Consider the following 72089-nt stretch of genomic DNA (forward strand, 5'->3'; position numbering starts at 1 on the left):
CAATAAGAAAGGTAATCGGCAAAGTGGCTGGCTTGTAGAGGACAGTGGACTTCTTATCCCAGGGAGAATATTAACCTGTCGCCATGAAGATACGTCACAAAAGTTCCAGGATATTGACCCTGGAGGACACTGACCACTGTCCTTGAAGATAAGTACGTGTCCTTACCTTAGATGATCTTGATTGCACCAGCATGTCCATTACCACTCAACTTTCGCACTGTATAATGTTACATCCGTTGCGAGCCACCCTTATGTGGGGCAGTAAAGCTGATAAAATTTTAAAAGTCCCATAGTGAAACAATCTCACTATATTACCGCGAGAGCAGCAGCCGGCTGCAACGAAGTGTGCGGTGTCAGCTGCATTTAACGGGCGGAAGAAAAAAAAATGGCGCTGAGCCCTATGGGACTTAACTTCTGAGGTCATCAGTCCCCTAGAACTTAGAACTACTTAAACCTAACTAACCTAAGGACTTCACACACATCCATGCCCGAGGCACGATTCGAACCTGCGACCGTAGCGGTGGCGCGGTTCCAGACTGAAGCGCCTAGAACCGCTTGGCCACTCCGGCCGGCGGGCGGACGACCGCTTACGACGCGATTCCTTAGTGGGTATTGACAGACGTTGCCAGCCTCGAGTCAAGACGCTACCTGTATTTTCATGGAAAAAAAGAACTAATTCTACCGGCGACCACAGGTCGCTACCATCCTTCCGAGGAAAATTGGCAAGAATCGAACTGAGAGAGAGGCTCCTGACACAGAACCAATTCTATTTACGCCCTCCCAACAATAGCTTCTTGCACGTCTCTTCACGACAGGCAATAAGTTGCTTTTGAAAAAAGAAATGGACTTGTAAAAGCCAGATGTAATAGGAATTACCGAGGTGCAGATCCAGGAAGAAGAGATTAAATAAGAGTGAAGTATATCTAATAATAAATAACAAAATAGGAATGCGGCTAAACACTGGTGAACAGCATTGTGAGCGCACCATCTTAGTTAAGACAGACACAAAGCGAGAACATGTATTACAATCACATACTGAGGTGACAAAGTTTTGGCTTAGCGAGATGCACATATACTGATGTGCACATATACTGATGCTGATCACGCACCCGAAGTATTAATGAGCTGTGCACTGGCGGAGCTGTCATTTGTACTTAGGTAATTTATGTGAAAAACTTCTCAATGTGACTATGGCCACACGATGGGAACTAACTGACTTTGATCTTGGAATGCTAGACGCATGAGACATTCCATTTCAGAAATCTTTAGGAAATGCAGTACTCCCAGATCGGTCAAGAGTGTGCCGAGAATACGTACCAAAAATACCAAGTTTCAGGCGTTAGCTCTCACCATGGGCAAGGCAGTGACCGGCGGCCTTCGCTTGACCGAGCCCAGCGGCCTTCGCGGAGAGTTTGCAGTGCTAACAGACAAGCAACACTGAGTGAAATGGCTCCATAAATCAACGTGGGATTTACGACGAACCTGTCCGTCAGGACAGAACTGCGAAATTTGCCGTTAATGGGCTATGGCATCAGATGACCGATGTGAGTGTCTTTGCTAGTAGCACGCCATCGCCTGCAGCGCTTTTCTTTGGCTCGTAACGTTATCAGTTGGACCCTAGACGAGTGGGAAAACGTGACTACGTCGGACGAGTCCCGATTTCAGCTGGTAAGAGCTGATGGTAGGGTTCGAGTGTGGCTGAAACCCCACGAAGTTGTGGAATCTGTCGGGTATTTACTGCGACCAGTGGACTTGTCAACAAGGCACTGTGCTAGTGGATGCTGCCGTCATAAAGGTGTATTGGCTGTGTTTACATGGTCCGGACTGGGTACCCTGGTCCAATTGACTAGAAATGCTTATGTCTGGCTACCTGGACCTCACGTTCGCAAACAATTATGGAATTTTTATGGATGACAAGCGGGCATGTCACCGGGCCAGATTTGTTCGCTACTGGTTTGAAGAACATTCTGAACTTCTTTAAAGTCAGTACCGCCATTAGACTGTTCTTTATTTATAGTGTTTCATTTACACTTACACAATCGTGATTTTGGCTTCAAATTGTCATTATCTAGCGTTTTAAATGTTATAAATTGCCTAAGATGGCATACTGTCGTATTAAAATACACTATTACACACACTGTCTCAGAGTCGATATTTCTGGCAGAACCTACTGCTTTGTTTCATTACTGAGTACACCATCTTACCATCTGGAGTACTCTATAATGAAACAAAGCATTAGGCTCTGCCAGAAATATCGACTCTTAAGAGAATGTGCCTGATAGTGAATTTAAATACGAGATTGTGCCATCATAGGCAATTTATAACACTTAAAATCCCTCATAATGGCACTTTGAAGCCGAAATCATGATTGTTTAAGCGTAAATGTAACACTGTAAATAAACAACAGTCTAATGGCGGTACTGATTTCAATGAAATATATTAACTTTCTGAACAGTTCGAGAGAATAACGTGCCAGTTGAAATCGCCCGACACAAATCCTATCTAACATTTAAAGGGCATAATCAAGTGGTCTGTTCGTGTACAAAATCATGCACCAGATGCACATCGACAATAATAGATGGCTGTAGAGGCAAAATGGCTCAGTATTTCTGCAGGGGACTTTTGACGGCTAGTTGACTCCACGCCACGATGAGTTGCTGCACTACGTCAGTAACAAGTACGTCTGATGTGATATTAGAGCTTATCCCATAACTTTTGTCACCTCAGTGTATAGGGTGTGTTAAAGTCTTTGCACAAAATATCCAGGGATGACAACAACTTCTGTTAGCGACGAAATATTCACTGACATTTTCCGGCGATGAAGAGCGTCCTTTAGTACCGATAAGCCGCAATACTGCGAGATTTCGCTTCATTATCAGGGTCCACGATCCACGCGAACTGTATAATACCTACCACAAGCAACTGGTATGGTGATTCTCTACAGGAAAATCTTAGGAAAGAGTGTTTCTATGAAAAGAAAGGTATTTTAGAAGCCAAACGGGAACTTTAAATTTTATGAGCTTACCGGCTTTCACATGGAGCTGATGACTGGCTTATGAGTTGCAAACAATTCATATAAACGCTGTAGGGTGCCTACGCTATTCTTTCAGCTTCGTAGTGTTGACTAAAGCCATCAGCGAACATTTTGTCTGTGAGAAAACTTGTTCCCCTTGATGTGATCTACCAAGATCTGCTGCTCATTTACGTAGTGTCAGTTTAATATCCTCTGCATATCCAATACTGTGGAGTAACCAGTTCTGGGATTCATGTAACAACAGATTTAAGGAACACTTTTTCCAAACTGCGTAATTATTTTCCTTTGCGACATAGAAGTTTGAAATTCGGCTCAAATTTGTCTAAAAACTTCCTGTGTGATGGTGAAAAAGCGTGGCGCTCTGTGACGTCACCCCCGAGCTCGGCGCCGATCAAACAGCAACGTGTCGACGACGCAAGTGAAAATAAGTCCAGAGCTCAGATGTTCATGTGAGGTGTGAGGTGGCCTACCGATGTCACATTAGCATCAAATTTCAGCTCGGTTCTGTCCAACACTACCTTGCGAAGGTCGTCACATCCCTTCTTACCTACATTTCTGCGACGGAGCTTAGAACCGCGACGTGCAGCGTTGAAATCACGAGGTTCTGATATGTGGGGCTGACGAAAGCTTTTCAGACACAACGCCGCTCAGGATCGATGTGAGAAGGCCTTAAGATTGGAATAAAGTACGTCAATGAATGCACCCCTTCCACTCAGGCGTTGATTCCCATACGTTTTGCGGTCGAATACGACAGTTCATAGTCTGATGAGCCCAGGCCGACGTTCTCGATAATCTCCGATGCCGCTGAAACCTCACGGTTGTTTCAGCCTTTCTCTTAAACATCGTGGGCCTGTATCCCCACTAAGCGTGATTGCACCCCTTTGGAGTTCAGCGCGAACGCAGTTATTGCTCTGGTGCAAGAAAGGCCGTTGAAAACCATTCAACGGATACAGAGCACAATTCGAAGCAGTTAAGAGTGCTTAGGGTTTTGCAGCCCTCCTTTACGCGCTCTCCTGTGACGTAATCACGGGCGGCCCGAGGGTTGCGACATTGTCACATGCATGAATAAAATGACAGAGGTTCCTATACCCCTGTACGGCAACAGACTCAGTGTCGTCCGCCCACGTTTGTTGAACACTTAAAAAATTTATATGTACAGAGAAAATTTGTGGCGAGTGTGCTAGACGACAACAAGCAGATAAACACTTGACATCTTTCCATTCCGGAATTCCTACTAGAAGGCGGCTAGGACTCTCACTAGTTTTTTCTTTGCAGGTACATTTTAAAGAGCTCAACAAACGTGGGCGGGTGCCGTTGGAATTTCATACTGCCCATAGATCCAAAATTGCAGCCGCATTGCACTCCAAAGGGATAAGTGCACTTTTTATGGATTTGCTAGCCCTGAATGTACTTACAGAAAGATTGAAACGTCTCTGGAGTTTCGGCAGTGTCAAAGATTGTCAGGAACGTCGTCCTGTTGCTCATCGGACTGCGAGCTGTTTTCGACCACAAAATGTTTCGGAATCAACGCCTCAAGGGAACGGACGATTTCATTGAAGCCCTCTAAGCCACCCAACGAGGCCTTATCGTGTCGATTCTGCGAGGCGACGTGTCTGAAACGTTTTCCTCGGCCACACATAATAAAACTGCTTGATTTCAACGATGGCCACTGCAGTTCTACTCTGCATCGCGCAGATACAAAAAGAAGGGGTAAAACATGGCTAACCGTACTTACAACGACCTTCGCATCGTGTGACATATCCACGGTGGAATTGGCCAGAACCATGGTCCACCTTAGTTACAATGAGACATCATCAACCTAAATTACTCCTGTCGTGAACTTATGAGCTCTGCCCTTTATTACGCATGTGTCGACATGTTGCTGTTTGGAGCGTCGCCGAGCCCAAGGATGATGTCCCAGGACACCACTCTCTTTCACCCTAACAGAGGAAGACTATAGGCACCTTTGAGTCAATTTTCAAATTTGTAGTTTCCGATGGGAAATAATTACGAAGAAGTGATCTTTTAATCTGTTGCGGAGTATACATCTGTACATGCACCTTCAATTTTTTCTCTCTCTTGAGGCTTGTGAAGGTAACTGACCAGTGGCGTCACGTAATTTACATCATCCCAAACAGTACCTCTTCGAATACCGACTGAGCTCGATCCAACGGTATTCAACTAATTATGTGAACGAAACGCTGATCCTATTTCTCTCATTTCCCGTATACGGAAGTTTTAAGATAACAGACACCAGGGATACAGAACCTTTCCTCCAGTTCATCTGTACATTACATTATGCACACCATTAATTTAAGAAAAACTAGAACACTACAACTTATCTCCCATTACTCAAAATCAAACAAATTTCCATTCATAAGGTATTCCCCGAAACAAAACTAAACTGTTTTTAGCGTGCTACAGCAATGGCCGATAACGCATAGCGTGTGTACTTCATCGGCACAGCACGACGACTCACACATGGTTAATGCAAAACAACTAAACATGTAAATGTAGACTAATACTTACAAACTACACAAATGATTGTCACTGGAAATTAAAAAGCGAACATAAAGGAATATAACTCTCATACTTTTACCTCATTAGTACTAATAGCAATTACACTGAGCAACAAATGGGAACTTGATGTCCGGTTCCTGTGTGAAACAAACTGTATTCGATGTATTGTACTTCACTGAACAGAAAAAACAGTACTAAAACTATTTAGTTGGTACTTATTTTATGATGTAGGCATTTCCTTGTAGCTGTGTACACATAGTGTATACATGTAATACTTTTTGTATGTTCTTTGTATGCTGCATTTCCATATATCTATGTATTTACACGTAACTGCAGCATGTATATTACAAACATCATTTCCGTATATATGTATGCACATTCAGACTCCCATAAGTTTCTCTTTCGAGGTATCCGTTCGTAGGCAGTTTCTGAAGTCTGCCTGTCGATTGACCAGCAGCAGTCTCCTACCATCTTAGGATTCCATTTTCCCCTGATAAATCTTCTCCGTCGTAGCAATCTGCTGATGGAAGTTTGCCCCACGTTCACCACTAACAGCCCTCAAAGACTCTTGAAAGAAGTTTAAGTGGACGTGTCGGTAGTGCAGCTTAAGAGACATGTGACACCACTTGCTTTGGAAACATATGACCTTCACCTCCACCAAGTCCACATAATTTTCTGCTTTCCTGTTTACAAGGCAACTAATGGTGCTCCATGCTGTTTTTTTTTCGGCCAATAGTTCATTGGAACGACCGCTCTTAATGACTTCCCTAATTTGTGGGCTGAGCAAATACGTCCTCCTTTACCTTAGAATCTCTCATGTGAGTAAACGTTTCTTGAAGGCACTCGTAGGCTGTGCTCTCCCTATACAGAACCCTTACGAAAATATTTATAAGACCGAGATAAATGTGGAGTGACGACAGCAGAATCTGTTCCCTCTTATACATTCTTCTTGCCTGATTCTAGGTTGCTGCCCTTTGGCCCTCCATACACAAATCTATTCCACTCGCAAATGAAACACGAGTACTTTGTATATCCTAACTGCATATCTAGGAGGAGCGCTACAATCTTCCGATCAGCACAGATTTTCTCAGTGGATGAAACTGTCTCTTTCTGCAAGATTATTGAGGGGTTCTGGGAGCATTGGGTCTTGAATAAACCCACAGAAATGGAGGCTTTTCATAGATGCTTCAAAGGTGAGTCTGACGTGTGTGCTACTCCATAATGGGAATGAGAAAGCGCCATTACCGTTGTGCTTGTTCACAGATGGAAGGCACATACAGTTCACTGGAGCATATTCTACGTTGTCTACAATAAACTACCTGTAAGTAGATATTCTGTGCTGACCTGAAGATTGTGCTGCAGTCAATATGAAGTGCTAACATTCCACTATTTCAGCGGGAAACCCGAAAGTTCTGTTTTGGGTTTTGCCAATTTCAAGATCTTAAACAAGGTCATCGAGTTATTCCTGTGTAGAACTATGAATCTCGGACTCATTAGCTGTAAAAGCTTCATCCTCATCTCAAGTTCATCACATGATAAATATTTATATTTCCGTCAATAATCCACTGCACAGTGATTGAGGTGTAGTCAGCTTAGGGCTTTAGGGAACTGGCCGACATGCATCTACATCTAAATCTACATTTATACTCCGCAAGCCGCCCAACGGTGTGTGGCGGAGGGCACTTCACGTGCCACTGTCATTATCTCCCTTTCCTGTTCCAGTCGCGTATGGTTCGCGGGAAGAACGACTGCCGGAAAGCCTCCGTGCGCGCTCGAATCTCTCTAATTTTACATTCGTGATCATCTCGGGAGGTATAAGTAGGGGGAAGCAATATATTCGATACCTCATCCAGAAACGCACCCTCTCGAAACGTGACCAGCAAGCTACACCGCGATGCAGAGCGCCTCTCTTTCAGAGTCTGCCACTTGAGTTTGCTAAACATCTCCGTAACGCTATCACGCGTACCAAATAACCCCGTGACGAAACGCGCCGCTCTTCTTGGGATCTTCTCTATCTCCTCCGTCAACCCGACCTGGTACGGATCCCACACTGATGAGCAACGCTCAAGTAAAGGCCGAACGAGTGTTTTGTAAGCCACCTCCATTGTTGATGGACTACATTTTCTAAGGACTCTCCCAATGAATCTCAATCTGGCACCCGCCTTACCAACAATTAATTTTATATGATCATTCCACTTCGAATCGTTCCGTTCACATACTCCCAGATATTTTACAGAAGTAACTGCTACCATTGTTTGTTCCCCTATCATATAATCATAGAATAAAGGATCCTTCTTTCTATGTATTCGCAATACTTTACATTTGTCTATGTTGATGGTAAGTTTGGATACGCAATCCTCCTTTCCTTTGTCATTGTCATGTCTTTTATTGATTGTGTTGCACAAAAATAACAGTCGCAGTATGATTCTTTATTTCTCACCAAACTATGACCACTAAAAATCGCATAGCCGTTATCTTCCCATTCAGCCACTCCCTTAGAAACAGAACACAGATATTACAAGAAAAATAAGGAGCCTATCCTTTCTACCGGTCACCCGCCTTGCATCTAAGATACAGTTGATGACCTTAGCAGACAACAGTCGTGCGCTTCTCTTCTGCGTAGTAAATACGACCTCGAAAGAAATGTAATAGAAATGGTCACAAATGTTCACACACTAGCGTGGCAATTTATTGCAAAACTAATCACTGGCTAACTGCGATTGAGGCAAAACTGAAATGTAAAAGAAAAAAGTTTTATTTGCATGATACGAGGGTTGGAACTTCAATATCGGCCACTATTTATTTACAGCTAGTACAAAACAGGTACGGGTTTCAAAGTTTTACTGACCTTCAAAGTAGTCAGCAGCATTGTGAATAACTCGTTGCCAGCGATGTGGAAGTCGTAGGATATTCTTCGCAGTGCCAGTTGTGTTGACAGTTCGAGCGGCGCGGTCTATTGCCCGACGAATTTGTAGCAGTTCTTAGGCGACTGCCTTGAAGTGTTTCCTTCGGGTTAGTAATCGAGCTGAACTCACGAGGGCTTAAGTCTCTATGCTGTTCATTTTTGGAACACAACCTTCGACCAGCTTAGAGACAGACGTGATGACACTTTCTGCAACACCTGACAATCATTTTGCAGGACAATGCTGAAGCACGTACAGTGCCAGCTGTTACTGATTTGTTTGACGGGGCTGCTAAGTGCTATCCCGCCTACTGCACTCCCCTGACTAAAGCTCTCGAGAGTTCAACTCGATTTCTAAACTGAAGGGAACACTTCACGGCATTCGCTTCAGAACTGCTACAAATTCGTCGAGCAACAGACCGCGCCTCTAGAACTGTCAACACAACTGGACTGCTAAGAGTATCCTACGACTTCCACAGCGCTGGCAACGGATTATCCACAAATCTGGTGACTACTTTGAATGTCAGTAATGCTTTGAAACAAGTATCTGTTTTGTACTAGCTGTAAAGAAATATTTGCCACTATTAAAGTTCCAACCCTCATATAAAAGAACATCAAGGTTTCGTTATAAAACAATCCAAACATGATGTCTTAGAAACTAAAACCAATTAGTGACTTTTATTGGTATTTTTAAAATCTGCATACCGGGTTTAGTAACTAGTCGTTACTTTCATTTAGGAACCAAATGCAATGTTGACCGGTGTTATTTGCAGTTATACGTATATTGTCAGAATTTAATCGATTTGCAAAAGTGTTATAACTATGAACAGAAATAATTGAAAGAACGAAACTATTAGCCTCAATGTTAATGAAAATAAGTTTCGGTAGGAATCCACTACGATCGTTTACAGTTACGTAAGATCTATGAGAAAGAAAAGTCACTGTTATTTTCGTAAAATGATTTTTTACGTTACTGGTTAGGAAATGTAGTCGGTTGCATTTCTTAGCCAATGCTTGTTCAAAAACAGTCTCCACTTTGTTGATGCTGTCGGGTAGTGGTCGACGTCTGAATCATTAGTCCATGATCCCTGAACGTGCAATCCTGTGAGTGTTGTTGCGTTGCTGATCTTGATCGCTCGATTTTTGAAGAGTTAGTACCAGTTTGCGTGTCTGCAGACGACAACGAATATAATTAACGCTTCTTTCCATTAACGCTAGATGTAACCCGAATCCGTAATATTTGTTAGTCGTTATAGCCACGGTTTTCAGATTTATAATTTACTATTCGATCGCGGGTCGGCACATTTCACAGTTATCTGCCAACACTAGGAACGTATATTACGTGTTTTGTACCTTGAAGTAACAGTTTGCATTTTACATCAAACAATCCGTGCCGTGGACAGCTATCTTCGTAGTGTCACGTACGGGGCGATCAGCGTACTGTACATTCAAAAATAAAGTTCTTTGTATCAGTATACGACAAGAAAATTAGTTAGCATGTTTTCTCAATTTCACAGTCCGCGGTACGCACTAAACAGCCAGTGCTATCTACAACCGAAAACGGTGTATTTACGGCTTTCATGCAGCTTATCGGTTTGCGCATTAAAGTTTTAAGCTTAGGGAGTCAAGCTGCAGTTCCGGATAATGAGCAACGCCAAACGAAAAGTTACTAATTATTTATTCGCGGAACTTCCCGAAATCACGTATGTGTCACTGTTCTGATACTGATATATTTCACCGGCCACAGACGCAATGTGTAGTGGTAGACGCGTGGCGTGAGAGACACCTCAACTCAGTTCTTTTCGCCTCGCCACAGACTCTTTGTTGGTGCTTTTCTGTGTCGACCTATCGATATGTCTGTACACCGCACGCACATCTTCGTTCAAGTAGCACTTTCAGAGTTTCTGATTATATCTATTTATAGTTTCTGGCCAAACTAGATACTGTTCTATTTGTAGACACTGATTTCGAAGGACATGATAATAAATGGGAAAGTATACATGATCAGAATAAATGAAAGTAACAAGCATATTTACGCTACGGTCGCAGGTTCGAATCCTGCCTCGGGCATGGATGTTTGTGATGTCCTTAGGTTAGTTAGGTTTAACTAGTTCTGAGTTCTAGGGGACTAATGACCTCAGCAGTTGAGTCCCATAGTGCTCAGAGCCATTTGAGCCAACAAGCATATTTAAGGCGACGGAATTACATCGACATATACATAATAACACAAAGAAATAAACTTACAAAACCTTTCCTCATATGACACTTTCGGTTTATCACTATAACAAGCCAGAAAAAAAATTAAAAGAAAATAAAGAAAAAAAACTACCTCTTGAGACTCTCTATATCCATTTTTCAGAGATGGTTGCAGGACTCGTCTGTTCGCCACAGGATGTCAAATCAAACATCTTCCAGCAGTCTAATTTCCAAACTTATTTTATTTGGTTACCAGTTTCTGCGATTTACTACACCATCTTCAGACCTCCGACGGGTGTGTAGGAAGATTCCACCTCTGTTCTGTTCAAAATAGGGGCCAGCATTCATATAATGGTATCTGTAGATTTCTGCTTGCTACGGCGATCGCTTCAGTCATCAACTGCCGACTCGGTTGATGGTTGAAGTGATCGCTATAGCAAGCAGAAATCTACAGATACAAGTATTTAAATTCTGCCCCCTATTTTGACCAGAACAGAGATGGAATCTTGCTACACGCCCGTCAGAGCTTTGAAGGTAGTGTAGTAAATCACCGAAACTGGTAGCCAAATTAAATAAGTTTGGGAATTTGACGGCTTGAAGGTGTCTGATTTGATATCTGTACCTCTATTCAAAGTCGTACTTTGAGATTATTATGGATTTCGCGAGCTACAGCTTGCCATTACTCCATCAGGATATGTTTCTTTCTGTTGTCGTGCACTGTGTACCGAAATTACCATTAATAGTTTGCCAGGCCAGAGTTACAGAAATATTTCCTTCTCCTGTACATAAAATGTATTCATCGTTTTCTGTTACGTACATCTGACAGTGCCTGCGGCTCGATAAACCTGTGTATCTGATGTTTATCTTGTTAAGAGAAATTCATGTTAGTAGTTCGGAACATTGTACTTCCCGTCAGTTACGGTACTGTCTGTTTGTGCGTCAATAAATCAGCCATTTACGTCACACGTTCGTTACTTGGACCTTATCCACGCATCGTGAGAGAACCCGGATGCCGCATTCAGAAGTATTCGATAGGACAGCAGGAGACTGATAAGCCAGCCTACTATTTATGCACTGACGAACTGGGGGCATTTAGAGCCACCAGAGAGATGTCCAAGTCCGCCGCCGTGTTCTGCCTGCTGGTCGATGCCTGCAGCGCCGCGCCCTCCGAGAGGCACCGTAGGCTCAGACCCGTTCTCGACGGCAGCATCGTGGGCGGTGAGCCGGTGGACATCTCGCAGTTTCCCCTGGCAGGTCTCGCTGCAGGTTTACGAATCTCATCAATGCGGCGGCTCCATCATCAGCTCCACGTGGGTCCTGACGGCAGCGCACTGCCTCGACCGTTTAAGCGCAAACATGCTGTTCGTGCGAGTTGGTACCTCAACTCGCGGAAGCGACGGATCCGCAATCACTGGCCCGCCACACAAGACTACGACTTTGCAGTCCTTGAGCTTTCCGGATCAATCTCGTTTGAAAACAACGTCCAGGTAATTTCACAACAAGAGATTTACTCTTTTCGAAAGGACAGTGCGTCACAACACTGTATTTCACAACTATATACTTTCACAAATTCAAATCCATCATCAAGTCTATATAAGGACTTGTGCCTACTTACTGATTCTGGATGTGAGAATATGTAATTATAACTTGTTTTATGTATTGAATGGACAAGGGAAATATTGTCTTTGTACTAAATTACAGAAGACTGAGGGCAACTGAACTACAGTATATGGTAAGTACAGTACACTTAATACGCACATGATTCTCGTTTCTAATGCACAACCACGAGTCGGCTTTCAACTGTTCATCAAAGTAAAATGCGAGCTCATTTAACATACTCGAAGGTGATGGAACAAAGATGCCGAAAAATGTTTTTGCGTTAAAAGTAACAGTTTTTCGCAAAGTAGGCGGACCGGTATTCCCGTAGTGTAGTCAGCAAATACGGCTACTGTCAGAGCTTTATAACTAAACGAAGGTTAATTCAAACATTTCTTTATTGAGGAATAATTACCCTTAATCTTCTCTGAAGTCCTACAAGCTTTGCTTAAAGAGTTGTCACAGTTTGCAAACAACGTTGATAGTGGCAGATTTCATGTCGAACATGTATCATATCATTCTAGATTTTCTGGTAGAGAGCTCGATAGCATTAATCTTATATTGATTTATTGTTGCTCTATCCTCGATTCTTAACGTATTTAATACTTTTAAAGAGAAATTTTATATGCCCCGTTGATCATAGAAATATGTTTGCCACTACATGGCATAACAGAGTAAGAATACTGCTGTTGATGCCTGACCATCTAAGACTGCCTTGTATGCGTAATATGTAACTGCCTAGCAGAATTACAATCTGACTATGAGTATCCCAAACTTCTATCGGAGACTTCGTGGTTCACGCATCTAGAGGAGCTCTGGTCGGTAATCATTTGTAATGGATAGTTCGTGGATCGCAAATGAGATGACCAGCGAAGTGGCATGCCGTTCTGGAAATTGATAAAAGTGCTGGAATTCGTTATGTGTCTGCTAAAAAGTCCATTTACATTTTCTGCTACAGTTTCCTATTTTTCAGCATTGAATTATTATCAGACTTATGTGTTGTTGGCAAGTGGCGACAGGTATGAATAATACTGAAATTGGTTTACAAGACTTGGTTCCAAAACACTGAAATGTGTTATCCACAGAAAAATTAAAAGGTGGATTTGGGACAGAACACTTTCTGTTCCGGAGAATGCAGAAAGTGAGATATACATCTAACACTAGAAATAACTTTAGAAATTTGTATGAAATAAGGAAAAGCCACATTCATAGCTTTGGTAGATTAGAGAAAACATTTAAAAATACTGAGCTGAATACACTCTTTAATTTTCGAAGATAAAACACATGTGTATAAATAACCTAGCTTACTGCAGTCGAAGAGTGTGAAACTGAATTAGTTGTCAAGAAGGAGGTGGGACAAGACTGTAACCTATTTCCGATGTAATTCGGTCTACTGTATACGTTGAGCAAACCAGTACAGGCAACCAAGGACAAAACTCGAAAGGCAATTGAAGTTCATAGAGCAGAGATAAAGACTTTCAAGTTTACTGATGATTTAGTAACTCTGTAAGATACGGAAACGTTCTTGAAAGCATCGTACAACGGAATGTATAGTGCCTTGGAAAGAATTTATAAGATGAAGATCAACAAAAGTCAGGGTAAAGGTATGTTCTCAAATTAAATGTGCTGTTGCTGAGGGAACTAGACAAGCAAATTGGACAACGAAAGTAGTAGATGAGTTTGGCCATTTGGGCAGCAAAACAAAAGATAACGGCCGAACAGAAGACGGGATAAGATGCTATTATCACTAGCAAGAAAAGTTTTTATTAAAAGGATGGATTTGTTAACATATTTTGCAGGTTGAATTGAAGGGTTAAGCGGTTATTCGTCAAGATATTGGTCTGAAATGTAGCCTCGTACAGAAGTGAGACGAGGACGCTGAACAGCTAAGAGGAGAACGACACTTTTGGAATGTGGTGGCACAGAAGAATGCTGAAGATTGAATGGGTAGATCGAATAATTATTGAAAATTGACTGAACAGAATTGTGGGAAAATCAGATTTATGGCTCAACGTGACGAAAAGAAGAGACCAGTTGATAGGACTGGTCCTGAGGCAGGAAGATGTCCTCAATTCGATAATGGAGGGAAGTGCGGTGTGGATGCCAAGGGCCGAATACAGTAATCAGGTTCAAATGTATGTTTGTTGGAGTAGATAAGCAGAGATGAAGACTCTTGCAGCCTGTAGACTAGAGTGAAGAGCTGCAATGACCACATCAACAATGGGCAACATATTAAATGCACTGAATTTTTCAAATTTTCTGCTAAAAGAGCTGTGGTGATTTACGAGTAATAGACGTGAATCACACATTTTGTCGAACCGTTAACACTCTGAATGGTGTGGTTTAGAATAAATAAATAAATAAATGTGTTTTAATAATCCAGCTCCATCTAACAGCATTTCGGATGCTATGTACAAGGTTATACCAAGGTTATAATCAAACAACAGACTCTACTCACCAATGCCAACAAATTTTATACCGATAGCGAAAAAAAAAGAGATACATGGCAATAAAACATGCTAAGTCAATCTAATTTATTAGCATCTTTTGGTAAGAACATAGCTTCACAACCCACAATTCCGATCTAAAAGGGAAAAATTGTATAGTAATTGATAGCATCTATTGTTATCTTACCTTACCTACAGTGTTCTACTAATATAATGATTATTTTCTGCAGGCGGTCAGCCTGGGCAACTCGGAGCTCGCTGCAGGCACAGCAGTGACCATTACGGGTTGGGGCAACCTCTCCTATGGGGGAAACTCCACGGAACAGCTACGGGCGGTCACCACGCACATCGTTGAGCGGAGTGAGTGTAACGCGGCGTACGGCGTGAGGATCACTCGGCGCATGATCTGCGCCGGCGAAAAGGAGGGCGGCAAGGGCTCGTGCCAGGGCGACAGCGGCGGACCCCTGGTGGTGGCAACCACACAGCATGGAGTTGTCTCTTGGGGCACAGGATGCGCATATCCCGGCTATCCAGGTGTCTACTGTAATGTGCCTGCCGTGTCCTGCTGGATAACCGAAACAACCGGCGTGTAGGTGACTGTGAGACTTGTGTATGCCAGGATTGTACAGGACTATACAGCGAGAGCCTGTTTCATCGTACACACTCGTACAGAATTGTCGTCCATACGAGCGTGTCCTCCAGATTAGATTCTACTAGATATAATTTTTGTGCTACACATCTAACGTGAGAACGTCCTCAGAAATGTAAGACGTATTGTGAAAACAAATTACGTAGTGTTGGAGGACGTTTATTGTAAATAATTTTTTATAATGGAATTCACCATTTATGCGAAAGAGGAAAGAAGTTCGTTTTGTTTGAAATGTTGCTATTTGAATATGTTAGTAAAAATGGGATTCAACCTCGAGAGTAACACAAAAAATGAAATTTATTTACCGTCCAATTTAATACTGGCAATTCATTCTCACTCAAATAGCCGCACCAGTTAGTCACGGTTGAAAACACCGCATAATAATTTCCTAGTTATTATTTGGTCCAAACGAATTGCGTTACCCACACATGTACAAACGCATGCACTGCTTGATTATGTGATAACATGTATGCACAAATACTTACCTGAGAAAAAAACCACTGGCTGTACGAAACTAAACAGATCCTGGAAAAATGTAAAAAATGTCAACCATGTATCATGTTAGAAAAGTACGATTACAACAGGTTTCAGACAATCAGACAATGAGGCCAAGTCACAGTGTTTGCTAGGAATTTTCACTCTACAGCGGAGTGTGCGCTGATATGAAACTTCCTGGCAGATTAAAACTGTGTGCCGGACCGAGACTCGAACTCCTACCTTCCAAACTCTCCGCTGTAGAGTGAAAATTTCATTCTAGAAACATCCCCCAGGCTGTGGCTAAGCCATGTCTCCGCAATATCCTTTCTTTCAGGAGTGATAGTTCTGCAAGGTTCGCAGGAGAGCTTCTGTAAAGTTTGGAAGGTAGGAGACGAGGTACTGGCAGAAGTAACGCTGTGAGGACGGGGCGTGAGTCGTGCTTGGGTAGCTCAGTTGGCAGAGCACTTGCCCGCGAAAGGCAAAGGACCCGAGTTGGAGTCTTGGTCCGGCACACAGTTTTAATCTGCCAGGAAGTTTCATATTGCATATTTCCTGTTCCTGCTCTCTGTTCTCAGATTCACTGATCCAGATGTCCTCCCAGTCCACGTCATCCTGACATTCATTCCACGTTCTCTGCTTTCAGCGATCGAATCTGGATCTGCCACAGAATCATATGTTCGAACAACGACAGTTCTCTTGCTCTTCCTGACTGGCCTCCTCGCCACTCACACGGCTCCTCTGTTCCATTTCGCTCTCTGGTGATAGCTCTTCCAACCCATCGTCCATGACAACAAGACGTAGTACATCAAACCGTCCTTCTTCAGGCTCTTCTCCACTATCCCTGAATTTTAATTTAAGTTCTTCATCGGTTATACACATCATAGTAAATATTTTCCGTAAGAGGAAAGTAATTCAGTAGTAGTTCAGAAATTTAAACCCCAATTTGTCATTTACTGATGAGTGATGTTACTGGTATCCGAAGTTCTTTCCCATCTGAGCACTTGGCGTTCGCTGAGCCACATATTTTCGGGCATACATTTTGAACCGTGGCCATTTCTTAGCTCTGTCACACATTTCATTTCCTTCTTTATCCATCACGAACACCTGCCTTCCCATGTCCAGCACATATGGTTCTCTGGTACTGCCCATATTTACGTATTTAATTCGGTAGATAATACCATCTGGACTGTTGTAAAATTTCTTTACAGTTTTTAAAGTTTTCTTCACTTTAATTACATTTACAAATAAGGCTTCTGCTAACTGTGAAAGATCTTACGGTGAAGTCGTAGCGTGAGCCACTAGTAAATTCTCTGATCATTTCCTTGTTCCTCATTTCACTGATTTCTCCCGGGTTTGGATTACTACCCCCACTATTTCTGATGCCTGCGTGTATTGGCTGTCTCTGGTCCCATTATTTCCTCGTTCATCTGTCCAGTTTTGTCGTCCCCATTGTCCACGTTGGTTCCGAGAGATCCATTGATTTCTGTATCTTTGAGGTGGATATCTCGCGCTCCAGTTCTGATTCTCTGATTCATGTCCTTCTGCTTGAAAGCGAAACGCTACAAAGCAGATTGTCACCTCAGCTCCTGCCAGATGAACGTATTCTAGCTCCTGAAGAAACTTCCTGTATGGTGTTACATGTAACATATTACAGATTGCTATCGTGATCCATCTTTGTAATCGTCAAACAACTCCTAATGAACTCCATTATTTCACAGAGTATGTCTAGAAACTGGTTGCTGATAACCATCTCTTGGGAAAATTGAGTAACGGCTGTGATGGCTGAAAATTCGAGGTTAGCAGTCCTGCATCGAAAAAGGCTCTCTCTCAGCGTCTGGATTCGATATGTTTCTTTCAGCTGAACCTTCATCTGCGGAGAATCAGATGGAAGTAGAGAAATAACTGAAGGAGTTGAAAAGAAATAAGTCACTCAGTTTGGATGGAGTCCCAGTTTGACTTTCCAAAGAGCTCTCTTCAACCCTACCTAGCTCGCAAACGTCTCGCCCACCACAAATTCAGAAGCGACTGGAATGAAGCGCAGATGACATTTGTGTATAAGAAGGGAAAAATAACGGGCCCACAAAAATAAGACCAGTATGCCTAATACTGGTTTGCAGCATAATCCTTGAAAATATTCTGTTTAAATATAGTATATTGAAAGAAGTGCACTTTATTCACCATTCAGTGCTCGTATTTCATATTTCTAACCCCAGCATTCTGGTATGCGGAATATAATAATTCAGGCGCTGTTAATGATTTCTATGGGTTGCCTAATTTTTTTTACGATGTTTACAGTTTAGTAACTTGGCGCTAGGAATTTTCTTTATTTATGGGCGTGTGCAGCAATCTTCCTAGCAGCCATGATGGCTTCCCATTTCCTATCCTTTTTCAGATCGCCAGAGTACCATGTGGTGTCGTTGGAACGTTCAGTAGTGGCCAAAGTTTCTCCTGTTCTCAGTTCCCCAACCTGCCTTACCAGCCTTGTAACTGCTATTTCTGCTCGATTTTAACGTCGCGAGGTCGCTTCCCTGTGAGATTCCGGCCCAGTGATTGGCCAGTCCAGGTGCGTGCCCGTTTTTCACGGGTGGGCGCCAATAGCGCTCCGCTGGTGTATAGTGGACAAAGGGGCAGCGAGCAGTTCTGGTGTGACCGTGCCTGAGGGTGGAGGTGCTGCTTCCAGAAGATGAAGTTTCGGTAAGCATGAGCGCCGACGTGCACTGTAACTTAGCACCCTGCGGCCCAGAGGGAAAATTTAAGGTCATTTTACTGATGTGCGTTCCTTAAATTACGGTTTACGCAGTTTTCCGTGTACTGTTGGGCATAATGTGCGCAATGTGTTGGTTAGTCACAGTAGCTTGCAGTTCGGCACTAAAGTGTATACTTTCTTGCTCGCTTTTCCGATTCGTCTGGAAGTAGCTCTTTCAGTTCTATTTGACTCAGAGTTTGGGTCTTCCTAGCTAGAAAACTTGTGCCCTTTGTCCAAAGCCACGTGGTGAGTGTCTGGCGCCCCATCATGCTTCATTAACGTAGTCGGACAGGGAGCCAAAGTTATCTAGTATCGCCTATATGAATAGTTTCGCGTTCTGATGGTTTTATTCCTTTAGTACAGGAGGTTACCTAGCGATTCACCCACAATAGCATCTTTCTTAGTCTTTGGCTAATTCATGATGGTGGTCGTTGCATGCCTGCATCCGCAGCCTTTAGTAAACTGAACTCCATTTGATGATACGGCGATGGTTCCTAAAATTCCTTTTCTCCTGCCATCGCGGCTTATTATGAACCTAAGTTGGGGCAGGCTGCTGAACTCAATTCTTTCTTTCCCCAGCCCCATTTGATTGTATAATTGTTCAATATTCAACTGTTAAATAAATGAGTCCTTTAATCCCTACATTCTCCATTTCATTACGTGAAATCACCCTAGTGTCGCAGTAGAATAATGCAGAACTATTCTCTTCATAATGGTTGCTATAAGGTCGTGGATAGGATAGGATAAAGATTCGATATCGCGCTCCTGGCACGACCATTGCACGCATGGTACCGATAATTGTAATAATAATTTTCAATCATCCCCCATTGATAAACTGGGAAGTTTTCACGGTTCAGTGTGAGTGCGTGAGCACTAAATCCACTTGAGATGATGGAAATAGTGGCCACTGTTTTACCTTGATGGTCTAAAGAAAATATCAAAATTACAGCCCCTACAGCAAGGGATAGTAACCCGTAAAAAAACGAGCCACGGCTTTTAATATTTTCTTTAGACCGAAAATCGTAGGCTCACGAATTGACACTGTCTTAGAAAGCATTGCTCGTGCTGAACTCAGCCTGCTCTTTTCTCACTAGATATAGTGCGAACTATGCATGAAGGGCAACAGGCATATTCCTTATTTCTAAATTTCCGGAAAGGCTTTGACACGATGCCCCATTACAGGCTGTTAAAGGAAGTATAATCATATGGAATATGTTCACATGTCTGTGAATGGGTCGAAAAGCTGTAGAACCCGGTATGTTGTCCTAGACGGAGAGTGTTCATGAAAGACACACAGGAGTGAAACAGCGAAGTGTGACAAGACCACTGTTATACGTACATAAATGATTTGTAGGACAGGGTGCACAGTGGTTGTTTGCTGATGATGGTTTGGTGTACGGTAAAGTGTCGGCGTTGGGTGACTGTAGGAGGATTCCAGATGACTTAGACTAAATTTCCAGTTAGTGTAATGTATGCCAGCTAGCTCTAAATGTAGAAAAATGAAACTTAATGCAGATGAGTAGGAAAAACAAACGCGTAATATTCGGATACGACAATAGTAGTGTCCTGCTTTACATGGTCATGTCGTTTACATATCTGCGAGTAACTTTTCAAAGCGTTATGAAATTGAACCAGCATGCGAGGATGGTGGTAGGGCCGGCCGTTGTGGCCGAGCGGTTCCAGGCGCTTAAGTCTGGAACCGCGCGACCGCTACGGTCGCAGGTTCGAATCCTGCCTCGGGCATTGGTGTGTGTCATGTCCTTAGGTTAATTAGGTTTAGTTCTAAGTTCTAGGGGACTGATGATCTCAGATGTTAAGTCCCATAGCGTTCAGAGCCATTTGAACAATTTGATTGTGGAAGGGAAGGCAAATGGTTGAATTTGGTTAACTGGAAGACTTAAAGGAAAGCGTGGTTCATTTGTGAGACCACGTATAGGACTTAGTATGACCTCGTTTTGAGTACTGCTTGAGTGTTTGGGATCCGTACCAGGTCGGATTAAAGGAAGACATAGAAACCGTTTAGATAGGGCCTGCCAGATTTCTTGCAGGTAGCTTCGAACAGAATGCAAGTGTTACGAAGTGCTTCAGGATCTCAGATGGGAATCACTGGAGGCAAGGCGACGTTCCTTTCGGGGAACACTATTGAGAAAATCTGGAGAACCAGAATTTGAAGCTGACAGCAGAACGATCCTTCTGCCTCCAACACACTTAGCGCTTAAGGACCACGAGGAGTAAGCCGCTAGAAATTAGGACTCATGCGAAGGCATATAGATAGCCACTTTACCTTCACTCTGCTTGCGAGTGGAACAGGAAGGAAATGACTAACGGTGGTACTGGGTACCCTACGCCAGGCGTTTCAGGATGGATCGCGGAGTATTTATGTAGAGCTTCCACAGACTACTCTCAGCGAAATGCTGAATTTTCAACTTGTGCATGATTTTGGACACGCATGGAAGTGATTCTTTGGAGTGCTCAAGAATTTGGTCGTTCCAATTCTACAACAATCTCCACTCCATAACATTAATTAGCACTTAGTGTTTGAATTTATAAACGAACACCATCCTATCTTGCGTTTCCAGCGAATCAGATCCCTGCAAGAAAGCAAAGCGGTTCCTATTCTCCCACTCTAGATTTCATCCAGCACCCTTACTGTTTTATGACAGAGTCAACAAAAGAGCAGTTAACTTGGGACCATTCTGACGAGTTTGGGTGCCATGTTCTTTAACACAAAAGCGTCGGTTGACCTTCCGTGATATTTCACATCAGAATTCCTATCTTTACATTACTTCTGGTCAAACGTTTCACAGAATGCTGACCTGCTACAGAGCGCCATTAAAGTCCGCTCTTTATTGTCTGTCGCAGCATTTCCCTCCGGCGCAAGAGGTCTGTTCACTTTAAAAACGCAATACTACCTCTGCTTGTCATTTAGAACACAAAATGGGCGGTCCTCTTTGACGGAGTTAAGCCTCCACGCAACATACTCTTCCAACACTCTATCAGTGAGTCTCATCCCCCACATGGCGTTCGTTCTTTGAGACCTCTGCGGTCCTCCTAATGGCCTGACGGTGAATTTTCTCACCTACTCGTGTGTTCTCTGCCCCACTCGTACTCACTAAGCCTCCTAGCTATAGTTAAATAGGCCGCCAGAGGAAGACTTTAATATGGCAAAAAGTAATTGGATGTGGAAATGACTGACACTAACTTTAGTCATACTTGTATTGTCGTTTCTAATTTAGGTTTGATGATAGTGGAACTCAACATACACTTTAATGCGTTCATCGTATAACTTCACAGTCCGTGTTAAACATCCCCAAAAGAGCACTTAGAACGTGTGTCTCTTCACTGTTCTGATTTCGTATTCATCTCATTATTAGCTTCTGAGATAATCTTTTAATAATAAGAATCACTTCGATCTGTAATTCCATTAAACTCGTAGCCCAAGCAAAACGGAGAAGACACTGTATGGAACGCTGCAGCTATAAACGTGCCATTCCCTCACACACGACAGTATTCACTCTCTTCACCTCCACTCATGCTCTTTTGTTAGCGACTCGCATCAAGATCTGTGAATTTGATTTCAACGCTCTTCTCTCTCGCAGAACATTCACATTAAGTGTCTTTTTTGAGTCTGCAGTCTTCTGACTCGTGTGATGCAACCCACAATGAATTCATCTTCCGTGCCACTCATCATCTAAGAGAAGCTCTTGACCCCAACGCATTCAGTTATTAGTTGGACGTATTCCAGACTCGATATCCCGCTACAGTTTTACGCTCTAAAGCTCCCTCTATACCGTGTAAGTTTTTCCCTGATGTCCCTCCATACTTGTCAGTGTTTTTCATACATGCCCTTCCTCGACGATTCTGCGTTTAATCTCCACATTCCGTACCTTATCAGTCCACCTAATTTTCAATATTCTTCCCTGGCATCAAATCTCAAAGGCCTCGATTCTCTTCCGATATTCCCAAAGTAGTTCTATACAATACTGTGATCCAAGCGTATATTTCAAGAACCTTCTTCATCAAATTAAGTTCTATGTTCATAAAATATAATTCATTTTGCCAAGAATGATCTCTTTGCCCATGCTGATCTACTTTTTGCGTCTTCTTCATCCGTCCCTGATGGGTTATTTCGCTTCCGAAGTAGCAGAATTCCTTAGCTTTATTTACTTTGTGATCCTCAACATTGATGTTAAGTTTGTCGCCATTCCCATGTCTGCTGAATTTCATCAAATTTATCGTTTTCCGGTTTACTCTTCATCCATATTCAGTACTCATCACACCGTTCATTTCATTCAACACATTCTTCAGTGCTTCTTCACCTTCACTGTGATAACAAAGTCAACAGCGAATCTTATCATTTTTTGTAACGAGAGTTTTTGTTAACACGTGTTTGATTTCGCGGGGTAGCGAGTGATTTCAGTTTTTATGTTTGAATGATCCTTTAGTTTAATTTTCCGTCATAATTGGCTTCACCTTCAATACGTTTTGTATATGTCTTTGGTGATGCAGGAGGCACGTTTTCTGAAAAACACTGTGTGGGACTCAGTGGAAAGCCGGAGGAATTTACAGCTGTATACTGCCGGCCGCCAGGACCAGCCCACTGGAAGCCAATGGGGAGACACAGCTAAAGAATTGGCTTGGACCAACCTCTAAAGTAGTGGGTACTCGTACGTCACAGTCAGCTGAATGCCTGTTGGCGAAAAAAGAGTGTTTCAAACACCAGGTGGGTGATTTTCTGCGGACATGCGATTGCAGACAATATGAGGGTCTCAGCTAAGCAATGTGGTGTCCTTTTTTGAGGATGCCATATGAGGAGACGAAGCATAAACACTATGTCGCTACTAACAGGCGAGTCTCTGGAATGTGATTGAGTGATTTTGTTGAAAAAATAACATCTTTGCCATGTCTCTCGGAAGTGAAGTTCCCTCTTGCTTACGTGTTTAATCTCTGCTTATGGGAGCAGAAAGTGTAACCTGTGTGCAGAGCATGGGAAGGGATCTGTGAGCTGTTTTGCTGTTCAGAGTAACACTTCTGATTGGTTTTTCCTCACCCGCTCAGGAGGCGGCAGTTGAAATGTTATTATAAAATCTCGTCATTGGTACAAACTTTTGATCTATTTCTCTTATTGTCTTTGGATGTTCTCGAGAAGAGCACCACAGTACTCAGAAAAAGTCTGTTCAGCTATTCGGCTACAAGCAGGGCTGGAGAGAGAGATCGGTCTATTCGGCAGCAAGCAGTCTTGCACTTGTTGAAATAACTTACTCGAATGCAGCCTGATGCTGTCGTCGATACCCACCAATATTTCGGCAGGAGATCACAATGTCATTTTGAAGGCAATTTTGCCTTGAAAATAACGTGATAGTCACCTGTCGAAACATCGGCGGTTGTCGTGCATTCAGTTAAGTTATTTGAACATAGTATACGGCGGGAGAAACGCAGGCCTCACAGTCTTTGATTTGGCTTGCGCGTCGAACTCTGTACCTTTCACGATGATGACTCGCGGAGACAGAAGTAATCAGCTGACCACATACATCCAGTTGTCTCACGACTGATGCTTGCATGCTTGCACATTGTTCCCTTTGCTTCCGTAGTCATCAGGTTAGTGAAGATAATTCTGCAGCGGTATGCATCGAGTCTGTAATGAAGCTTAAGAGTAGTCTATTTACGGTTTAGTAAATGTAGGATTGGTAGATGCATGTCAGTTCGTAAGACTCGCCAGAGCTTGTTAGCATGGAGATTTGAGCTTCGAGTTATGTTTCTTACTTCCCGTGGAGTCTGGTAATCACTCACGTCGGTATCATTCCAGGGGGAATTTGTGCTTTGCTTCTATCTCTGATATGACAATATTCTTTTCCATATTCCTTGCCAGTTTACTATTATCTCCCAGTATTTCAAAATTGTGGTACAATCATTATTTTTACTATTTATGGTGGTGTGCTTCTGTACAGTATATTTTTTTTTATATACATAACTTGCATTTGCTTAAACTTATGGAAAACCTTGGAGTGCCTTCTGAAACGTGAAAAATGTTGTATCCTGGACACAAAATTCTGTTTAGTAGCTATTGTTCACACCTTACATTTATTATACAGATTGATAATGTGGAATTAGAAATTTACAGGGAGGACGGGAAGGCTTAATTGTATCAGGGTGAGATAAGGTAACGTAATTCGGAAACGACCTAATATGGAAGTGACTTAGAGTCTGCTTGGCCAGATGTTATCCAACTGGAATCTTTCCGCATCTATGGGCCTTTTCCAAGTATGCGTCCTCTGCTTATGATTTTTCAACAAACTATTCGCTATCACCAGCTGAAACTGATTACAGAACTCAGTTTTTCTCCTCTCTCAGTCTCATATTCTACCGGAAACCATTCTTCTACTCCGTCCCATACACCCGCATTCCAATGCCGCATGACTTACGTACTTAATTATCAGTTTAGTGACCTAATATACTGTACCTCTTCACCTTCTGCTTGCGATTTTGACACATACGATATGGCTGATCTATTGTATTCGGCTTGGTTTCTCTGATGACTCAGCTGAAAACCACACTATCACTGAACTGTTCACAGTAACACACTGTCTGCTCTACCTTCCTATTCATAACGAATCCAGCTACTGTTATATCATTTTCTGCCGATTGTACTGAAGAGTCCTTATCTTCTTTACATTTCACTCCACGGACCCCTACTATATCGTAATAGAACTTTTGCATTTCCATTTTCATATATTCTAACATCCCTAAAAGGTGCAAACCTATAGAGTGTTGCAATCGTCGGTTATTGCTTCTCTACGTCGGGGCACCTCCCGAAACCCCGAACTGGTGACTTTTCTTTACGTCATCAATCTTTTGACTGGTCTAATGCGTCCCGCCACGAGTCCATCTCCTGCTCCAGTCTTTTAATCTCCTAGTAACACTTGACCCATACCTTCAGTTATATGTTGGATGTGTTCCAGTTCTATCTTTCTCTACACTTTCTGCCCTTAGAGATACCTCTAATACCATGGAGATTAATGTCTTATTGCATGTCCTATCATCCTGTTCCTTCTTCTTGTCAGTATTTTCCATACGTTTCTTTCTTCAACGATTCTGCGCAGAACCTCCTAATTCTTTAGCTTATGAGTTTTACTAATACTCAACATTCTTCTGTAGCACCATATCTCGAATGCTTCGATTCGCTTCTGTTCCTTTTTTTCCCACTGTCAATGATTCACTACTATACGATGATTTTGGGACAAAATGGTTGTGGAGAGAAGCAGCGATTAGTATGTTTAATCAATAATTCAAGAACAGTCTTAATCGCATTTATTATTGATATAATACCGCCAACCGGTTTCAACCCGACGTAGGGGTCATCTATGTTTCCTGCCGTTATGTAGACAGGAGTAACACCACCAGCAGTCGACCAATGGTGTAAACGCCCATTAGAGGACCCCTACGTCGAGTTGAAACCGGTTGGCGGTATTATAACAATAATAAATGCGATTAAGACTGTTCTTGAATTATTGACTATACGATGATGTTCTCCAAAAGCACATTGTCACAAATTTCTTCTTAAAATTTATTTTTCTAACCAGTAGATATGCCTTGGCCAGGAATACCCTCCGCGCCTATGCTTTTTATGCCCTCCCAGCTTCGTCCATAATGGTTTATTTTGCTTCCAAGTTCGCAGAATTCCTTAACTTCGTCTATTCTGTGAGCACAAATTTTAATGTTAGGTTTCAGTCTACCCTCATTTCTGCTGCGTCTCATTACATTAGTCTTTTTGTGGTTCACTCTCAATTCATATTCTGAACTCATTAGCATGTTCATTCGATTCAGCTGCTCCTGTAATTTGCTCTTCACTTTCACTGAGGATATCAATGTTGTCAGAGAATCCTGTCGTCGATATCCTTTCACCCTGGATTTTAATCCAATCCTGGAACCTTTCTTTTATTTTCTTCATTGCTTCTTCTGTGTATAGATTGCACAGTAAGATGAAAGCCTGCATTCCTGTCATACATCCTTTTCTATCCGAGCATTTTGATGTTGCTCATCTAGTCCTACTTTTTCTTCTTGGCTCGTTTGTACATATAGCTTACTCCTATTTTCAATGAATTTCGAATATTTTGTCCCACTTTATATTTTCGAACGCAGTCTCTACATCGACAAATTCTATTAACGTGTCTTTATTTTTCTTCGATCTTGCTTACAATATCAGGCCCCAAGTCAGAACCACAACTGTGGCGCCTTTACTTTCCCTAAGGCCTCAGTTTTCTTTTCCATTCGTCTGCGCATAATTAGCAGTTTTTACGCGTGTGCTGTTGAGCTGATTATGCTACAGTTCTCGCACTTACCGGCCCTTGCTTTCTTCGGAATTGTGTAGATGATATTTTTACGAAAAAATTTGAACTGAATGACTTATAAAATTGGTGATGATTGCTACTCGACTAATGTTATTGATTAGCTATGAAAGGAAGGAGTGACATAAAGTAATTGAGTTTTAATCTAAATCAAATTAAATGGTTTTTCGCAGAACTGTAGCCAAAACTAACAAACTGATAGCGAATATAACCTCAGTATCAAACGTTGAGACAATGAACAGTACTGGTTCAAGTGCTCAACTTTAGCAGCTTTATATGCTGTAAACAAGCTTGCAGACAGTGTGTCCAAATGTATTGCATCAGCAGATAAATTAAACTTTGCTAACATACTGTAATGGACCTGGCAATAGAGGCGTGGCTAGCCCCCAAGAACACTGGGTCCTTTGTTCATGGCAGGGACGCTCCAATCAGCCAAAATAGGAGAAACCACCCCTCCGTCACCACTCCGGGACATCTGTGGTATCATAAACCAGAACGTTTTTCTGTGCTTTTAAGCAGATGGGACACGTTATCAGATCAAAGGATAGAGCAGAAAATCCGAAGCCAGTACTCGTCGTAAGACGCAAATGAGAAATGCGACATTCAAATTTTTAAGTGCTCTCTTACTAAAAGACATGTGGGAAATAACGTACTGAAGTGGAAGCAGATTTTAGCGGAGGACCAGTTGACATGGGGTTTTCCCCCTGAAAGAATTAAACCCATAATAAGGTATGGTCATCTAGCTGTGTGACGCGTATATGGCACAATACATTTAACAAGAAGAAAATGGAAAATGTGGAATAAAATGAACACATTTATACCATTTTGTACTACGTACAGTAGGAGAGTTTGGAAATGATGCCTGTTTTTACCAGTACCACAGTGCACTATGCCATAAAGCTGCGTCGTGCACTATGGCATAAAGCAGCGTCTGTAAAACAAAAGTTCTTCCACAGCAATTAAATGCCTAAACCCGCAGGACAGGACAGGTGGTTTAAATTGTTGAAAGGGTCCAAAGTAAGAGGCTGTCAGTTACATTCGAACATACAACTTTATGTATTTGACCAAACATTACAAGAGCCAAGAAAATATTTTAAAATACACAGCATTAATTTTTGGAACTTAATTACTGACTGAATGCGCCATACAATCTCATGCCTTAAGGGCAAGACCACTTTAATTTAAAATCGGCTGAAGGCCAATAACTTAAGTCTCAAACCAAAATAAATTTTTAAAGGGCTGAAGGCCTTACCTTAAAACAGTTCTTTAAATCACGCTGAAAGCCCAAACAATCTTACGCGTTAAGGGCAAAACAACCTTAATTTAAAAATCGGGTAGAAGCCATACAAATACAAACAACAAGATCAAATACGTAAAGGCAGTACACTCAACGGCGCTCAGAAGTCTCCAAGGGTCGGCCTGGAATTCAAACACTAACGCTGGCTTAGGTGAGACAGGCAGTCCGTCCAACCATCCTCGATCCGGCGACAGCCCAACCGACAGACAATCAACGGTCACACAGACAATATAACTTCCACTCCACCTGACCAACATACAACAGGGAGTTCAATGGAACAATGTAGAACGTGTTGGCGCCCATAACCAACTGTACGCTGAGCTGTCAAACTACACACCGTGCTGGACAGCGACAACACGATGAGGAAAATACAATGCATGAACTTACGTCAACGGCCAGGGCAGGTAACCTGAACGTTAACGCTCACAAGGCAGAAGATTCAGCTGGTGCACTTCATGTCAAACTAACCAAATACTGTTACACTCTACTGCAGGGTGGCTAAAATTTGCCAGCTTCAAAACGCACGTTGTTGCTCGTGGGAAGTCCCAACAACCGACAACGAAATCCAAACGACACGATGTGAACAGTCACGACTTGCTGGTAGATTAAGTAAAAACTCAAGTTTCGTGTCCGGATCGGTGAGCCCCGGACCTCGTAGCAATGGAAACAGCACCAAACACTCCGACCCCGCGTAGACACCGCCAGTGGACCCACCCAAACAGCGCGCCGTGGAGATTTCTGCGCTGCTCCACGCCAACCGACCAACATGTCGTACACAGTACAGCCGAAAACTATAAGCGCCAGGCCAAAGATAGTACAAGGTGCGAATATCGGTACACACCGCTGCTGCAACTCGTGGAGAGAGAGAGGATAACAGCATAATCGCGATAACTGCGGGAGACTAGCCACAGAATGAAAACCAAGGTTTAATCCATCGCATAACTTGCGCCAGCCACGGATCAAGTAATATTCCTGAAATGGACTGGTCTGTTCAGAGTTCCACCTTCAATTCGATGGAACACAAATGGATAGGACAGGACATGGACTGTGCTCCAGAATCCAGTAATTAAAATCACTTGATTAGTGTAGTAAGGAGGAACGTTACGAAATCTCATTGCAAGGGTCCTCAGTAGAGCGCAAGCTATTATTAAGGTTAAGGTTAGAAATACCCATAGCAAAGTACAATGCTGAGTGGCAGGATACTTTTTGTCGGATAATGTAGCGTAGTTTGTTACAGTTGCTGAATGGTAGTGTTACAATTCAGTTTAATGCCTACCTGTAACGATTAGAAAGAAGCCCATATCCCCTTGAGAATTGTGACTGGAACAGTCTCCAACAAATCGTCAGCACCTGTTAGTGTGGTTCACTGATTCAAAAATGGTTCAAATGGCTCTGAACACTATGGGGCTTAACATCTGACGTCATCAGTCCCCTAGAACTTAGAACTACTTAAACCTAACTAACCTAAGGACATCACACACATCCATGCCAAAGGCAGGATTCGAACCTGCGACCGTAGCGGTCGAATGGTTCCTGTTGAAGCGCCTAGAACTACTCGGCCACTCTGGCAGGCTGGTTCACTGGATTCACTGGATTGAACCAATGGAATTGGTGCAGTAACTAGTTTTTGTTTTGCTTGCCTTAAAAGTACCTTGTATAAAACAATGATATAATTCGTATTTAAGAGGAATTTTGGGAAGTGTTGTGTATATAGTTCCGCGTAGTCAGTGCGTACACAACTTTCCCTATGTAAGTAGGCTGTTTATGCTTTCTTATTGGCAACGTTACGTAGCGCTCTGTATGAAAATCACTGCCTGTGCTGTGTGCAGTCTGTGGCTAGTTTGCATTGTTGTCTGCCATTGTAGTGTTGGGCAGCGGCAGCTGGATGTGAACAGCGCGTAGCGTTGCGCAGTTGGAGGTGAGCCGCCAGCAGTGGTGGATGTGGGGAGAGAGATGGCGGAGTTTTGAAAGTTTGTAAAAATTGATGTCATGAACTGCTGTATATATTATGACTTTTGATGGCTGTTAAGGTAAATACATTGTTTGTTCTCTATCAAAATCCTTCATTTGCTAACTATGCCTATCAGTAGTTAGTGCCTTCCGTAGTTTGAATCTTTTATTTAGCTGGCAGTAGTGGCGCTCGCTGTGTTGCAGTAGTTCGAGTAACGAAGATTTTTGGTGAGGTAAGTGATTTGTGAAAGGTACAGGTTAATGTTAGTCAGGACCATTCCTTTGTAGGGATTTCTGAAAGTCAGATTGCGTTGCGCTAAAAAATATTGTGTGTCAGTTTAAGCACAGTTGTGTACAATTTTTCTAAGGGTACGTTTCAACAAATTTCCCGCTAGAGCGCGCCCCGCTAAGCACAACAGCGCAGGCACAGCACTCGTCCGTCTCCACACTACGAGATGGCGCTGTCTTAGAGTCGGACCAAATTCTGCTTCCGCCGATTTGCGTATTAATATGTCACGCAGCCACTGAGATTGCTGCTAACATAGAACCTTTTCTCCTCACGGATCACTTTCGCGCAGTGATACCTGAACGCTCGAGGTATTATAACGAGTGTACAGACCTCTGATTAGTCAGCCTGCTTCAGTCTGCATTTATCTTACCAGTCTATAATCAAGTTTCAGTTTGCGCCTAATAAGATTATCATATTCCTGTGCGTAGCCATGAAGAGAAATGTATAGACACTTTGTCAAGTATCAGAGATGTGCGAGAATAAGATTAATGTACCAAGATCAAAGGAACTTCAGATTCTCAACTGTGAACAGCATCCAAAATCAAGTTACGTAATTTCTATGTTATTTATTATTTTAATAAATGTGTGTGAAAATTAATCAAGTTCTGTTTAAAGTTGGTCACCGTCAATCTGCTATTCTAAGTGTGCACGTGGCATTTCTATCGTCTGACCTAACGGCAGAAGATAAACACGCCACGATAAGACAACGAGACATATTGCTGACACTCGCCTGCTTCGCTAGAGCGACAAGGTGTGTGTACCGAAGGTCTTACAGTACGTACACCACAGGAAGCATCAAATATTCATTAATGTAACAACGGCCGAAAATACACACATCAAAAAAAAATTAGCATCACCTCGGATCCGAGAGTTCCGAACCCTGTACAGAAAATTGGAATAGAGGTCAATATAAACATCGTTTCCGCCTTTTTTACTGATCATAAAAACCACACATTGTATGTTGTACCACCTTACAGCAAGACCTTCTAGATTGCTGTACACACGGATACATCTAGTACACAGTAGCACGCCCTCTTGCATCGATGCATGCCTGTATTCGTAGGGGCATACTGTCCACAAGTCCATCAAGGTACTGTTGGTCCAGATTGTCTCACTCCTCAACGCCGATTCGGCGTAGATACCTCAGAGTGGTTGGTGGGTCTCGTCCTCCATAAACAGCATTTTTCAACCTATCCCAGACATGTTCGATAGGGTCCATGTCTGGAGAACCTTCTGGCCACTATTGTCGAGCGATGTCGTTATCTCGAAGGAAGAAATTCACAAGACGTACACGATTGGGGCGCGAATTGTCGTCCATGAAGACCAATGGCTCACCAATATGCTGCCGATATGATTGCAGTATCGGTCGGAGGACTGCAATCATGTATCGTACAGCCATTACGGCGCCTTCCACCACCACCAGCGGCGTACGTCAGCCCCACATAATGCCACCTCAAAACATCAGGGAACTTCCACCTTGCTGCACTCGCTGGACAGTGTGTCTAGGGCTTTCAGGCTAACTGGGTTTCCTCCAAGTACCACCTCAAAGATTGTCTGGTTCAAAGCATATGCGACACTCATAGGTGAAGAGAACGTGATGCCTATCCTGAGGGGTCAATTCGACATGTTTCTGGGCCCATCTGTACCGCGCTGCATGGTGTCGTGGTTGTAAAGATGGATCTCGCCATGGACGTCAGGAGTGAAGTTGCGCGTCATGCAGCCTATTGCGATCAGTTCGAGTCGTTACACGATGTTCTGTGGCTGCCCAAAAAGAATTATTCAACATGGTGGTGTTGCTGTCAAGGTTCCTTCTAGTCATAATCGGTAGGGAGCGGTCATCCACTGAAGTAGTAAACCTTGGATGGCCTGAGCGGGGCATGTCATCGACAGGTCCGGTCTCTCTGTATCTCGTACATGTCCGAACAATATCGCTTTTGTTCACTCCGAGACGTCTGGTCACTTCCCTTGTTGAGAGCCCTTCCTGGCACACAGCAACAATGCGGACGCAAACGAACAGCGGTATTGACCGTCTAGGCATGGTTGAACTACAGACAACATGAGCGGTGTACCTCATTCGTGGTGGAATGACTGGAACTTATCGGCTGTCGACCCCCCTCCATCTGATAGGTGCTGCTAATGCATGGTTGTTTATATTTTCGGGCGGATTTAGTGACATATCATAACAGTCAAAGTTACTGTGTCTATGATACAATATATACAGCAACATCTATCTTAAGTAGTTCTGGGAACTGGGGTGATGCAAAACGTTTTTGATGTGTGTAATAAACTGAGAGACTGGGAAGTAGTGTATGACAAACGTCCAAAAGTAAAGGTACTCACAATAAGTGTGAATTGTGGATTACGAAAAAGTTCACATAATTGAAGAATGGAGTTTCATACATTTAAAAAGTCGCATTGGATCTTTGGCACAGATGGTAAGGATCATATTGGATTTGCTTCGGAGGGATGGAAGATACAGACTTAATTGTAGCATTAGTATTATAAACTCACCATGACTTAACGCTGTCACTTAACAGCGTGGACATGTGAGGTACTGCTATGCACGTCATGTGGGGATATATGTCTAATACTGTCTCCCCGAGAGGCCAGTATCCCCCTTACAACTGTTTTGACATGGTAGTATCGATGGCTCAGATTATCATGCCGTGCTAGTGAGTTCGACAGCTGGTGTAATTCTTTTATTACTTTTTTTCAGTCTTATGACTAGCTTGACGCGGCCCACCACGAAATCCTCTGCTGTGGCAAACTTTTGGTCTCAAAGTAGCAAATATAACCTACTCCCTAAATTATTTTCTAGTTGTATTCAAATCTCAGGCTTCCTCTACAGTTTTTAGCCTCTGCAGCTCCCTCTAGTATCTTGGAAGTTAATACCTTACGTAGTTAATCCCTGCCCTATAATGCTGTCCCTTCTCCTTTTCGGTATTTTCAATATACTTCTGTACTCGCCGATTCTGTGAAGAGCCTTCTAATACCTTACCTTATCACTACAGATAATTTTCAAAATTATTCTATAGCATCTCATCTCAAATGCTTGAATTACGTTTTTCCAGCACGCATATTGCACTACCATAGAATGCTCTGCACCATACGTACATTCTCAATAGTTTCTTCCTAAAGTTAAGGCAGATGTTGGACACTAGTAGTTTTGTCTGGGCCAGTAATGCCCATTTTTCCAGTGCTAATCTGCCTTTCAAGTCCTTGCTACGACCATCAAGACATATTTTGCTGTATAGATAACTAATTTCCTTAACTTTGTTTACTTTGTGACCCCAATTCTGATGTTAAATTCTTCGCTGTTCTCACTTCTGCTACTTCGTCTCACTACTTTCTTCTTTGCTCAATTTACTTTCAATCTTCACTGAAGAGCCAAAGAAACTTGTACACCTGCCTAATATAGTGTATGGCCCCGCGAGCACGCAGAAGTGTCCGTACACGACATGGCACGTACTCGACTTATGTCTGAAGTAGTGCTGAATGGACCTGACACCAGGAATCGTGCAGGTCTGTCCATAAATCCGTAAGAGTACGAGGGGATGGAGATCTCTTCTGAACAGCACGTTCCAAGACATCCCAGATATTCTCAATAATTTTCATCTCTGGGGAGTTTGGTGGCCAGAAGACGTATTTTAACTCAGTAGATTATTCGTGGAGCTACTCTGTAGCAGTTCTGGACGTGTGGAGTCTCGCATTGACCTATTTGAATTGCCCAAGTCCTTCGGAATGCACAATAGACACTACATGAACTGAAGAGCTATTGACTAAGAAGAGGAAAGTGCAGCACTCAGTAATAAGTACAATATGTGTTAACACCGAATTTGGAGTGGCATTGCTAGTTTATCTGAAGTATTGTAAAATATATCTATCATCAAGATTATTAGCTGTTAGTAGTGCTGAAATAGCCCTTCACAAACAGCAGTACCTTCTGTGTGGTATGTTGTCGCAGTGTAAGCAATATGGTCGACCTGATTTCGAAAATGGCTGTACAAACTAAAGTAGGTTCCTTGACATATTTGTAGTTGAAACCGATCTGTACTATATTACTGGTGTATAGGCTACAGTGGAATTTATTGGAAAATTTACTTACTTGAAAAAAATATGGCTCTGAGCACTATGGGACTCAACATCTTAGGTCATAAGTTCCCTAGAACTTAGAACTACTTAAACCTAACTAACCTAAGGACAACACACACACACACACCCATGCCCGAGGCAGGATTCGAACCTGCGACCGTAGCAGTCCTGCGGTTCAGGACTGCAGTGCTAGAACCGCACGGCCACCGCGGCCGGCACTTACTTGAAATTTAAAAGATAGTAATACTGTTTCAGTATATGTTGTATAAAATTCTTTAAGTCGATTTATGTGTAGTAGTGCATTTTTGAGCTATACCACTGTTTTTGCTGGAGTGCAATATGACACGATACAGATCGCAGATGTCAGAGATCGTGTGAACTGTGAACTTGAAGATCCAAAGATGGTGACGAACCGGTTATCTAAATAAATACTTCACTAACGATTTTGGCTGTTTGGTGTTGTGCCTGTGTTCTTTGTAAAAATTAGTCTTGTAACGGTCGAAACTGCTTTTCAAAATTATTTACATTCTTACGTATTAGTTACACGTAAGCAATATGTCCTCGACTATGTGGCAGACTTGGCAGTATTGATGGACTGGTATCTTACACTGGACACCAGCCAGCTTTGTAAAATATATCATTTGTCAATTTTGTCTGTTATTTTCACACAAATTTACCTTACAAACTGGGCACTCAACTGTTGTGTTTCCGTGACACACTGTAGAAAATCGAACTACCGACGTTATGGTAGTTTCGGAAATAACGTTTTGTTTGATTAAACATAAAATTGGTGTTTCTTTATGATATTATCTTTCGAAGTGTTAGCAGTAATTGATGAGTTTTTGAGACAGAACTAATGGATGACAGATTAAAGGGCAAGGTCGGTGCACGTGTGCGAAAGTGGCTTTCCCTCGTGTGCAGAGCAGATAGCGGAACAGATATAACCGCCGCCAGAACTGATGCTGCAGCCAGCAACATGCAGAAGGCCGCGATAGTCGCCCTCGCACTCTGCCTGTCTGCCACGTTGGCAGCGCCTCCCTCCTTTTCCGCCCCTAGGAGGAGCGTGGGCGTCGTTCAGGGGCGCATCGTAGGCGGACACGACGTCGACATCTCCGAGTACCCATGGCAGGTGTCGGTGCGCTACTCGTGGTGGCACAACTGCGGTGGCTCCGTCATCAGCGACACCTGGGTGCTGACCGCGGCCCACTGCCTCGACGGATTCCCGCTGTTCGGCCTGTCGGTGCGTGCCGGGTCCTCCACGAGGGGCAGTGGCGGTACCATCTACAAGGCGGCCGCTAAGCACTTCCACTCCAGCTTCAGCTGGGTCACCATAGACTACGACATCGGCCTCATGCAGACCAAGGACACGATTGAGTTTGGTACCAACGTCCAGGTTAGATTTTTTTTTTTTTTTTTGCCTCGTCTGTTTTCCTACAGTCCTGTGCCTTCTCCTTTACAGTACTTTCCAAATATTCCTTTCCTCTCCGATTCTGCCCAGAACCTCCACATTCCTTACCTTATCAGTCCACCTAATTTTCAACAATTGTCTGTGACATTAGTCTCAAATGTTACGACGTCGTCTGATCCGGTTTTCCCACAGTTCATGTTTCGCTATCATAAACACAATACTGTGCTCCAAACGTACATTCTCAGAAATTTCTTCCTCAAATTAAGGCCTGTCATTGATGTTCGTAGACTTCTCTTGGCCTGGAACGCCCTTTTTGCCAGTGTTAGTCTGGTTTTGACGTCCTCGTTGGTCCATCCATCATTGGTAGTTTTGCTGCTTCCCTTAACATCATCTATTTCGTGACCATAAATCCTGATGTTAAGTTTCCCGCTGTTCTTATTTCTCCTACTTCTTATTTCTTTCGTCTTTACTCTCAATCCATATAATTGATAATAGCAATGTCATCTGCTAATCTTTTGTTTCGTGTCCTTTCACCTTGAATCTTAATCCCAATCTTGAACCCTTCTTTTATTTCCGTCACTGATTCTTCAACGTACAGATTGAACAGTCGGAACGAAAGACTACATCCACGTCTTACACCCTTTTTAATCCGTGCACTTCGTTCTTGGTCTTCCACTCGTATTGTTCTCTCTTAATTGTTGTACATATTATAAATGACCCGTCTTTCCTCATAGATTACCCCTTTTTTCCTTAGAATTTCTAATATCTAGCACCGTCTGACATCGCAGAAAGCTTTTTCCAGATCGACAAATCGTTGAATGTGTCGTGAATTTTCTTCAGTCTTGTTTCCATTATTGAATGCACCGTCACAACTACCTCTCTGGTGCCTTTACCTTTCCTAAAGCTAACTGATCTTCACTTAACAAATCCTCAGTTTTCTTTTCCATTCTTCTGTATACCATTCTCGTCAGTAATTTGGATGCATGAGCTGCTAAGTTGACTGTGCGATAGTTTTTCCTCTTCGGAATTGTGTGGATGATGTTTATCCGAAAGCCAATAAAATACTTCCTGAACACCAGAATGTGCCCGTTACCCGAATGATATTAAATATTCTTATGGAATATTATCCATCACTTCCGCCTCATTAGATTTTTAAGTCTTCCAAAGATTTCTAAGTCCTGATTATAATACTGGATGTCCTTCATCTTTCCTGTCGACTCCCGTTTTTTCTTCTGTCACGTTGTCAGAAAAGTCTTCCCCCTCATTGAATACTCCTTCCATCTACCCGTCCTCTTATACATATTTAACAAAGGAATTGTCATTGCACTCTTAATGTTACATGATACACTTTTCCCCATAAAATAAACAATATCTTCTGGAGAAACATGCGAAATTATAGAGAAATTTCTTTGAATTTATTTGTGGCATTGACAATAGAAAGAAATATGCATATGCTTTACCTTTGTAACAGGTCTCCCGAGGAGATCACGAATGTAAAATTAGAGAGATTAGAGCGCGCACAGAGGCCTTCAGACAGTCGTTCTTCCCGCGAACCATACGCGACTGGAACAGGAAAGGGAGGTAATGACAGTGGCACGTAAAGTGCCCTCCGCCACACACCGTTGGGTGGCTTGCGGAGTATAAATGTAGATGTAGATGTAGATGTAGTAACTAAACAAGAATCGTCGGATTTAATTGCATCAGCCCTGGAAGTTTTGTTAGTTAAAATACTCTGCAAATAATTATAGTTGGTTATTTGCTATTTTTTTCCGCATTTGCAATGTGTTCGAACATTTTCTTCTGCCTGTTTGGTGTGATGCACAGGAAGCATTTTCGTTTTCGTGATCTTCCGTCTTCTCTTTGCTGGTCATTCCACAGCGTGTCTTGACTTTTAGAAACCACTTTTGGAGTCGAGGATTATTCACTTCCATCTCCATTTGAGGCCGTAACATTTCTTACCATAATTTCTTGAGGAAAATTCATCTCTTATTACTTCGACTTACCATGGAGCTGGGATGCAACCCCTGGACATAAGCACAGGGCATTTTACTGTGGTACATTCATTATTTTCACCCATAAGACAAAAGGCCATCGGGTGGTACATTCATTATTTTCATCCGTAAGATTAAGGCCATTGTTTGACTGTCACGTTGCAGGTATATGTATATACCTTCTGGTCATGAGAATGGATTCCTGATTCAGATTTACGAAAAGATAAAACGATATGTTGTTTCATGGCACTTACACTCACGTGAAATTATTTTGGACTTAATGAAATAAATTAATATTTTCAACAGCATATGTGTGACGTGCTCGCAGATAGTGAATTCATGTCTTAAACTTAATACAGCAGTAGATGGTCGGCAGTGTGTGTTCCTTCGGACAAACGTGCATGCTTGTGTGTCCAAAAGACATTATATAGTATTATACGTTGCATAGTATGTATGTGTTACCAACTATATATATATATTTTACAGAAATATACACTCCTGGAAAAAGGAAAAAAGAACACATTGACACCGGTGTGTCAGACCCACCATACTTGCTCCGGACACTGCGAGAGGGCTGTACAAACAATGATCACACGCACGGCACAGCGGACACACCAGGAACCGCGGTATTGGCCGTCGAATGGCGCTAGCTGTGCAGCATTTGTGCACCGCCGCCGTCAGTGTCAGCCAGTTTGCCGTGGCATACGGAGCTCCATCGCAGTCTTTAACACTGGTAGCATGCCGCGACAGCGTGGACGTGAACCGTATGTGCAGTTGACGGACTTTGAGCGAGGGTGTATAGTGGGCATGCGGGAGGCCGGGTGGACGTACCGCCGAATTGCTCAACACGTGGGGCGTGAGGTCTCCACAGTACATCGATGTTGTCGCCAGTGGTCGGCGGAAGGTGCACGTGCCCGTCGACCTGGGACCGGACCGCAGCGACGCACGGATGCACGCCAAGACCGTAGGATCCTACGCAGTGCCGTAGGGGACCGCACCGCCACTTCCCAGCAAATTAGGGACACTGTTGCTCCTGGGGTATCGGCGAGGACCATTCGCAACCGTCTCCATGAAGCTGGGCTACGGTCCCGCACACCGTTAGGCCGTCTTCCGCTCACGCCCCAACATCGTGCAGCCCGCCTCCAGTGGTGTCGCGACAGGCGTGAATGGAGGGACGAATGGAGACGTGTCGTCTTCAGCGATGAGAGTCGCTTCTGCCTTGGTGCCAATGATGGTCGTATGCGTGTTTGGCGCCGTGCAGGTGAGCGCCACAATCAGGACTGCATACGACCGAGGCACACAGGGCCAACACCCGGCATCATGGTGTGGGGAGCGATCTCCTACACTGGCCGTACACCACTGGTGATCGTCGAGGGGACACTGAATAGTGCACGGTGCATCCAAACCGTCATCGAACCCATCGTTCTACCATTCCTAGACCGGCAAGGGAACTTGCTGTTCCAACAGGACAATGCACGTCCGCATGTATCCCGTGCCACCCAACGTGCTCTAGAAGGTGTAAGTCAACTACCCTGGCCAGCAAGATCTCCGGATCTGTCCCCCATTGAGCATGTTTGGGACTGGATGAAGCGTCGTCTCACGCGGTCTGCACGTCCAGCACGAACGCTGGTCCAACTGAGGCGCCAGGTGGAAATGGCATGGCAAGCCGTTCCACAGGACTACATCCAGCATCTCTACGATCGTCTCCATGGGAGAATAGCAGCCTGCATTGCTGCGAAAGGTGGATATACACTGTACTAGTGCCGACATTGTGCATGCTCTGTTGCCTGTGTCTATGTGCCTGTGGTTCTGTCAGTGTGATCATGTGATGTATCTGACCCCAGGAATGTGTCAATAAAGTTTCCCCTTCCTGGGACAATGAATTCACGGTGTTCTGATTTCAATTTCCAGGAGTGTATGTAGACACTGTAAGATAGAGACATTTCTAACTCTGAAATACAGCTATCTTTCCAAATAATTCTCAGGTGCTGCTTTCACAGCACCAGTGACTTTCAAACAATGAGAGAAATTGTTCTGAATGGCTTATTGCTGATACCCCCAACAAGCAGGGCTTCTTAGTTGCGGATAACAGCATTTCATTTTGAGAAGGATGAGTCTCCCTCCTTCCTGTATCAGGGCTTCAGTATTTTATTGGCATATGTACTTCTGCGATGTGGGTTGACATCATGAAACTATGGACGTTCCTTTCAAAGTTCATATACCGTTGAAAGCTGTTTATTTAAGAAACAAGGATTACTTCAGTTACTGTGGCGCTCAACAGACAATTATTTTTAATCAATTCGAAAGACAGCTCCTTTGCTAAGGGGTCTAATAGATACTTGTCATGCATTAGAAGAACAAGTGTACTAAACGAATAATAAATAAATAATTAATTATTCTAGCAACGAATGATGCTTCAACGAAGAAACTCTGCTACGACATCCACTAATAATTTGCTTACCGATGGAAGTAGTAGTGGAAGTGAAAGCAGTACGGGCAGACAGAGATATAATATGCAAACTGAATGTAGAACGTGCTGGATGTGGTACTTACGTAGACACACAACAAAAATGGGACCATGTGTGAACCCAATCAAGGATTCATAAGTTAAAAGTATTTTACGATTCTGTATTGCATACGTTATACGGACGACCGACCTGGTAATCGAAATGTTATGCGAAATTTGAAGCTTTCGACTGCGATAAGATCGTAAAAAGATACTATGAGTTAATCAAGCCAAGGGCAACATCAGAAGTAAGGCACTACTATGAGAACCCACATACATGTATACCAACCAAAGTTTGCAACACGTGACAGATTAGTCGAGCTGAAAGTGTCGAATAGGTTCACTCTCTGTTGCCATACTGTCTGAAATGCTTCTCGCAACTTATAGATCTTAAACATGGCTGCGAATCAGCAACTGTGTAAATATGAAGAGGTTGAAAACATCAGCCAATCAGTTGAAAAAAAAAAAGAAAAAAATATTTATTTCAACGGGTTGGCTGTTTTTTTTTCAACCTCTTTTGTTATGGATATTATTAAAATACTGAAATTACGACCAATGTAGTCCAGCGGATGTTCAGTTGGCTATAGATCTGAGGCGATGGTCCTAAAATTATTACATTTACTGAAAATCTCATGGATTCGCAAAACAACGCCGTACACAACATATATTCGTCTTCTCTTACATTTTCAAAGACTTCTAGCAGTACGGCAAGGAGTAGTAGCTTGTCGAACTAACCGTTTCCCCTGAAGTAATTCGAGGGTCACTCCAAAAGAAATGCACAATATTTTTTTAAAATCCATCTTTTATTCTACATGTTTGAAAGTTCCACGGTGTGTAGATACATCCTTTAGGAACAATATTTTCTTTTCTCCACATAATTTCCATCCCTCTCAACTGCCTTACTCCATCTTGGAACTAGCGCCTGTAAACCTGCACGGTAAAATTCTGGACCAACCTGTTTGAGCCACTGTTTGGGAGCGTGCACAACGGAGTCATCATCTTCAAACCTTGTTCCACGCAGATAATCTTTCAGTTTCCCAAAGAGATGATAGTCACATGGACCCAGGTCAGGACTGTAAGGCGGGTGTTGGTGTTGTCCATCTGAGTTTTGTGATCGCTTCCTTGGTTTTTTGACTGACATGTGGCCGTGCATTGTCATGCAATAGCAAAACGTCCTCCTTTTGCCGATGTGGTCGAACACGACTCAGTCGAGCTTGAAGTTTCTTCAGTGTCGTCACATATGCATCAGAATTTATGGTGGTTCCACTTGGCATGATGTCCACAAGCAAGAGTCTGTCGGAATCGATAAACACCGTAGCCATAACTTTTCCAGCAGAAGGTGGGGTTTTGATTTTCTTTTCTTGGATGAATTTGTATGATTCCACTCCATTGATTGCCTCTTCGTCTCTGGTGAAACATGATGGAGCCGTGTTTCATCACCTGTCACAATTATTCCCAGAAATTCATCTCCACCATTCTCGTACTGCTCCAAATGTTCGCTGCATACGGTTTTTTTGTTTCTTTGTGAGCCACTGTCAACATCCTGTGAACCCACATGGCACAAAGCTTTTTTAACGCCAATACATTCAGTATTCTGCAAATACTTCCTTCCACTATCCCAACGTAACGCGACAATTCACTGTGATGCGTCTGTCAGCAGTCACCATCCGTTAACTCTCTGCACATCGTCTGGAGTGTGTGCAGTACGGGGCCTGCCGCAACGAAGACAGTCCTCAATATTGCCGTGCCCGATTTCATCACGTAACCTGTTTGCCCACCGACGAAATGTACTGCGATCGAAGCAGCAACTCCACACACCTTTCTCAACCTCTTGTGGATGTTTCCCACTGTCTCGTTTTCACAGCACAGGAACTCTATGACAGCAGGTTGCTTCTGACGAACGTCAAGTGTAGCAGCCATCTTGAAGACATGCTGTAACGGCGCCACTCACGGGAACTGGTTGAACTAAGGTTGAAAACAAGCGGGAAGGATGTATCTACACACTGTAAAACTTTCATACACGCAGAACGAAAACTGTATTTTTACTAAAATAGTGTGCGTTTCTTTTAGAGTGATCCTCGTACCATCACTTGATTTACAACGATGATTTTTTTGGCGTGATCGCCCATGTTTCCACATGGATTCTTGTTTTCACTCTACGCTATTTAAACATTCCCCAGACGTTAACAAGGTGATCAGTGCCTTCCTTCTGTCCTCGTTACAGGCTATTTCCTTCGTTTTCTCCTTCTGTATTCTGATGCAGAAAAACCTTTCTCAGTGGAGGAGACAACACATTATCAGTCAAAAGCAGTCCCGTTTCCTTATCAAAGACAACATTTAAGACCTTTTCCCAAGGCATCGTCTACACCATTGATGCAATCAATGTGTTTTGGCAGCCGGTGGCGCTGGCGACTTCGGAGCCGCCGGTCGGTAGCCAGGTGGACGTGACAGGTTGGGGCGCCCTCAAAGAGGACGGGCAGAGCGCGTGGCAGTTGCAGGCCGTCACCACCACCATCGTGTCGCGCGAGGACTGCAACGCCGCCTACACCACGGAGATCACGGAGCGCATGATCTGCGCCGGCGAGCCCGAGGGCGGCAAGGACGCGTGCCAGGGCGACAGCGGAGGGCCCCTGGTGGCCGGCAACACGCAGTACGGCATAGTCTCCTTTGGTTCCGGGTGCGCCGACGCTCGCTACCCTGGCGTCTACTCCAACGTTGCCTACCTGCGCTCCTGGATTACCGAGACCAGTGGCGTTTAGCACGGCACGCTGGAGCTGTTGTAACAATCTGTGTGTTTCTATGTAAATAAAACTGTCTGCATCTATTTACGTTCCCGTCGCTAAGAGGTTCCATATTTCAGCACAGATAATCGAAAGTTTTTATGAATCCCTGGAGACACAGAACTAAGGTGCAGCGTTGATTATCAAAGCTAACTGAAGACAGGGTGGGAGGGCGGGGTTTTCGATTAACTGTTTTTTTTTTGTGCAAGAGTCATTTACGAAAATATATTGTACAAGTATTAACATGAACACCAAAGAACAAATATTAATTAAACACATGAGTGTACATACACACTTCTCCAGAATTCTACCTTCATGTTCACTGAAGGATCAACAACTGTGTCGAATTTAATTACTTCTTTATATTTCTGTATCAGCTGCACTGAAAATCTGGGTGAATGGTGACTAGTTTGGAATATTTCCGTTCATCATCGAACAATTACCAGGGTGACTCCGAAATTACTAACGAAATAATAATTGCACATTTCAAGGGACATGCAACTATTCAACTTTGAAGTTCCGTGCCTATTAAATCCATAACTTAAAAAGTACAAATGATATTTAATTAAAAACTTCAGATCACAAGCTGTAACGTTTGGATCTAGTCATCGTTGACGCAAATTATTTTTAGTGCGAGTGAGGCAGAAAACTAATGAAATAACGTTACGTATATTTTGTGTCACATGTTTTACACATGAACCAGAAATCTGACCATATATACGAGATTGGAAAGTTACAAATGGTCTTTAAACCTGTTTAAATCTCTTCATGCCAGATTTTTTTTTGTTTCAGTAAGTACCACTGGGGTCATAAAGTCCCTAAGTACTTTAAATGGAGTACATCATCTATTTTATTGAACTAACATGAAAACAACATTACAGCTGTTCAATACAACAATCATAATTCTAGAATTAGATATTCACCCTGCAGCGGAGTGTGCGCTGATATGAAACCTCCTGGCAGATTAAAACTGTGCGCCCGACCGAGACGGAGACATACTGGCAGAAGTAAAGCTGTGAGGACCGGGCGTGAGTCGTGCTTCGGTAGCTCAGATGGTAGAGCACTTGCCCGCGAAAGGAAGAGGTCCGGAGTTCGAGTCTCGGTCGGGCACAAAGTTTTAATCTGCCAGGATGTTTCAATCATAATTCTGTTTTCATAAATGTTATATTCAAGAAAGAAACAAACATTTGAAATAGCGGTCTTATGGCTCCAGTGCTAGTGCAGAAGGCTTTGAATAAATTTTTCTTCGTATACAAATAAAAACCAGCAAATTATCATTGTATACGACTTACTCAGAGGAAGAAATTCATATATTTTGAAAACAATAGATCCGACAACACTGGAAATATATGTTTCCAGCTTGTTTGTGATGTCGTATTGACTCCAGTGGTACAAAAAAAGACAAGAATGCAAGCTGAAGAACGTAGGTTTCGAAGATAGGTCTCACTGCTGAGATGTTTGATTTCGACACTAAATTTCGAAAACGTTTTAAAATCAACAATTGGAAAGCGTCACATTATTCTTGATGTTCTAACCACTTCAAAGACATTTTATTGCACGGCTGTCACTAGTGGCCCATGACCAGCACTGATGGAAGAAATAATCGCAGCACCAAAAAGGAATTGCGTAACTTAAACGAAAGTTGGTAGGCGTGTTTCTCCATCTGAAAAATGGTGTCCAATCAACATTCGCTCCAGTCACATAAAAGTGGCGCTAATGGCGCCACAATGAGAATACAAATCCTAATTGCTTTAAATCCAGGCTGTGATGTCAGCGTTAGTTACCTTTGAGACTGGATACAGTGAGTTGACGTTAAGAATGACTTTAAGGCGACAAAGACGCCATTATCGACATATCATTGAGTTCTAACGAGGTCCTGTAGGTGGACTACGAGAAACTGGATGTTCCTTCTGCAATAATGCAGGAAACTTCTCGGGAATGTAGTATCTGTAAATACCTGCTGACAGTGGTGGTCACAAGAATGTATAGTCGCAAGAACACTGCCGTGAGGGAAGAGCATTGTGTTTCGCGTATAGCTCTGACGCACCGTACTGCATCTGCAGTAGCAATTTCAACAGCAGCTGGAACCACAGTGTTACAATAAAACGCTACAAATGAGACACCTCAAGGACTGGTCCGAGCCAGATGACCTGCGACGTGCAGTTCACTGACCCCAAAACGCCGCCATTTGCGACTTAAGTAGTGTCAAGCGACAGCTCATTTGAGGGCAGAATTGATTCTGTCAGTGTGTCTGGCGAGAGTTGGATCTGCCTCGGTGCCACTGATGGCCCTCAGTTGGATAAAAGGAGGCCAGCTGAGTTCTTGCCACCAACCTATCTAAGTGCGAGACGCACTGGTATGGAATGTGATTTCGTATGATTGCAGGAGCCCTCTCGTGGTTATCCCATGCACCCTGATACAAATTTGTATGCCAGTCTGGTGTTTCGACTTGTTAGGCTGTTGTTTATGAACAACATTCCATGGTTTTGGTTCCAACATGATAACACTCGCCCACTTACCGCTGTTGTAATCTAGTATACTCTACAGATCGTCGACATGTTGCCTTGGCCGGCTCCATCACCATATTTGTCTCCAGTCAAATACATACCGGACATAATCCAACGACAACTCAAGTGTCGTCCACAATCAGCATTAACCGCTACTGTACTGACCGACCACGTGGAACAGGCATCGAACTCCATGCGACAAACTAACATCCGGCTCCTAAAAAATACAATGCAAGCACTTTTGCATGCTTGTATTCAACAATCTTGTTCTTACACGGTAATTAATGCGCCAGTATTTCACATTTTCAGTTGCTTATCTCACAATGAAATTGACTTCTAAACCTGCGTTGTTAATCAAATAAAATAAATGTATTCCAGAGATGTCATTATCGTACATTAATTATTTTTAGGTTTGACGATTTTTTTCCGTTATCGTATTTAGATTACATTCTTTGTTGCTGGCTCTTCTTCTCTCGGTAAGGATATTGTTCCTTGATGACACTGGCAATTCGTTCGTCTGTCATTAAGTGACAGTCATGGGCATGAATTTCACTTTCAAGTCAGTCTCGAATAACATACTTTATTTCAAACAGTGGTGATATTTTAACGTATTCAGCTAATTCAGATGCAAACTGGATGTGGTTTTTCAATTGGAGTGATAGAGTCACCTCAAGAAAGGAGGTTATTCCAAGATTTTTGCAGTGGCTAACTCCTGATTTCTTCCCATTTTAATCGTTTTCTGAGCAAGCTCCCAAATTTGAATTGAACAACTGAGACGCTATCCGTTAATAAGCATTCGGACAATCAATGTTCTGTTATATCTCAGATAAACAGACAAGGGTAAGGAATGAACTTCTGCTTCATGAAGACACCATCGGTTATTACACCGGGCAAAATTCAGGGAGTGTTTGTACACAAAGCTGCTCGTTATACTCGACTGTAAAATCATATGAAGCTGCTGGTGTGAAATTATTGCTTGATATCCGGCAGAATAACGACACGGACTAAAATTTAGTAACCAAAACCAATGATGAGGGTTCTCCCATATAAGGACATGCCTTGCATGACGCCGAAACTGCTGCAAGATGCGGCATACGTCACGAGTCAAGGAGATTCCTACTATCAGGTAATCAGTGAACATGGCAGCATATCGTTAATTCAACTTGGAGTACAGAACGCTTGGGTCATTGAACATCGCAGATTTACAGAAGCAGTCAACATTTCGGCATTAACTGCCGGCAGCTGTGGCGAAGCGGTTCTAGCCGCTTCAGTCCCGAACCGCGCGACTGCAACGGTCGCAGGTTCGAACCCTGCCTCGGGCATGGATGTGTGTGATGTCCTTAAGTTAGATAAGTTTAAGTAGTGCTAAGTTCTAGGGGACTGATGACCTCAGTCGTTAAGTCCCATAGTGCTGAGAGCCATTTGGACCATAGCCTTTCCAGAGCTATATGGGGCAATTCATGGTCTACTGCGAGCATCATCGCTGCCGATTTCGACATAGGGCGTCAAGAAGCAATTTCTATGTACTGTACGTGGCTGCATGCACTAGCAGGTAAGTGCAGTCGTATGGTGTGAATGGCTGGGAGATCCCATATGGCAGGTTTAGGCTCATAATTGAAAGAATTTCCCAATCCTTCGCACGGGCAGGCATCTTTCCCTCGCAAAGTATGATCTGTGTACGTAAGTGTAACTATTAAGTGCAGGTGTCTACAATAGACGTACGTCTACTATTGTTCAAATGGTTCCAATGGCTCTGAGCACTATGGGACTTAACAGCTGAGGTCATCAGTCCCCTAGAACTTAGAACTACTTAAACCTAACTAACCTAAGGACATCACACACATCCATGCCCGAGGCAGGATTCGAACCTGCGACCGTAGCGGTCACGCGGTTCCAGACTGAAGCACCTAGAACCACTCGGCGACACCGGCCGGCCGTCTACTATTGTGTTCGTGTTGAAAAAGACTATACGAGGGCAGTTCAATAAGTAATGCAACACATTTTTTTTTTCTCGGCCAATTTTGGTTGAAAAAACCGGAAATTTCATGTGGAATATTTTCAAACATTCCCGCTTCGTCTCGTATAATTTCATTGACTTCCGACAGGTGGCAGCGCTGTACGGAGCTGTTAAAATGGCGTCTGTAACGGATGTGCGTTGCAAACAACGGGCAGTGATCGAGTTTCTTTTGGCGGAAACCCAGGGCATCTCAGATATTCATAGGCGCTTGCAGAATATCTACGGTGATCTGGCAGTGGACAAAAGCACGGTGAGTCGTTGGGCAAAGCGTGTGTCATCATCGCCGCAAGGTCAAGCAAGACTGTCTGATCTCCCGCGTGCGGGCCGGCCGTGCACAGCTGTGACTCCTGCAATGGCAGAGCGTGCGAACACACTCGTTCGAGATGATCGACGGATCACCATCAAACAACTCAGTGCTCAACTTGACATTTCTGTTGGTAGTGCTGTCACAATTGTTCACCAGTTGGGATATTCAAAGGTTTGTTCCCGTTGGGTCCCTCGTTGTCTAACCGAACACCATAAAGAGCAAAGGAGAACCATCTGTGCGGAATTGCTTGCTCGTCATGTGGCTGAGGGTGACAATTTCTTGTCAAAGATTGTTACAGGCGATGAAACATGGGTTCATCACTTCGAACCTGAGACAAAACGGCAATCAATGGAGTGGCGCCACACCCACTCCCCTACCAAGAAAAAGTTTAAAGCCATACCCTCAGCCGGTAAAGTCATGGTTACAGTCTTCTGGGACGCTGAAGGTGTTATTCTGTTCGATGTCCTTCCCCATGGTCAAACGATCAACTCTGAAGTGTATTGTGATACTCTTCAGAAATTGAAGAAATGACGTCAGCGTGTTCGTAGGCACAAAAATCTGAACGAACTTCTCCTTCTTCATGACGACGCAAGACCTCACACAAGTCTTCGCACCCGAGAGGAGCTCACAAAACTTCAGTGGACTGTTCTTCCTCATGCACCCTACAGCCCCGATCTCGCACCGTCGGATTTCCAAATGTTTGGCCCAATGAAGGACGCAATCCGTGGGAGGCACTACGCGGATGATGAAGAAGTTATTGATGCAGTACGACGTTGGCTCCGACATCGACCAGTGGAATGGTACCGTGCAGGCATACAGGCCCTCATTTCAAGGTGGCGTAAGGCCGTAGCATTGAATGGAGATTTACGTTGAAAAATAGTGTTGTGTAGCTAAAAGATTGGGGAATAACCTGGTGTATTTCAATGCTGAATAAGACAACAAATGTTTCAGAAAAAAAATGTGTTGCATTACTTATTGAACTGCCCTCGTAGAATGGCGAGGGTGACACTAGGTGCTGGCACGTAGCCTGCTCCTCGCGAATAGCACCGAGGAAGCTGGAGATCCTTGCATCCACGTCCGATGGACAGTTTACCATCAACAGTGTCACGTGTTCTCACTTCATTAGACACTGGGGAAAAGTTTTGAATTTAGTCCTGGCCATTGGCACAAAGACTGCTGATCACCTTCACTCCCACTGCTGGCCAAATATGGTAGTGAAAATTGCATTCACCACGGGGATTCAGACCAACCTAACTCCGAGTCCAGTGCCAATGCACAAGCGTGAGTTAGCGGTCTTGCCTACGGAGGCGGGTGGCACGTATACTGAGTGGGCTTCAGCATGTGGTGAGTGACCCAAGCCTCCGTGCCTTTCAAGAACTTTGAACCACTCTGTGCTTCACTGACTGGAAAGTAACTCGTTCCTGACACTATTAGAATTAGAGCCTGATTCATGTATGACACAAATACTGTCAAGCATTGTGTGGTTAACATTTCAAGAATGACAAGCTGGATGCATAAACACTGAATCGGAGAGGTGCTGGAGAGTTCCGATTGACTCGTACGCTGCGGACCGTTCCTCAGACTCTGGCAGGTGGTGCATCGCCATTTAGCGCCTTAGACTTACGTGTCACCCTATTCAAGCAGCTATGCACAAACTCGCACTATTGTCTTATACAAGGTAACGGTAGTGCGTCGACTGACCAATTGAAAAACCATATTCGACGTATGTACTGCAACTGGCTGTTGCAGTTTGTGCATGCTTGAAACGTTAACGTGCAAGGCTTTCTCATTCTGGAAAAGCTAGGCTGCATTTATCTGATACTTAGACTTATGCAACAACGTAGGATACTTTAACATTACAGTTGCATTCACTATAAAAGTTTACAATAAAAGCTTGTCGCCGTATCACCTGTAGACTTCAGGTACATCAGTCTCATTCTTCAAAAGATGGCAGAAGAACAAATAGAAATTCACAGCAATTTTGTGGCCTTGGACTGGTTGTGAAGCTACACACTGGGATACTGAAGATTTATAATATAACGAGGTGACACAGAAAAGTCATGAAACAAGTGATCCACTGATGGAGTCATAATTTACAAAGCACTCGACGATTTGACTCAAACAACTGCGCAGAAAGATAATATACCTCCAGAACTATTGATGCCTATGGAAGCTATCTTTAAAATTAGAACCATCTTATGGCTATGACAAATGTACAATAGCGGGTATTTAGTCGCCTGGAGTCAAAGTTAGTTGCAAAATTATTATTTTGATATTTTATTAAAAACTTTACAAATGTTATTCCTACGAACAATTAAAGGCTGAAATTATGTGAAAGGTTACACAAAATCTCATAAATTAACTAATAACGGCTACGCATATTCCTAGCAATTGTCGTGACTGCCTGTATATACATCAGTATTCAGTATACATAAAAAGTTAAATAATTGCTTTACCGTCAGGTGACGTAACAGCTTGCTGTCTCTGAGAGGTGATATATAAAACGGGAGAAAGTACATTCTCATGCGGGTTCTGTCATTGTGTCTGCATAGAAAACATGAAAATACTTTGGTGTAACTATCTAAAATAAAAATAAACGTGAAATGATCAGCGTCCTAAAACAAAGTACAAGGCATGTCAACCAATTCAAAGACAGACCTTATTGTCAGAAGTATACAAAACATAACCTAAAAGAAAGAAATACTTTAAAACCCATTGCTACAGGAATATGCATCATGCAAAAATTTCACATAAAGCGTCCTATACGAAAAATATTTAAATCTAAAGTGAAGCTTTAAAAACGAGAGAGGATGGGGAGTGTAGACTAGTTTATGGAGCACGTCGGGAATAAGTGCAAAATAAATGAAATAATGATTATAGCGTAATAACAAATTGCTACCTTAATTATAATAAATATTTACCTTTACGAACGTAAAAGAACTCCAAAAATAAGGAGGAGGAGGCGTTCGCGTCCTACAGTTTTTAAACCAATAGACAACATTTCTATTACTACCAAGGATTTCGTAGGCGCCCAAGTCATCTTGCAAGGTCCATCGGTATTTTGCGGTGGAGTTTTGAACTTCACTCTCGCTAACAAGGATACGAATCAACACGGTAACGGCTGGGTCACCGTCGCTCTTGTACGTGGACCAAAAGTCGATTAAGTAAAAGGGCTCGATAATTTCAATTCACGTGATGTCAACGCTTATCGGACATTTCCGATTTGTGAAGTGTACAACAGAGGTAAGGGTTCATCGTATTACATGTCGACCGTGCCTTTGGTTCTCAGGACCAGGAATCGTCGTAAAATAAATGAATCAGAAGCTGTCCCAGTGTGGGTAACTGTAAAAAGATCGCACTCGTTCGTGATCTGACTCATTATTATAGCAATTAAATAAAGTTCGCTTCCTTATCCTAAATCCTTATCTATTAAAAAAAAACTACACATTGATCTTGCCGAAAGCCGTGAATCGATTCTTCTTGGTGTTGTAGCTCTCTGGGGCACCCTGGGATGCTCTCTGGGGCACCCTGGCATGCTAAATGCTCTTTAATATTTGTTCATATTTATATTTGCGTGAGGAGTGAATTGCAATGTTTCGTGAAGACTATGGAGGGTGAGGCTGGAATTCGACGAGCCTGAATTTGAAGATGATGACAGCATATTGTTCATCAGCCCGTTTTGGATAATGTTCTCACTGTTGCCGTTTATTTTTATCTCTGAAACTTTATGCTCTTGAAGTTCCAGACGTCAAAACTCACACCGCGGAGCTAATTACGGAGTACAACTGAATATGACATCATCAATTACTTATCGCAAGTCACTTTCCTTCGTCTCCCATAACAATTACATTTTTTAGACACGATGATAAACATCTAATAACTACTAAATTATGGCAGCCTCATGAGTCAGTTGAAAGCTCCCGTAACAAACACTACCCACCGAAACGCCGGAACTACATGAGGTCATAGATATATTTGTAGTTAATGAGAACGGCAGAACAAGTAACTCAGCAGTATAGAATTAAAGCAAAGAAAAAAGTAATGTTACTTACGTCGTCTTCAGACAGCTACATGATTAAAATAGTACTTACGTACGAAAATAGTAAGGATGCAGTTGTCTCACCCATAGATCCATATTTCAACGACCGTCATACAAGGGGAAGAAGTCAAACAAATAACACTCTTGACACCAGGAACTAAATGTACAACACCTGGTCATAAATGATGATTATTCACCTATAGTAGCCATTCATTACTAAACAGAATGTTAGTTTACATTAATTATCAATCATAACAACTACTGATCACATTAATGTACTGAAGATACACAGACGTCGCATGAAACGCACACATTATTTGGTATTTGTGGCGGAAAGAAGCGTGGAAGGGAAATGGCGTACTGTGTTGTTTACGACTGAGGGTGGTTGAGCTGAAACATGATCCGACACCAATTAATAACACTTGAGCGCATTGGAGTAGGCTAGACGCCGCACGTGAGAGTCTGGTTATCTCAACAAGCGTGGAGGCCTCAGCAACGTCGGCGCACGCCCCACAGGAGCTGTGGGTACAGGACGGATCGAAAGAGGAATCTCTGAAAGAGAGATCTGTAAAACCAACATGATCTCCCTTTACCTGCACCACTGTATGACAACTTTTAAAATCACCAAGTAGAAGTCTTCCTTGGAACAACATTCAAGGCTTTAAAAAAATTACACTGATTAATAGTTCAAAAAGTCCTTAAATTATGGCCTGGTAAAACATGTAATGCTATGGCATCATTCACTATGATTAAGAAACTACAGCGTTCATTGTTATCTTTAGTTCACGTGAAACTACGTGAGCAACCATTTGTCATAAGATAAAAGTTAACTAACGGGTGGTAGCCGTTACGGTAATCGGATTAATTAAAGATACATTAGCCTAATAAGAATTAACACAATAACGCTAATATTACCAAAAAAAGCGGAACAGCTGCACAGCCATAGAAAATATTTTTGTTTAGTCTTCATTATCAGATGGTCATTCTTTTAATAAAAGAGTGAATGGCCTTTCAGATCATGGTGAACAAACTTTAACACTAAAAGGTTTTTGTACTCAAACATAGGTTATATATAATTACAAACTATGTGGAGAAGCTAACCGAAAGGAAATATTGAATTTTTTAAAACTTGTTAAGGAACAATAGAGACAGGATGTTTATAGTGCCGATAAAATGGATGACAGATATGATGCTTTCCTTAACACATTTCTCAAGATCTTCGGAAGCTTCTTTCTATTAGAGCCTTCTAAAGAGGGTACTAGCAGTAAAGGGCAGCCTCGGTGGCTGACCCGTGGGATAAGGATATCATTAGAACAAAGTGAGGTTTATATCAAAAAGCGGGAAGTAGCCACAGTCGACGTACAGTATCCCATTACAAACAGTACTGTAAGGTGCTTAAAAATGTATTACGAAGGCAAGGAGTACCTGTTGCGCAAGCAGAATAGCTAATTCACAGGGCAGAATTAAAACAGTATGATCAATCATGAAAAAAGTGATTGCTTAGCAACACAAGGTCGACGACTTAAAGTCAGTTCGTAACAAATATATTTCTGTTACGGATAAGTCAGATATGTGTACCGTACTTAACAATCACTTTCTGGGCATTGCTGGTGAATTAAATAAAAACTAAATCATATAACTCTCTTGGAAAATGCCTTTTGGAGACCGATGTCTGAAATAATCCTCTGAGATACTGACCAATAACTAAATCACTGAAGACTAAGGACTCTCATGGATATGATAGAGTACCTAGCAGAATATTAAAGTACAGTACTGCACATGTTATCCCTGTACTTAGCCATATTTGTAATTTTTCCTTTAAGAATGGTTATTTCCCAGAATGGTTTAAGCACTCAGTGGTAAAGCCGCTTTACAAAAAGGGAGAAAGGGAAAATTTAGACAATTTTAGACCTATTTCCATGCCATCAGTGGTTGCTAAAGGTATTGAAAAGGCTGTGTATGTAAGGATAATTGATCATTTTCTTTCACATAATTTCTATCAGCAGTAAAATTCGGATTTAGAAGTGGTTTAAAAACTAAAAATGCTATATTCTCTTTTCTGTGTCGGGTACAAGAAGGATTAAACAAAAGATTTCGTACGCTAGGTATCTTTTTTGATTTAAGTAAGGCGTTTGATTATGTTGATCAACAAAAATTGCTCCTGAAGTTGGACCTTTATGGAATTTAGTGAGTAGCTCAGAACTGGTTTACCTCTTACGTAATCAACAGACAGCAAAAGAAAATTATCCACAGTGTTGAGAACTGCTATGACGTGGGGGTCTGAGCGGGGTACGATAAAATAGGGGGTGCCCCAGGGATAAGAGCTGGGGCCACTCCTGTTCCTCATTTATGAAAATGATATACCCTCTAGTGTTGCAGGTGATTCTAAAATATTTCTGTTTGCTGATGACACGAGTTTGGTAGTAACGGACGCTGTGTGCAACACTGGCACTGTTTCAAATAGCGCAACCCATGGCGTAAGTAGAAAATAAACTGACACTAAACACAGTAAAACTCAGTTTTTGCAGTTTGTAGCAAACAGTTCAACAAAAACCAACGTTTTAATTTCACAGAAAGGGCATAAGATAAGTTCAAATTTGTATTTGTCCTGATAGAAAAGTAAAGTGTACTGCAAAGCTCACATTCAGGATCTTGTTCAAAGACTTAATGCTGTCATTTTTGCTATTCGAGCTGTATTTGAAGTAAGTGGCAGTTTGACACGAAAAGTAGTGCTTATTTTCATTCGCTTATGACGTGTGATATTATATTGTGGTGTAACTCTTCCCACTCTCAAAGAATATTTTTGGCTCAGAAAGGGGTGGTTCAGGCAACAAGTGGTGTAAGTTCGCGAACCTCTTCTCGACGCCTGTTCGTTATTCTGGGTATTCTGACATTGGCCTCGCAGTATATATATTCTTTGCTGTCAATTCTTGTGGGCAGTATCACCTTATTCCCAAGAATTTGCAGTTTTCACCCAGCTAATAGTAGGCAAAAATCCAATCCTCATTTGGGTCGCACTTCCTTGACTCCTGTGCAGAGAGGTGTGCAGTATACGGCTGCATCCATTTTCATCAAGCTACCACAAGAAATCAAAAATCTTAGCCGTAATATACGCGCTTTGAAATCGAATCTGAAGAGTTTTCTCGTGGATCATTCCTTATATTCTGTCGAGGAATTGCATGAAAAATTAAGCTGATTTCTGTGTTGTATTGTTGATTGCGTTTACGTACACATTTGTTTTGTCTTTCTTGGATTAATTAACATTTTGTTTTATCTGTTATTAGTTTTATGTTGTAATTTCATATACTGACACGTTTCATGACCTTGGAGATTTACTCCTCAATTTGGTCGTATGGAACTAGATGCAGAAAACAAATAATTAAATAAAAAGACTTGAAACTATTCTCGCTGTATGATTCTGTCATGAGAGTGCAGGGTAGCCACTAAGGACAACGGAGAAGCCTGACTACAGACACGAGTCCGTTGTCAATTAGACGCAACGCAGGGGAACAACTCAAACTAAACTCCCGTGCGAGACAATGAACAGAACTAAGAAGAGTACAAATGTTTGACTTAACAGAAGAGGCATGTACGTCGGTCATTTCGACGAACCAACCGTCCACAAATTAAAGCATGTCAAACTGATCAACACATGGCGACAACTTAAACGTAAAGCCGTGTGTCTCAAGCATTATTAAAACCGAAGCAGGTACTTGTGAGGATCCCGTATCGTCACATGACAGGATATTTGTTACTATCTGCAACATTTGAGAGTAAATTTATCGAGCTGCTTAATCGCAATGAATATGTTGCAGCTACCTCTCGTTTCGCCGAGGTAGAATTTAGAAGCAACCGCTTCCTTCAGTCCTTACCGAATTGCTTAATCGCAGTGACGACGCTGCCCCCGAGGTAGAATTTAAAAGTATTCACATCCCACCGACAGTGTTTTGAATAAAGTCTGGAAGTTGTTGCTGGGCTTGAGTGCTCAGAGTGGCAGCAGGCAGCTGGCTGTCAGAAACTGCAGTCGAGTGGAGAGGATGGAGTGGTGCTCGGTAAGGGGTGTCCGAGCCGAGCGATCGGTTTGGTACTATAACTGGGCCGACACTGTTCGTGTGGAGTTGTTGATTCGTTTTCAAAATAATTATTCATGCTGCGTTTTTTTTTTTTTTTTTTTTTTTTTTTGCAGTGCAATTTCAGTGTGAAGACGGCGGTATCATATTTTGACTTGCGGAATATTACTAAATTGTGCTTATTTAATTATAAGTGTTTGCTATGGGTAGTGCTTTCGGCAATAAATGGCATTTTTCGAATTATAATAACAACAAAGGTTCTTAGTCAAACCTGATATTATCTTTTTCCTTAAACTGTTAGTCACTGAATAATGTGTCTTTTATTCAATGGAGTTGTGAGAGTCAAAACTGTCGTAATATGGTCGTGTTATACAAGGTGCTCCAAAAACGTTATGACGAACTTAGTTTTTAGAGGGTGTCTTGATGATAGGAAACTGTGTCTAGAAATGTCATCCAACGACGCACAGATCGCTGAAGTTACAAGCACTGGCACTTGGTGCTGTACCACCATTTCGTCAGTAAACGTGACTTTCCACGCTGACGGACCGTAGGGGGAGAGTCTCGCAAGGTTGTTGGTTTTTCAGTGGCCGCTACTGATTGCCACGATCGCCAGTGGAGAAGATGGGCTAGCTGCTGTTTAGAATGGCCTTGTCTCTAATGAACTCGATGCTCTGTTGAATCAGTGGATGACAGTTTCGAACACGGGTTTCGTCCGCATTTTATTGTCTCCTGGCATCGTCTAGTTAACTGCAGATAAGAACCCATGTCCGAAACTGTCAGCCACTAAGAAAGCAGAGCGTCACGTTTATATATGGGAAGGCCTGCCAAAGCAGCAGCTGGTTCCCTCTCCTCCAGTGGCGTTCGTGGCTATCATTCACAATCAGTCAATAAGAAACATAGCGAGACGTTGCGATTACGGTGCTTCAGCGTACAAAGTCGGTCTAGTGGAAAGCGCCGGCGCCAATAACTTCGACGATATGTTGCGTAGTTGGACGACATTTCGGGACAGAGGTTCCTGTCAATGATTTGTTCACCGAGGCACTCTTTACATCCCCTCTACGTTTGTTGCGACTTTTCTGGTGGCTGTTGTGAATGGAGACCAGAGGCAATGACGTGAACACGTACTTTTATTATAGTTACTTGTGCACTATGTATTTAAATAACAATGGCTAGTCAGCTGAGAACAGTGACGTTATTACTGGAAAGGCCAAACTGTAGAAATAGGGTAAAATGGCAATTCGAATTAGGACGTAAATTTTGAAATACATGAGTCAGTGACAAATAACAATTGTGTTTATGCTGTACGAATGGTGTTACAAAAAATGAATACAGACTTACTCAAAAAAATTGACGATAATTATAAAAACGTGATGATATTAATAAAAAGTTGGGCGAGGTTTTAACAAAAATCTTGGTGCTTATAAGCGGAACATGAACAAAACTGTTGATGATACAAAACAAGAACTGAGCATGAATTTGAAATAGGAACTCGATGAACATAGTCAAAAATAGGACAAAATGTTGGATCAACACGTAGTAGGTCTTCGTAATGACTTTTTACTGTCAAGTCATTAATTTTGCGCAGGTATGTACAAAAGCATTCACTGAAGAGCGATATGAATTCATAAGCTAGGTCAAGACGCAATGTCAGCAGATAGAAGCCTAACGGTGTTCAGAAAGGATAGATTAAATGCAGTTGGTGGTGGAGATGTCACAAGCAGTTTACCTAGTAGTGAAATTGAAGTAGATACTTATTGCGAAATAGTAACTGAGTCTCATTTCAAATGGGTACCACAATCATACAATTATAGTCGGTGGTGACTTCAATCTACCCTCGATATGCTGGAAAAATAATACGTTTAAAAGCCGACGGCGGGCATAAAACGTCATCCGAAATTGTACTGAATGCTTTCTCAGAAAATTATTTTTAACAATTAGTTTACTCGAAGTGTAAACGGTGGCGAAAGCATACTAAACTCTTAGCAACAAATAATCCTGGACGAATAGGGAGTACCATGACGGATACAGGGATTAGCGACCACAGACCAGTTGTTGCTAGGCTGTATACCGTAATACCTAACAACCACCAAAAAGAAATGCAAAGTAGATCTATTTAAAAAAAGTTGATAAAAACAGTCTTAACGCCCTTTTTAAGAGACAGTCTCCACTCCTACTGATCTGATCACATAAGCGTAGAAAACATGTGGCATGATATCAAAGAGATAGTAATTGAGAGGTATATACACATAAATTATTAGGCGATAGTACTTATCCCAGACTTCAAGCAGAATATAATAATTCCAATCCCAAAGAAAGCAGGTGTTGACAAATGTGAGAATTACCGAACTATCAGTTTAATAAGTCACGGATGTAAAATACTAACGCGGGTTCTTTACAGACGAATGGAAAAACTGGTAGAAGCCCACCTCGGGGAAGATCAGTTTGGATTCAGTAGAAATGGTGGAACACGTGAGGCAGTTCTGACCTTACGACTTATCTTAGAAGAAAGATTAAGGAAAGACAAACCTACGTTTCTAGCATTTGTAGACTTAGAGAAAGCTTTTGACAATGTTGACTGGTATACTCTCTCTCACATTCTAAAGGTGTCAGGGGTAAAATACAGGGAGCGAAAGACTATTTACAATTTGTACAGAAACCAGATGGCAGTTATAAGAGTCGAGGGGTACGAAAGGGAAGCAATGGTTGGGAAGGGAGTGTGACAGCGCTGTAGCCTCTCCCCCACGTTATTCAATCTGTATATTGAGCAAGCAGAAAAGGAAACAAAAGAAAAATTCGGAGTAGGTATTAAAATCCATGGAGAAGAAATAAACACCTTGAGGTTCGCCGATGACATTGTAATTCTGTCAGAGACAGCAAAGGACTTGGAAGAGCAGTTGAACGGAATGGACAGTGTCTTGAAAGCAAGATATAAGATGAACATCAACAAAAGAAAAACGAGGTTAATGGAATGTAGTCGAATTAAATCGGGTGATGCTGAGGGAATTCGATTAGGAAATGACACACTTAAAGTAGTAAAGGAGTTTTGCTATTTGGGGAGCAAAATAACTGATGATGGTCGAAGTAGAGAGGATATAAAATGTAGACTGGCAATATCAAGGGAAGCGTTTCTGAAGAAGAGAAATTTGTTAACATCGAGTATAGATTTAAATGTCAGGAAGTCGTTTCTGAAAATATTTGTATGGAGTGTAGCCATGTATGGAAGTGAAACATGGACGATAAATAGTTTGTACAAGAAGAGAATAAAAGCTTTCGAAATGTGGTGCTACAGAAGAATGCTGAAAATTAGACGGGTAGATCACATTACTAATGAGGAGGTACTGAATAGAATTGGGGAGAAGAGGAGTTTGTGGCACAACCTGACTAGAAGAAGGGACCAGTTAATAGGACATGTTCTGAAGCATCAGGCGATCACAAATTTAGCATTGGAGGGCAGCGTGGAGGGTAAAAATCGTAGAGGGAGACCAAGAGATGAATACACTAAGCAGATTCAGAAGGATGTAAGTTGCAGTAGGTACTGGGAGATCAAGAAGCTTGCACAGAATAGAGTAGCATGGAGAGCTGCATCAAACCAATCTCAGGACTGAAGACCATAACAACAACAACTTATCCCCCATGGTACACAAAACGCGTCAGATCGCTGCTGCAGAAGCAACGAAAATAGCATGCCAAATTTAAAAGAACGCAAAATCCCAATGACTGGCAAAGTTTTGCAGAGCTTCGAAACATAGCGCATGCTTCAATGCGAGATGCTTTTAGTAATTTACACAACTAAACTCTGTCTCGGAATCTGGTTGAAAACCCGAAGACATTCCGGTCATACATAAAGCACACCAGTGGCAAGACGCAATCAATACTTTCACTGCGCGATAACATTGGTAAAGACACTGATGACAGTGCCACTAAAGCAGAGTTACTAAACACGTTTTTCCAGAACGCCTTCTCGTAAGAAGACGAAGTAAATACTAATGAATTCCAATCAAGAACAAATGCCAAGATGAGAAACATAAAAGTAGATATCCTCGGTGTAGCAAAGAGGCTTAAATCACTTAATAAAGGCAAGGCCTCCGGTCCAGATTGCATACCAGTCAGGTTCATGTCAGAGTATTCTGATACAGTAGCTGAATATTTAGCAGTTATATACAACCCCTTGCTCACAGAAAGTTCCGTACCTAAAGACTGGAAAATTGCTCAAGTCACACTAATACCCAAAAAGGAAATAGAAGTAATCCACTGAATTATAGGCCTATATCACTAACGTCGAGTTTCAGTAGGTTTAGGAACATATACTGAGTTTGAACATTATAAATTACCTCGAAGAACACGATATACTGACACATGGTCAGCACTGATTCAGAAAACGTTCTTCTTGTGAAACACACCTAGCTCTTTATATTCATGACGTAATGAGTGCTATCGACAGGGGACGTCGAATTTATTCCATATTTTTAGACTTCCAAAAGGCTTTCGATTCCGTTCCTAACAAGCGTCTTCTAACCATACTACTTGCCTATGGAATATGGCCTCAGTTGTGGATTCGTGATTTAGTATCAGAAAGGTCACAGTTCGTAGTAATAGACGGATTGTCATCGAGTGAAACAGAAGTAATATCCGGCGTTCCACACGGAAGTGTTACAGGCCCTATATTGCTTCTGATTTGCATTAACGACATAGGAGACAATCTGTGTAGCCCTCATAGACTATTTGCAGATGATTCTGCCAGTTACTGTCTTGTAAAGTCATCAGATTACCAAAACGAATTCCAAAATGATTTCAATATGATATCTGTATGGTGCACAAAGTGGCAGTAGATCCTGAATAAAGAAAAGTGTGAAGTTATTCACATGAGTACTAAAAGAAATCTGACAAATTTCGATTATGCGATAAGTCATACAAATCTTAAGACTATAAATTCAACTCAATACTTAGGTATTACAATTACAAATAACATAAATTGGGTCGATCATATACACTCCTGGAAATTGAAATAAGAACACCGTGAATTCATTGTCCCAGGAAGGGGAAACTTTATTGACACATTCCTGGGGTCAGATACATCACATGATCACACTGACAGAACCACAGGCACATAGACACAGGCAACAGAGCATGCGCAATGTCGGCACTAGTACAGTGTATATCCACCTTTCGCAGCAATGCAGGCTGCTATTCTCCCATGGAGACGATCGTAGAGATGCTGGATGTAGTCCTGTGGAACGGCTTGCCATGCCATTTCCACCTGGCGCCTCAGTTGGAGCAGCGTTCGTGCTGGACGTGCAGACCGCGTGTGACGACGCTTCATCCAGTCCCAAACATGCTCAATGGGGGACAGATCCGGAGATCTTGCTGGCCAGGGTAGTTGACTTACACCTTCTAGAGCACGTTGGGTGGCACGGGATACATGCGGACGTGCATTGTCCTGTTGGAACAGCAAGTTCCCTTGCCGGTCTAGGAATGGTAGAACGATGGGTTCGATGACGGTTTGGATGTACCGTGCACTATTCAGTGTCCCCTCGACGATCACCAGTGGTGTACGGCCAGTGTAGGAGATCGCTCCCCACACCATGATGCCGGGTGTTGGCCCTGTGTGCCTCGGTCGTATGCAGTCCTGATTGTGGCGCTCACCTGCACGGCGCCAAACACGCATACGACCATCATTGGCACCAAGGCAGAAGCGACTCTCATCGCTGAAGACGACACTTCTCCATTCGTCCCTCCATTCACGCCTGTCGCGACACCACTGGAGGCGGGCTGCACGATGTTGGGGCGTGAGCCGAAGACGGCCTAACGGTGTGCGGGACCGTAGCCCAGCTTCATGGAGACGGTTGCGAATGGTCCTCGCCGATACCCCAGGAGCAACAGTGTCCCTAATTTGCTGGGAAGTGGCGGTGCGGTCCCCTACGGCACTGCGTAGGATCCTACGGTCTTGGCGTGCATCCGTGCGTCGCTGCGGTCCGGTCCCAGGTCGACGGGCACGTGCACCTTCCGCCGACCACTGGCGACAACATCGATGTACTGTGGAGACCTCACGCCCCACGTGTTGAGCAATTCGGCGGTACGTCCACCCGGCCTCCCGCATGCCCACTATACGCCCTCGCTCAAAGTCCGTCAACGGCACATATGGTTCACGTCCACGCTGTCGCGGCATGCTACCAGTGTTAAAGACTGCGATGGAGCTCCGTATGTCACGGCAAACTGGCTGACACTGACGGCGGCGGTGCACAAATGCTGCGCAGCTAGCGCCATTCGACGGCCAACACCGCGGTTCCTGGTGTGTCCGCTGTGCCGTGCGTGTGACCATTGCTTGTACAGCCCTCTCGCAGTGTCCGGAGTAAGTATGGTGGGTCTGACACACCGGTGTCAATGTGTTCTTTTTTCCATTTCCAGGAGTGTAGATGATGTTGGGGTAGAGCAAGCTAAAGACTTCGATTCATTGGCAGAAGCTGCAACAGGTCTACTACACCACGCTTGTCTGCCCTGTTCAGGAGTACTGTTGTGCGGTGTGGAATCCGCATCAGGTGGGACTAACGGATGATATCGATAAAGTTCAAAGAAGGGAGCCTCGTTTGGTAGTATCGCGAAACAGGAAAGATAGTGCCACAGAGATGATACATGAATTAGAGTGGCAATCATTAAAACAAAGGCGTTTATCGTTGCGACGGGACCTTCTCATGAATTTTTCCTCCGATTGGGAACACATTCTGTTCGCACCCACCTACATAGGTAGAAATGATCATCACGATAAATTAAGAGAAATCAGAGCTCGCACACAAAAATTTATGTGCTCGTTTTTCCCGCGCGCCGTTCGAGAGTGAAATGGCAGAGGGACAGCTTGGAGGTGGTTCATTGAACGCTCTGCGAGGCACATTATTGTGAATAGCGAAGTAATTCCGTAGATGTGGATGCAGAAGAGCCATTGTAACTAAGATAAAGACACAAGTTAGCTCACAGCAAGAAACTGTGAGACAACTTTTCCTGGACAGTGCGGTAACAGATAATAACGTAACTGGTACGAAAAGATCGTGAAAGAAAAATAAAATTATGAGCTATTACAATAGTAGCGGGGGGCTCAACAACAATGTTTCGATTTAGAATCAAAAGTGCAGGAACAGGAAGAGACAGAGAAGAATGTGAAACAATCCAACACACCAGTGCATGCAAAATTTGTCCGACATGAATCAGAAACGACAATGCAGAAAAGTCATGGTACAGGTTGTTGTACAAATATTATTGTCCGTAATATCTTCGGTTAAGAACAACGAACCTGATCCACAAAAACAATTACATCCCGTGCAATTCATGAAAGAACTTCAGGTTGTATTCCACGAATCCTGAATGAATCAGAAGAAGTCGATATTTGTACAACGCACATGACTGCAGAAGGTGGGGAAACCGTGTGGCAAAACCATGTGGCAAAACCGTGTGTCCGAGCAGTATTACACAGTTGTACACTTCAAAAAAGGCTTTTCTCCGCAAATATTATTTTCGATAAATAAGTAAATGTCGTGTGTCTAGGGTCTCCCGTCGGGTAGACCGTACGCAGGGTGCAAGTCTTTCGATTTGACGCTACTTCGGAGACTTGCACGTCGATGAGGATGAAATGATAATGATTAGGACAAAACCCAGTCCCGGAGTGGAGAAAATCTCCAGCCCAGCCGGGAATCGAACCCGGGACCTTACGATTGACATTCTGTCGCGTTGATCACTCAGCTACCGGGGGTGCACATTATTTTTGGTGCACAATTACGATCGACAGTAAGGGTCAGTGCGTAGCATTTTACAGAAGCTATCTGGACGATCCTATTAGCGACGGCGATATAATCACAATTTTGGTAAAACATTTATCATGGAAAGTAAGAAAACAGAGTCTTAATCGACTTATGGTTTTCATGAGTTATTAAGAGTTGAAATCGTTCAGAAGGGATAAGCAAAGAAGGCACGGTAGTTGACTCATCGCAGTCAACATTCTCTGCGACGCGACACACCGCGGCAAGGTTATTTAGGGCAACCGCCTGTAATCAACAAAATGACAATCACTAGCAGTACAATAACACGCTAAGAGATGAACGCTCGCGAAATTGTTACGGAATGATGCTCGGTTTCGAAATAATCCGAGGAAGGATAATTATTTTGGTAGGCAGAATCATCAGGTATACAAGATAGGAGAATTCTGGATCGTTCACTGCCCCTAGAAATAGATAACAGACGCAGACAGCACGAACAATGGCCAGTAAACTAAAATTAATCTAGGATGAGCTCCACTCTGGAACGATCGAATATTTTAATGGGTCAGAAGCAGGAATACAAATTATTAGGTGAGAAAATACAGACATTACAGCTGATTCACTGAGAGGAGGTGTGCAAGTTACAGATGAGGCATTGAGTCCAGTGATTGAACTCAGTGTAAATAGTCGGAAAATTACAGTAATTTTAGATATTAGAAATGGTACTACAGTAAATCATAACAATTTATGTGAACAGACTATTTGAATAGAAGCGGTACCTGTTTTCCCTGTCAATAGGGTGCACCTAGATGCTGCGACTAGGCACAGAAGTTGTGGCGTTACCACAGGGGAACACATTAGATGCCAGATTCTAGACAGACATTTGTAAGTCGTCGTGTTTGCTCTTAATTTTTTGATTGTGTATTCGAATTTTTGCAGTGATTATTTGGCAGTAAGAAGATGTAGGATTGGTTATGGAAGAGCCCGTTTAAGTGTTTATGATATGGGTGAATAATAGGATGTCAATTTCGTCGGGTCAAAGCAGAATCGTCAGCACTGTTAGTAATTATAAATATCAAGAAGAAGATACAAAGCAGAATTGAAGCGCCAGTTTATATATGCACCCAAAAACTAAGAGAGTTGGGAAATCATGTCAGCCGCGAGGGATTAGTATAGCGGTCTAAGGCGCTTCAGTCATGGACTGTGCGGCTGGTCCCGGCGGCTGTTCGAGTTCTCCCTCGGACATGGGTGTGTGTGTTTCTCCTTAGGGTAATTTAGGTTAAGTGTGTAGTGTGTGCTCTTAGGGACTGATGACCTCAGCAGTGAAGTCCCATAAGATTTCACACACATTTGAACGTTTTGAAATCATGTCAAAAATCCGGATTTGAGTAATTTACACACTTCCAAAAGAGAATAATTGCAAGAAGCTATACGTCTGGAGAAGTCTTTTCAATTTAAACTTGCGTAATGAAGGTATGTAAATGTCAAATTAAAGTGCGACCACACGAACCGTCTAAGATTAAATCATATTCAGTACCACAAGATGGAAGAGAAACTGTAGCGAAAGAGATTATACATGTGATAAATCGTGATATAACTGAGAGGTCGGAGAGCGAATACTGCGGTATGAAACATTCAGTAATTAGAAAGAGCACTTCAGTCATACTTTTTCTGGACATTCAAGCTATCACATTAGCCTAGAGAAATTAACCCGAAAACATCGAAGAAATTTTGCGAAACGTTGCTGGTACAGCACTTCCTACCTTAGTAGCCTGATACGACACACGTAGCCATTGGCTGTCAGAGCTGGACGAGGGAAGCCGGAAGTTCACTGCATTCTTGCAAAACAGACATTGTCACCATTTCACACAGATGCCATTCGGTTGAAATGTTTCCTCATTAGCATTTGATACATATTTGGATGAGTTTCTTGGAGAACTTCTACATAACGTGATAGTGTGCGTCAATGTTGTTTCGATAACGTCTCTATCGGAGGAAGAGCAAATAGGCATGCTGGGTAACGTTTTGTATACATTTAGAATGACTGGAATCACACCGAAACCACGTTGCGGAATCAAGCACAATTACTGTTTCAGGAAGTTATCTTTAAGGACGTGATCAATGGTTAGGCGCGTCATAGTATTGGTCTCATACCCTATACAGTTTTACATGGTGAAGAATCTGGCAATATTTTAGCTGAGTTTGCAAGTTTATCGTCTCAAACCGAATTAACCACTGAAGAAAGACAGCAAATGGCCTTGAAGCAGATGGAGAAGATGGCTATAGCAAGGAAAGCAATGGGGAAAGCAGTTGTATGTGAAATCGGATATTATATTCTGAAAAGATCCAGTTTCAAATATTCAGTACCAAAGGCCGAAATTTAGAAATTTTTGCATTTCTATTTACTGCCATTTCAAAATCGGAGAATAGTATTAGGTTTGTGCATAAGTTCGTAGCGTTTCTCAATAAATTTAATTAACGCAACAGATACACATAACACTTACTTTAGTAATCAGTAATACACATTCCTTCACAATTTAAAAAAGTCTGCTAACGCTGGGTAAGTTTTAATTCAGTCTATGTAGAAATAACATGATTTGCAGGAGAAGAATTCATCAAGCCATATCTGTCACACATTTTCATCCGGAAAGGAAATTACTTGAAGATTGTTCGACAGATAGTGGAAAAGGTGACATATGAGGACGGAAGATCAGGTGAATAAAGTGGGTACGGAATGCCTTCTCAACCCAAATCTTGTCTAACTTTCTTTCTCAGTCTAGCAGAATGTGGACGGGAGTTATCGTGGGGTAGCACAAATTCACTCAGTGTTCCTGGTCGTTGTTCTTGAATTACGTCTGCAAGACGTCTGAGTTGTTGACGTAAGAGTCAGCAGTGATGTTTATACCCCGGGGAAGCAATTCGTAATACATCCCCTGTCGATGTTCCGCTACATACATAGAATTATCTTTCGTCGATGAGTGGAGTTGCCGATGTGGGGAGTTGCTGCTTTATTTGTGCTCAGACATTCCTTTATTTCCTTATATTAGACACAATTTATTGCCACAATGATACAGGATGGAAATGGCCGGTATCATTCACGAGCTAATTGAGTCAAGCAAGCAGAGATGCACATATGGCCACATAGTGACTTTTGTCATTTGGGTTTAGAGTATGCCATGGGCACACACCCGATTCTTAAACCGTTCCCATTGCATGCAAATACGGCACGATAGTAGAATGATCACAGTTCATCACATTTGCTAGTAGCAGAGTAATGAACATGGATCATTGTGGAATAATGCGTTTGAACGATCTAATCAAATCCCGAAAGTCTACCTGAATGTGAAGAGTCACTAATGCTAGGACGATTATTTTAAAAATGAAGAAACCGTATTCTTACAGTGTTCCGGCCAATGACATTAAACCCACACATTTCGCAAATGTTTGTGGCTGCCTGCGTTGCTGACACCCCTCTACTGAACTCAGACAGATAAATGTTCCGGAAATGTTACGATTTCTCCACTTATCATTTCGTTTTCTTGCGTCCACAGCTCCACTCACTATCTAAAAATGACAAAATCAAGATATAATCTGAAACAGCAACAGTGAACTACAAATAAAGAATGAAAATCGATAAATAAACCCATAGCAACTGGAATATCAGCATGCAAAACAAAAGCGATACACACTTATACATCAACCTAATACAGCCAAAATGTATTGAGTTAGAGAAATTTAATGGCGAAAAATACTCTGGGCTTCATCATAAGGAGAACACCAAATTATATTATCGGCATATGGAAGGAAATAACATGTAAATGAAAGATGTCATGAGATTGATATGATGATGTGGACTGCTCGAGCATGCTCTCTATGACTTGTTGAATAATAAAACCGTGTATCAGTTGGCAGCTATATTTTGAGTGTGCAATATGGCAATAGGTTGTTGAATGAAGTACTCTGTACTTGAAACGTTGTAATGGTATCGTTTTAACTAATGATTGCGTGTTACTCTTAATTGTACGATGCAGCGGAGCGAATCTTGAATTACAGTGATTCTGCTGCCTACTTCCTTTCTATTTGTGTCAGCTGCTGGCAGCCAGCGCTTCTTCACCGTTACGTCAGATCGTGCAAGAAGAGGATTATGTGAGGTTAACTACTTCACAATGCACAGGGTTAATCGGGAAGCTCTCTACGGAGCGCCACGCTAGTCCATGCAGAATACAACGGCACAGAGCGACGAACTGGCTGCGCAGTCACGTTCCCTAGTAGACAACCTGGTGCCAATTTCTTCAGAAACACAGTCTTGTGCGTCATGATTATAGAACTTGTCTTCATGTTCGTGTGACATGTTTGTCACGCCGGTTAGGCTACATTACAAAAAATCTGCGTACCCATGAGTGCAGTGAAAGAGTGTAACAAAAAACTGCAACGAAAAATGTGGATTCTGGGATATGTAGATTGTTAAAGTATTTATGTATTCACGTTACTGGATATGTACATCGCATGCCACTATGCTGCCCCATCTGTTCTTCCTTTATCCATCTCTTACTTTATTATTAACTTCAATGTATTTAACTTACAACATTTATCTATTTAGTGCATGTATATTTCTTTAGCTATGCGATTACTGTTGTTGTGTTAGTGTGAACCATTTTACTCTTTGCTTAAAATGGCAACACAAATGTGAAGAATCTATGCTTCTTGCCATAAAGTTCGTTAATTTCCACGGAGCTCCCTTAATTAATAACTGACAAAATAATATGTGCTCATAAGTCCTCATATGAGAAAACACTTTAATTGTGATTTGTTATTACATCATTCGTTAATACAAAGATGTTACTAAGTTGCTAACTACTGTCCTTCTTAACTGAAATTATATATTTTAATGGACTTAAGTTGGGCATTGAAAATGTGACTTTAATTAAGAGATACTTACTGTTGACTGTCACAAACATAGTTAACAGATTGATTTGTATCTTTCCCCAACAAAGTTTTCATGGTCATAGAGTAAAGGGTTTATTGTTAATGTTAGAAACACGTTAACTTTGAATACATTTTTGTGTAGATATACCAATGCAGAGTGAACAGCATAGAAGCTTTTCAGTCTTATTGTACGAGTATATACCCTATTCTTGTTCTATCCCGTCTTTTCTGTCTACTGGGGACATTCTTAAGGGTTCGGGTACAGACTTAAGATTTATGTCGCCATAAAATTACAGAAAAAATAAATTTTTTGAGTTCCAAGGATATGTGAGGATCTTATATCGTCACATGTCAGGCTACTGGCTACTATCTGTAACTTTTATGATGAGTATGTTTATCTTACTGCTTGGTCGCAGTGACTGTAGTACAGCTACCTCTGGTTTCACCAATGTACATTTTCAAAGTAATCGCTGCCGCAGATAATGTACTGAATAGACCCCGATTGCTGTTGGTAGGCGCAAGCGGTTATCGTGGCAGTAGAGTATTCTGTCTGAATCTGCTGTCTAGTACAGAGTGTCATTGGGTCTGGGCGTCCATGACTAGCAGTGGGGTTGAGACTATGCACGGGCAGGCACTCTTCGGTTGAAGTTGTCAGTTTGTGTTGAATATGATTATTCGCGCCACGTTTGTTCTCTTGGGAGTTTTAGCGTCAAAAAGTCGATGTCATATAGCGGAACTGGAGTATTACTAAACTTTGCATATTTAAAAACCTTAGCTATTAACAATGTTTACGGCAAAAAGTTGTATTGTTTATGATCCAGTAACAATAACTGTTTTTAATCGAATCGTCAAATTGACAGTTATTGGATTATACAGGGTGAAAAGTCTTTAAACCGATAAACTCTGGGAGGTTGTAGGAAACATCAAAACAAATATTTTTCCCAAATGTCATTTTTTTCCAATGAGGAGTATTTAAACCGGTAGAGTAAGATTTCTCTGGCGGCAAATTAATTAAACCAACAAATACTTTTCCATTCTTTTATGACCAAGAGACGACACATTAACACAACCTAATTTGAATTACAGTAGATTTTCAAAAATGCCTTCATTGACACGTAAACAAAGGTTACACCTTCAGATCATGTTCTGTCTGACACGGGCTAAAATCTCAGGAGTATCCTGAATTGTTCCTGCTGCTGCTACTATCCGGGCAACCAGATCCTCTTCTAATGCAAGAGTTGCACATCTCTTCCCACACAAAATAGTCCAATGGGGACATATCTGGGGATCGAGCAGACCATAGTACAGGACCACCTCTGCCAATCCACGTTTCTGGGAACCGTCGGTCCAGGAATCGACGCACACGACGACTGAAATGTGCCGGCGCCCCGTCATGTTGGAACCTCATGCGTTGTCTTGTAGGGAGCGGGACGTCTTCCAGCAATTCTGGCAATGCTCTGGTGAGGAAATTGTGACAGTGCCTGCCTTTTAATGGCCTAGGTAGCAGATACCGCCCAATTAAACTATCCCCAACATCACCGACCCACATTTTAACGAAGAACCGCACTTGATGAGCGCTAGTAACTGAGGCATATGGGTTATCCTGACTCCAAACATGTGAATTGTGCATGTTGAGGACTCCATCACGCCCGAACGTTGCTTCATCGGTAAACAACAGAGGATGGAAATGTAGGATGCATTTTACACGGTTCCAGGTACCACTACGAGAACTGTGCTCTGAGTGGATAATCAACTGATTCCAGGTTGTGGACACGCTGAAAGTGAAATAGACGTAACAATTGCTCTCGAAGGACGTAACAATTGCATTCGTCTGATTCATCCCCATGTTACGAGCAATTGCACGACTGCTGATTGAAGGATCCCGCTCCACATGCTGCAAGGCGGCTTTCTCAAATGGCAGCGTTGTTATCATGCGACGGCATCCCTGTGCAGGTAATCTGCTAAATGACCCGGTCTCACGCAGACGTTGGTATACAGCAGCAAAGGTCATATAATGTGGGATACGGCGATTAGAATATTGTTGTTGATAAACCAGCTGTGCAGCTCGTCCGTTGTGGTGCGCTACGTTGTACGCACCAACCGTATCAGTGTACTCACTCCAGGTGTATCGCTCTATCAGTAAACAGAGACAGTGCACTACTACACTGGTGGACAGCAGTTGCCTACAACTGAAGAGCGTAATAAGCCCCCTAAGAACTATAGATCGTAATACGGCCTCTAACAATTGAAGAGCGTAATACGGCTTCCACCGGTTTAAATAATCCTCATACGAAAAAATGACATCAGGGAAAAATATTTGTTTTGATATCCCCTACAGACTCCAAGAGTTTGTCGGTTTAAATACTTTTCACCCTGTATGTTGCCTAACTAATGTAATCTTGAGAGTCAACAGTACCATTGTCATATAGCGCACACCCAGTGGTTGCGTTATATTCTGAAGGTAAATCCAGGCCATCATAAGACGATAACGTTACTAAATGCTGCCATATTCCCACAAACATACTATCAGCATCCAGTTTGATTCTCTCTTGGACACAGGTCTCGCCAACTACCTATACATGGGACTCCAAACCATGTGGCAAATGAGGGAACAACACAACGCTTCCACTTCTAGGAGAAATTGCATAGTATGTAGCACTGAGCAGGTTTTGTTGCACATGTCTATCTCACAATATAATGGTTTAGTCAGAGTACAGAAATCTGATCTCATCATACAGTTGACATCGGCAACAAGGCTATATATTCCTACCGCTAGAATCGCGTTCCTGTCCCCCACAATTAGTACATTTTCATCTCCCTTTACATTCGTTCAGCACGCTTATACACTTCATCTGCCTCGCCATCTTCTGCTTTCTAGCGGTTCTGGCGCTGCAGTCCGGAACCGCGGGACTGCTACGGTCGCAGGTTCGAATCCTGCCTCGGGCATGGGTGTGTGTGATGTCCTTGGGTTGGTTAGGTTTGGGTAGTTCTAAATTCTAGGGGACTGATGACCTCAGAAGTTAAGTCCCATAGTGCTCAGAGCCATTTGAGCCATCTCCTGCTTGCGTTGGCATCTGCATACCATTGTCGGCCTGGCTTGTTGCCGAATCTGACACAAAAAACCCCTTCACTGAACTATTCACACAGTCAAGTCTCTGCCTGACTTTGCTATTGATAATCGGCCCTACTTTCGTTATAACTTTTTCTGCTGCCGTTAATATTACCCTACATTTGTCAGCCCAGAATTCGTTAAATT

The 72089-nt window shown here is 42.6% G+C and overlaps 2 protein-coding genes across 2 annotated transcripts; both read left to right on the plus strand.

Moving 5' to 3' along the window:
• Window positions 1-11761: 11761 nt before the first annotated feature.
• Window positions 11762-15288, plus strand: LOC126176204 (trypsin-3-like). Its single transcript, XM_049923348.1, has 2 exons — window positions 11762-12139; window positions 14926-15288. The coding sequence occupies exons 1-2, from the start codon at window positions 11762-11764 to the stop codon at window positions 15286-15288; spliced, it is 741 nt and encodes a 246-aa protein (XP_049779305.1).
• A 20228-nt stretch (window positions 15289-35516) lies between these two features.
• On the plus strand, window positions 35517-43204 carry LOC126176205 (trypsin-1-like). Its single transcript, XM_049923349.1, has 2 exons — window positions 35517-35933; window positions 42842-43204. Exons 1-2 carry the CDS (start codon window positions 35517-35519, stop codon window positions 43202-43204), a joined length of 780 nt encoding a protein of 259 aa, XP_049779306.1.
• Window positions 43205-72089: the final 28885 nt, after the last annotated feature.

Source organism: Schistocerca cancellata, chromosome 3, assembly GCF_023864275.1.
Source record: "Schistocerca cancellata isolate TAMUIC-IGC-003103 chromosome 3, iqSchCanc2.1, whole genome shotgun sequence".
Taxonomy (NCBI): Eukaryota; Metazoa; Arthropoda; class Insecta; order Orthoptera; family Acrididae; genus Schistocerca; species Schistocerca cancellata.

Excerpts from the sequence above, each read along its gene's own strand:
- LOC126176204 (XM_049923348.1), top strand. The coding sequence starts at position 11,762 with ATGTCCAAGTCCGCCGCCGTGTTCTGCCTGCTGGTCGATGCCTGCAGC. Across the intron at positions 12,140-14,925 it reads CGTTTGAAAACAACGTCCAG|GCGGTCAGCCTGGGCAACTC; the intron begins GTAATTTCACAA and ends TATTTTCTGCAG.
- LOC126176205 (XM_049923349.1), top strand. The coding sequence starts at position 35,517 with ATGCAGAAGGCCGCGATAGTCGCCCTCGCACTCTGCCTGTCTGCCACG. Across the intron at positions 35,934-42,841 it reads AGTTTGGTACCAACGTCCAG|CCGGTGGCGCTGGCGACTTC; the intron begins GTTAGATTTTTT and ends GTGTTTTGGCAG.